The sequence below is a fragment of the Apium graveolens genome, chromosome 1, assembly GCF_009905375.1.
Source record: "Apium graveolens cultivar Ventura chromosome 1, ASM990537v1, whole genome shotgun sequence".
In the NCBI taxonomy this organism is placed as follows: Eukaryota; Viridiplantae; Streptophyta; class Magnoliopsida; order Apiales; family Apiaceae; genus Apium; species Apium graveolens.
Genome location: NC_133647.1, coordinates 119,543,887 through 119,615,975, shown reverse-complemented (window position 1 = coordinate 119,615,975; position 72,089 = coordinate 119,543,887). Strand labels below are relative to the sequence as shown.

General features: G+C 35.9%; 5 protein-coding genes and 1 long non-coding RNA gene across 6 annotated transcripts; 3 read left to right on the top strand and 3 right to left on the bottom strand.

Annotated features, from left to right (window-relative positions):
- The first annotated feature begins 5,055 nt into the window (after window positions 1–5,055).
- LOC141666356 (calmodulin-7) lies at window positions 5,056–7,236 on the top strand. Its single transcript, XM_074472348.1, has 2 exons — window positions 5,056–5,248; window positions 6,604–7,236. Exons 1-2 carry the CDS (start codon window positions 5,173–5,175, stop codon window positions 6,975–6,977), a joined length of 450 nt encoding a protein of 149 aa, XP_074328449.1. The 5' UTR covers window positions 5,056–5,172; the 3' UTR covers window positions 6,978–7,236.
- Window positions 7,237–9,336: 2,100 nt separating this feature from the next.
- On the top strand, window positions 9,337–10,355 carry LOC141666361 (uncharacterized). The gene is made up of 2 exons (XR_012552195.1): window positions 9,337–9,834; window positions 10,003–10,355. It is a non-coding gene; the product is annotated as an uncharacterized LOC141666361 (long non-coding RNA).
- A 30,194-nt stretch (window positions 10,356–40,549) lies between these two features.
- LOC141666350 (laccase-4-like) lies at window positions 40,550–44,376 on the top strand. Its single transcript, XM_074472342.1, has 6 exons — window positions 40,550–40,690; window positions 42,265–42,416; window positions 42,522–42,766; window positions 42,852–42,980; window positions 43,062–43,982; window positions 44,050–44,376. Exons 1-6 carry the CDS (start codon window positions 40,601–40,603, stop codon window positions 44,178–44,180), a joined length of 1,668 nt encoding a protein of 555 aa, XP_074328443.1. The 5' UTR covers window positions 40,550–40,600; the 3' UTR covers window positions 44,181–44,376.
- Window positions 44,377–45,368: 992 nt separating this feature from the next.
- Window positions 45,369–52,494, bottom strand: LOC141666346 (uncharacterized). Its single transcript, XM_074472337.1, has 9 exons — window positions 52,120–52,494; window positions 51,407–51,611; window positions 50,317–50,407; window positions 48,582–48,727; window positions 48,224–48,467; window positions 47,937–48,041; window positions 47,675–47,857; window positions 47,311–47,512; window positions 45,369–46,026 (listed from the first exon to the last, which is right to left on the bottom strand). The coding sequence occupies exons 1-9, from the start codon at window positions 52,382–52,384 to the stop codon at window positions 45,539–45,541; spliced, it is 1,929 nt and encodes a 642-aa protein (XP_074328438.1). The 5' UTR covers window positions 52,385–52,494; the 3' UTR covers window positions 45,369–45,538.
- Window positions 52,495–54,922: 2,428 nt separating this feature from the next.
- On the bottom strand, window positions 54,923–63,388 carry LOC141666340 (sodium-dependent phosphate transport protein 1, chloroplastic-like). Its single transcript, XM_074472332.1, has 10 exons — window positions 62,874–63,388; window positions 62,586–62,693; window positions 61,814–61,969; window positions 61,463–61,678; window positions 61,106–61,315; window positions 60,218–60,355; window positions 57,943–58,044; window positions 57,029–57,094; window positions 56,635–56,719; window positions 54,923–55,467 (listed from the first exon to the last, which is right to left on the bottom strand). The coding sequence occupies exons 1-10, from the start codon at window positions 63,270–63,272 to the stop codon at window positions 55,373–55,375; spliced, it is 1,575 nt and encodes a 524-aa protein (XP_074328433.1). The 5' UTR covers window positions 63,273–63,388; the 3' UTR covers window positions 54,923–55,372.
- A 5,677-nt stretch (window positions 63,389–69,065) lies between these two features.
- Window positions 69,066–69,440, bottom strand: LOC141705815 (uncharacterized). The gene has a single exon (XM_074508707.1). The coding sequence runs from the start codon at window positions 69,438–69,440 to the stop codon at window positions 69,066–69,068; it is 375 nt and encodes a 124-aa protein (XP_074364808.1).
- Between the last annotated feature and the right edge of the window lie 2,649 nt (window positions 69,441–72,089).

The following is a 72,089-nucleotide window of genomic DNA, read 5'->3' as shown; positions in this document are numbered from 1 at the left end:
GAATACGTCCAAATTATTCAAAATTCAAAAATTTTAAGAGTTGATAATTTTTGAAAATTAAAAAAATCCAAATATATGAGAACTTGTATGTTTGGTCTAAACACCGGATCTGATCTGTATATCGATCAACAAGATCTGATACCAATTGTTAGGTCTCGAAATATCATAGAAGGGGGGTTGGTTACGATATTTACTAAATTAAAATATTCTTTCGAATCTTTTATGGATAAATAATTTAGTGTTCGGTTAGTGGTTCCGTGTTCATGAGGTGAATAGTGTTTAGGACATTAAAATGAATAACACAAGATATTCATGGAAGTATATATTCATATATAAAACCTCGAGGGTGTTGCTACACTTCGGTAAATAAATTAACCGGTTACAATCCAAGAACAATGTTTTTTCTTCTACAAAGATATACAAATTAAGTTCTATACAAAATCTACAATTATTTATCCAAAGAATATAATTACTGGATAACAATTATAAATATTTCTCCGGTGAGAAGTTTAATGAATATACAATGTGCTTGAGCTTCTCTGCCTTTCTTTATTTCTTATTTCATAAGCTCTCGTGAGAGAGATGATGAACGGAACAAAACCAAGTTAATTGCCTTCTTCTGCTTCAAGTGTAGATTTTATATCAATTTGAATTACGTGGCTAAATATTAACCAAGTAAAACAATTGATAAAATCAATAATTATTGTTTTCTAGTGTTACTTGCGCCTAGAGGGAGTTATGCACTTAAAATATTCAAGAATGCAAGTAAGTTGCGCTTCCTAGGGACCAAGAGAGGTTATAGTTGCGCCTACAAGGAGTAACAAGGGTTACTTGTGCCTAGAGGGAGCAAGGAAGTTTATTTGCCTTAGTTTCTTGAGCTAGTTACGCCTCGAAGGCCAAGGGAGAGGTTACTTGCGCCTCCAAGGACCAAAGAGTGGGCTACTTGTGCCTAGGGGGAACAAGGCACTTCCTTACTTAGATTTTAAGGTTACTTGCGCCTCCCATGGGACCATGGAAGAGTACTTGCACCTACTAGGGTCCAAGAGAGAGTCCGTCTTAACTTCTTTAGGCTACTTGCACCTAGAGTGACAAGCAACAAGGTTACTTGCGCCTAGAGTGTACCAATGTGCATTTTTGACTTAGTTTTTACTCTCATTTCTCCTTTTTTCTCATACTAGTACAAGACCACTTCTAGTACTTAGTTTTTAAGCTATACTATAAGGTAATGGCTTCTACTAGGTAAGAGAGTATCCTTGGTGACTCCTACTACAAGATAGTGATCACTTTTACTTAGTTTATGTATATCACATTAACCCTTTCGATGTGCATCCTCCACACCTCTTATCGTACTTCAAAGAATAGACGTTCAATCCAAGTATGTTCTTCTACTTAACAATTCTTCTATTAATAATACTCAGATTCCTTTCACGAACTGCTGACGCCTAGTGCAACTGGTCTGGTTCACAGATAACTAACTTCGATTCAGGTCTTCGTATTACAACTTTGATTACATTATTAAGCTAGCAGCAACTTTATCGCTTCTAACACTGACTGTCAATAAACACTGTACTTTCACTAGAATATTTTCTTGTACTTAGACAACATCTTCATTGCTACTACAATCTTGAATATTTTACTCACTGTTCTTCACTGACGCTTGAACATATAAATGAACTCCTTTCAATGAGTATAACTTCAAGACTGCAGTTGTCTTTTTTAAACTTTGTTTTTACCATATCTTCAATTCTTCAGATTTCTATGCTTCAAACACTGTTTATCTTCAATCGATGCTAATAGACTGAAATCTTCTAGTGGCACTTTTACACTGAATCTTCAACACTTCTAAAACCTTGAAAGTCTTTAAACTTTATTCTTCACTGAGGCATGAACATGTCAATGAACTTCTTTCAGTGACCTGTAAACATACTTCAAAACTTCTTCTAATGTTTTGATTTTTTGTATTAGCCTTGTCTTAATTTCTTCCTGATTTCTTGTGTAGACATAGGATTATTTATCTGTCATGTTTTATTGTTAAGTTATCACGTCTATTGTTCATATAGTTTCGTAATATTACCATCAATTTAGTTTTGTTGTTTGACTTAACCGTTGTTAGCTCCTTCTTTAAGCTTTCATTCTTAGACCGTAGTATATCCATATTCGATTGTAGTTTTCTGACAGCCGCTATCAATTATGCATTCACATCCATGTTATCATCTTGACGAGAAACCTCTCCATGTTGATCAACCATCATTCTAAATCGTATAAACTATTTGCTAATTTCCCACAGACGGCGCCAATTATTTTAACCAAAATTCCCGGGTTAATAGCCAAGTCCATTCGATTTAGTGTTTAACTGATTAAAGTAAGATTGTAAAGAAGAAGAACAATAAATGAACTTGACACGAATGATTGGTGACGTGAAAACCCCCCGTAGAAGGGTAAAACCGCGGGTCGGACAATACCCAGCCAAGATGACTTTACTATAATGATATCAAGATAATTACAAGTGGTTACAATCAATGATATAATAAGAAATTATGGTGGAAAGTTCCTTCTTCGATCCTGCAGTTTGGACGAGTACAACTTGGACGAGTGTAAAAGAGTATAGTGATGATCGGTTGGCCTCCTTCTTTGCTTTAATTTGGCATGTATTTATAGCTGAATTTGGTCATGTTCCAATTGCTAAACTTCAGGTAACCATCTTGAGTACGTGGTTGAATTGTAGGATATACTTGCTATATTGCCTTCTATCTTTTAAGATAGTTGCAGACTTGGTCTTACAGACATGTTGTTCCCGTTCGTCTATTCTATTCCCGTTGTATGTGAAAAGTATTCACATCCATTACTTGTCGTCAGCTGTGAATTTGATCTTCCTTCTTAATTTTCATCAGATGTAATGATATATATAGATGCAATCTTCAACATTATTGTTGCCATCTTTTTAGAGAGTAATTCCCACATTGCTATCTTTTAGCCATGATCCATATTAATTGTTGAATAGATAATATAGTTAACCCCCCATCTAAATTTCAGGGCGGTTACTTGACTTGGTACATCCGCTTTGCTAGCTTCGTTTTTGTCGAGTAGCTTCATGTCAGTAGACGATCTTCTTGTCCTTGTCCTTGTCTTCTCGTCTTGTTGAGCAATATCTTCAAAAAAATTACATGAATAATCTTGTCAAAAAAATTTAAATATTATACATGTTATATATGTATCAACGAAATTATATTTATTACTGAGAATAAATACAAGTTTTGATTCTCTCAAAAAATGCAAGCTTTAAAATGATCATGGGAAATATAAATAACATATGCAAAACACACATTAAGAAAATACAAAATATAATACATATAAACCAACTTAGATATTTATGAGGTGTCGTATTAAATCGTTCGTATAAAAAAAATGAGCAAAATAATATAAACATCAAAGAGATAATGATGTTCATTTAACTGGGAGGTATAAATGATATCGTGTTGAAGATATTAATAAGTTTATATATATATATATATTAAAAATATATATTTTCAAAAACTATAAGTGATTTATAAAAATAACTTATCTAAAAAAGGGTGATTTATAAGAAAATATCAAAAGAGTTATAGTCAAGATATAAAAAAAGATGTTAATACATACAAATAATGTATATAACTAAGTATAGTATGTTGAAAATAAATAAAGTATGTTGAAAATAAATACGTGACAAGTTTACATGAAATCTATTTGTTCAATCTACTATATAACATTGAGTTGTATATATACACCCTCATAATATGTTATATTTACGATCAAAATATGTATCAAATTTATAATTCATGAGAAAAATGACATATTTGACCGATTTATTGAATAATTATACAATAATAGCCGGTTTGTAGAAAATGACCAATTCTGGCCAATGAAACCTGCCATCGTAGAATGCGTATCCGCCTGCTTCTTGTAGAACTCATCGAAAAACTTATGTTTGCAAACACTCTCGTATGTACGCAGAATCAACAATAACTTCTCTTTTAAGTTTTTTCAATCCCAGCTTACTGATCCAATATAGGTCAAACTCGCATAAAACCTCGTTAATCATATCTATAATCAATATTGGAGATCAAATATTTTTATACCAAATCACACGATCTATGTTTATATATGTCTGCATATGCCATCGGTGACGACAACGTTAACCTTCCTTCGGCAAACGTTGTCATTATCGTCGAACATTTTCATTTATAACTAATTATGGAATACTCCGTCACCACTTGCGTCTTCAAACAATACTTCGTCTCCAATTACATATTCAATTCAAAAATTGATGAATACTTTACCATCGAATATGTAATCTGAATACCCTACTCACGATTGTGTATCCCACTGGTAATTTACGTCAACACATTTGTAATGGGCTATTTTTATCAGTTTGATGTAAAAATGGGTCGAAACTGACATTCACCCAATTCGTGATCAGAGTTTTAATAATACCAAAATCATAACGATAAATTTTGATTTAATAAATATTTGAATTTTTATATAATAAATAATTTCATATTATTCAATTTTCTTTTTGAATTAAAGTATTTGTACTTGTATAAAAAAATTTAAAATTATTTTGTTTGAAATTAATTTTTTAATTCACCGTACAATACTACGTGAAAAAGATAAAGCTATATAAATTTGGAGAAATGATAGAGATCCCATTTTTTCCAAAATAGGTATGAAATGATAAGTGGCGAGATTTGATTGGTAATCATTTTTATAAAATGATGAACCTATCGTGCATTAATATGTGTCCAAAAATTATAATTAATTATGTATTAATTTGATAGTTATTTTGAAATTAATTTTGATAACTTTAGCATTAATTGTACTTTTGGACGGGGAAGTAGCTGTGATTGTATATAATTTAAAACCTAAATAAATAAAAGAAAGAAATAAAGAGCATATTAAAAGGAGATAAAAAGAGAAAAATTTAATACTAGTACAAGAATAAAGAGAGAAAGCATTGCATTTGAAAAACGCTAAGAATAAGATCCCTTCTCCCCTGTTTGGCCCAACACGTACTATACTATATATATATATACACAATACGAACATAAGTCTTTTACCAAGTAAAACATACATTTTATTTCATTACATATATTTTTTTATCTATAATATCTGTATCTATATACTCTAATTCAACAAATGGCCGATCAGCTAACAGATGATCAGATCTCCGAGTTTAAGGAAGCTTTCAGCCTGTTCGATAAGGATGGCGATGGTTTCATTTCTTTTCATCCTCCTCTTTTTTTTAATTACTTTTATTTATTTATTTGGATCTTTTAATTTTATTCATTTAAGATCTGATTTAAATAGATTTTTGTTTGTGGGGATTGATTGCTTGGGTGGTTTTGTATTAGTAAATAGTAAATTTATGTGTAGGCTCTAGTGTGTAATTTATTTGTATGTATGTGTGTGTGATTGGTTTATGATTGTATACATTGTTATGTGTTTAAAATGCAGTGTAGGTTTATATTTAGCCTATATGTATGTTCAGTCTTGGATCTAATGGAATTTGTAGCATTGGATCGAATTTACGAGGATGGCTTCGGGGGGGGGGGGGGGTTGCATTGGTTTCGCGAAGATTCTTAACATTGAAATTGATATTGTTCTGCTCTAGTGTTTTTATAATTTTGTTGGAAGTGGACTCTTCAGTAATTGCACTAACTCTTTTCAGTTTTTGTTCATATTTGGTCGACCAAACGTGTTCATTTCCTTCTTTCGGCATTTTTTTGGCAATGACTCTGCAATCCGTGTGTACATTGGTTGTTAATGACTGTTATCAGTTGTCTTTAAGGATTGTTATGAAACAGAAATCTTCACTTTGTTATACTTGCCATCCGGTTATGTTCCAATTTGTTGAAGATTTAGTTCTGATGACTTTGAATGGTAAATCTACATTTTTCTATAGTACACAAGGCGACACGTGCCAATAGTTCTTTATGCCTGTGCGCATTGCGCGGTTAAACATGATTATGATTTTATTTCTTGAAACGTTTCTGCAGTGTGGTAAAATTTCATCGTGTATTTTTTATTTGTTTTATTTTTAAGAAAAGTTAGGTGTTCTTATCTTTGTCAAATGCATTGTCATGAGTATCTGGACTGATTAGAGCATATACTCGTTAAACAAACTATACCATAGTAAAAATGGATTGGTTGTAAATCTTCTGTTTAGGAATGTATACCTATTCAAAATACCTATTGCTTTTTACTCTTTCAACAAGAAAAAGTTGAAAAGATATTAAGATGGCATTCTGCTCCAGTTTCTATTAAGTATGTGAACCATCCATGATATGATTGTATCTTTTTGAACATGTGTTTCATAGGATGGGCTGAGTGAGGATTAAGGAACTCTCTTTTAAACTGACAGAAAGCTATGTTATTTCTCGGCTCTTTAATATATGCTTGTATCTAATTGTGTTTTTTATTGTTTGTTGTATCATACGTAACCGTAATTATCTTTACCTGCATTATTCCTTTTCAAAATCTTGCAGTTTAAATATCAATTGATGTTTAAATCTTAGGATGGTAGTACTTGATCAAGCATGCCATAATTGCTGATAAATCGGGTTGCAGGTTGTATCACTACCAAGGAGCTTGGAACTGTGATGAGGTCCTTGGGACAGAACCCAACAGAGGCTGAGCTTCAAGACATGATCAATGAGGTTGATGCAGACGGGAATGGGACAATTGATTTCCCCGAGTTTCTCAACTTGATGGCAAGAAAGATGAAGGACACAGACTCTGAGGAAGAGCTAAAGGAGGCATTCCGGGTGTTTGATAAGGACCAAAATGGCTTCATCTCTGCAGCCGAGCTTCGACATGTTATGACAAACCTTGGGGAGAAGCTCACTGATGAAGAAGTCGATGAGATGATTCGTGAGGCTGATGTGGATGGTGACGGGCAAATCAACTATGAGGAGTTCGTCAAGGTCATGATGGCTAAGTGAGGATCATTTACCCAAAACTTAACTTTGAGAAGTATTTAAAATTTAGTCAAGGGAACAGGGAAACTAAGTTTGATGAGCTTTCTCTCTCTCTCGGAATTGCTAGTTTACTTTGGTTGTCTGCTTCCTGTTTGCATTACTTTTGTAGTGCTTCTCTCTGGTATCTGTACTTGTTTGCTGTGTTTTGGTTTCTATTTGCTTTTTTTTCTTCTTGTATTTTCCGAGTACATTATCTGGTATTATGAACCTAGACAATTTGACACCCTGTGTTTTTTCTAAGTGATAAATTTTGTTAATATTGACTTGAATTTCTATAAATGTTTTTGCATGCAATATTTGATGGTATTGAGTATATGAAGGTTGTGTACGTAGCATTTCAGTTAAACTTCATAATTGGTTTACCAAGTAAATGTAGTGCAAGATGAAAGAAATTGACATGTCTCATTAGTTCCCTGCTGTATGTGTTTTATATGTTTGGAGAAATGGTTCTTGGAACACCTCATGGACTATGTATTGGGCGGTGGGGGAATGTTTTAAGGTTGTAAAAGTTTCTCCTGGTAATAATATGTTGGCTATAAAAGATTTAGGGTTCGAAATTTATAGGGGCATGTGTGCCCTATTCCGACTTTGAACAGGCTTCTTTCTTTCTTTCTAGCCTATTTGTTTTGGCCTCACTCTTCCGTGGGGAGGGGGGGGTCCCTATTCAAGAAAAAGAACCTATAGGAAAACAAAGGGTCAACCTTTAGGGTTTTACGGTTCATGACCTGTGTTCACACTAATGCATGTATTCAAGATTCTTTTTTTGACCTTTTCACGGGAAGAACAAAGGTATTGTGTTGGGTGGAGGAAGAATATTTAAAAGTTGGGGGGGACTTCAGTTGAGAACCTTTCAAGTGAAGAATCAATCAGATGATGGATAGTGAAAACGGTATGATTCCGCCAAATCTGTTTATATAAATCCTTTTTAAGTGTAGCTCCTTTGATTGAGAATGAGTATGGTGTGATATTGATGTGTGAATCTAGATGAATAGAGAAGAGAAGGAAGATAAGAGGTGATTACAACTGGGGAAAATTTGTTAGAATCTTGGAGACTTTGGCATAAGGTTAGTTCACTTTTTGACATGTTTCCTTGCAAGAGAATAACTTTGGATACACACATTTTCACCAGAACTTCCTAACTATTCACTTGAAGGACATACCAACGGCTAGAGCAATCACCATTTCTTGTGATATTTTTAAAAGTCTATTAAACTTTTAGGGTACTATTGAGGGGGAAAATGTCATGATTTTGAGATATGATTCAAATCAATTTGAGAGCGATAAAGTTCATAAAAGCAGGTACTACTAATTTTATGCAGAGTTTCAACCAAAAATTTTGATTTGAAAAATAGCATCAATTATAAAATTTTATTTGTGGCTACTCAAAAAAAAAAAACAAATACCGATTTAGCATTAACAAAAATACCAACCCAGATTAATTTCAGCTAAAGAAAATATTACAAGTTTAATGGACGCACAAGACAAAAATCAGTCCATCCTTATAAGCGAACTTGAAATGAAATCTTTTTTCTTCAGAAATTACAACTTTAAAATTACCGGTTAAAGTATGTTGGATTATATTTTTTGTATTTTTTGTATAATTATTACAAATTTATACAATAATATAACTATAAGAAAGTGTGTATCAATGTTTTATACATTTTTTTTTGAAAAATCAAAGTTTTTTACAGAAGAAGAAGCAAATATATTGGTAGTTTATTTAGCAAAAAAATATATATATATATTAAATTTTGATAAAATGAAAGGATGGGAAAATGAAGAGAACCACCCAACAACACTGAAAGAGTTCCTAATTATTAGCCCCACTACAAGAACATCCAACTTGGGTTATATACATCATCACATTGTCCTTTAAAATTACATTTTGATTAGATTTCTTCAAGGAGCGTGAGTCATTAATATCGTGAGTTCAATAGGCCACTTAATAAACTGGAGGGATGATGCATATTCCAGTCACATTGAAGTTGAACGATGCACTTACAGAAACAATTTACCAAAAAACAGAGGCCAGATGATCCTAGCTGAATGGTGGTTAGAATGGACCTCTTACAGATTGGAAGCATTACTCCTCTCAGATAAATGTCTAATACTCGGACCTCCTTGGGATTTTTTGGGAGATATAGATACTGCCCAAACATCTCTCAATAGAAAATAGGAACGATTCGTGGAGCTGAACTCTACCAAGTCGTATCAATGGATTATGTTCACCTCGTGACCAGTTTTGGGAGAAGTAGTAACTGCGCCCAAAATTCCTGAATACCAAATAGGATCGATTCGAGGAGCTCAAGTCTACCAGGTTGGTTTCAACTTACTTCATTAACGGCGCTAGAGATTATAGTCAAACTGCTATTTAAGTTTCAGTCAGTTTTTTGCTTTCATATTACAAGGCAGCTTGTCCAAATCACTAGTTATTTGCGATCAAATCAATAGTGATTTGCATTCAAATTCAAAGCCCGCCTCTTCCACCTCTTGCTGTTGTCATCTCCATCTCAGTTTCTAACTTTATTCAGAGCTTCATCGTCGTTGAATCAAAAACCTTAATTCTCTAAATCTGTCATGAGAGAGGAAAATGTTAAAATCAAGATGTGATTTGCAACCAAATCACCAAGTTATTGCAGAACTGGAGAGTTTTAGAGACATGTTTGTGGGTACTTGACATGGATAGGAGGAGGACATGTAGTTGACATGTTTGTGGTATCCAAAGATGTCTTTCTCGGTTTATCTTCCAATATGTAATTATAATTATGTGCACGGTACCTGCTTATAGGTGTGTTTTGTGACTCGACATATGTGTGCATAGGTACATGGTTTAATTGATGCATTAAAAATATTTAGTATATAGTTTAATTTTATTACATGATATTGAGCGCAAGCATGCATATTTATGAAATCGGTCTTGTCCTTTATAAGTTTACACTTGATAAACTATATGCATGTGTAGTACTTATATTATTGGATGATCTGATAGGAGAATGTCAAGGAAATATGGTGGCAGCAAAAAGTACAGAAAAGTTTCATGGAAGGGCGTTGGTAGAAGGTTTCATAGAGTTCGTGAATGCACCATCCTTTAATCGTCCATCATTCCCCAAATTGCATCCTCATCATCAATAAATATGGTATTGTTTATTTTCTCCATGTACAAGGTGGAGCACTGTTGAGGACAAACAGCCCTACATATTAACAGTTACCTCAGCTACACTCAAAATATTAACAGGAGATGATATGTAGTAATCACATATACTTCTGATCAAGTCTTCTGTTATGAATGATATGTTAATTTAGCTGCTTTCCATTTAAATATATGTTTGATTTGTATGAATATCAGGGCCTGAAAAGTGTGCATGTGTAATAATGTGGATCTAGTGTTGTGTTTGGTTGGGGTGAATGGAGTGGAATATATAAAATCAATGAGAAACAATAGAAGTTGGAGGTTGATTTGAGAAAAAAAATGAGTGAATGCAAAATTTTTGTGATAGAAACTGTGAATAAAATGAGTAGGACGAGGAATGGAGCATTCCTTCTCATATGAGGTGTATGAACTTTTGTTTAGGGTGTTATGAATGAAATGGACGAAAGAATGAATTACGGATTATAGTTCATATTCATTCCATCCCTCCATTTTCATTCATCCCAACCAAACACCACATAAGTATTTTACATGTCATTTGTTTATAACTTATGGCCAACGTATGATATCCAATTAGGGTTGTAAATTGATTCGGATTATCCGATATTTCGACTTATATCCGACTCGAAAATATGATACATGCCTCATCTCCATTTTATAAACGATCCAAATCTGCTGAAAAAATTAAGTTCGAATAAAATATGATCCCGAATCTGAGCACTCATATACCCGCTCAGATTAGGTCTCATATTATTTTTATGGCTCATATTCGATTCAACCCCATATTTAGAATATATTTTCAACCCTTTATATTTGTAAGTAAATGTAACAGCCCGCACTTCCGGACTATTAAATCTAAAATCGAAACTAAAACGAAATACAATTTAGTGATCCAAAAGTCTGTTACAAAGTTGACTGTTACAAAAGCGCAGCTAATGGAAGCGATCCAAAAGTCAGTCTACTCAAATACTAAGTCCTCAAACTTAAATGCAATCCAACTCAAACTCTTAGACGGAACCTAAAATTGTAAGTAATGAGCTACATATCCCAGCAAAAAATCAATCGATCCAACTAGTTGGCCAAGTAACATGTCCACATATAACAAAATACGACAATATATACGATACGATATCTAACACTTTCGATACTCATATTCTTATTCTTATTCGATACATACGATATACATACCCGTAATCCATGCCACGACCACTACAATCCAGTGATAACGGTCCTAAATTTTCAGAAAACTGTCACTACAATCCGGTGACTACGGTCCTAAGTTCTTATTCGAAATTTTCACAAACCATGGCATAAATCAGAGATCCAAAATTATTGTCTCGATACCGCACATATACAATAATACATATACTATAACACATAATACTTTCAAATATATTATCACTTAACCCATATTTTGATAATCAAATATAAACGCATGACATACAATTTTGAAAATACTAGTAAAATCGATCGAAAATTTACCTCTAAACCTGATCACTTTAGTTTTAAAAAATGTGTTTTAAAATTATTTTTCTAATATAATAATCACGAATTAAGATAACTTTATTTATAAATTTTTTTCAATTAACTAAAGGAAATTCTGACTTTTATCCAAACACTTATACAACTTATAAGCATTTATCTACTTATCACTTATAAGTCACTTATTCATTTTAAGTCATAAGTTACTTATTTTAAGATTTCCCAAACGGGCACTTAATAGGCCGATTCATATTCGCTAAAATAAAAAAATTAAACTCCATTATAAGATTCTTATTTCGAATTGGAGGTTTGATTTTCGGGCATTTTTCACGAAATTTGATATTCTAGATAACTTTTGCTTGTTATTTGCAAATGGGGCTGAGCATTTGGTCGGTTCGGTCCGGAATTATTATTTTTTTTTTGGACCGAACCGGACCAAAATTGTATTATTCGATCCGATTTTGGACCGAACGAACTGAATTTTTTTTAAAAAAAATAAAATTGTATTAAAAATTTCAAACAAAAAATATGAACTCTAAAATATAATTAAAGTAAAGTGATATATAGATTTCTAAGAGTGTATAAATATAATTACAAATTAAAAATCATGATTATAATTTTAAAGATATATGTAAAATATATAATACAAATTGTAGTATTTATGATTTGGTCTATTCGATCTATTCGGTCCGGACCAGAATATTTTTTAAAAAAACCGGACCGAGCCGAATTTTATTTCGGCCTATTTGGTCCGGACCGAATAGAACGGAATTTTGAAAAAATCAGGACCGAACCGAATTAGTACGGTCCGGTTTTTCGGTTTTGGTTCGGTTTTGGTTCGGTTTTGCTCAACCCTATTTGTAATCGATTCATATATATATTTGTTCGTTTGGACCGGAAAATCTAAGGATCTGGCGATTTGTTCTTGGAGACCAGAAATTTTCGATTTTACCCCTGATATAAAAGTTAAAAACGGTCAAGAGGGTGCAAAACAAAATGAAATTCAAAGTTAAAGGTGCAACTTGCAAGAAAATATTATATAGACCCGAATTGAAAAACGCCCAAAAAATGGGTTACAAAGTGCCAATTACTCTTATTTTCTTCTGGTTTAATTAGTAATTTACTAAAATGCTCCCGATTCTGTTAAATTTAACGGTCATCTTGGATGGAAAGTCGTCAATGGGGGTGCAAATAGAAGCGAAATTAATTTTACGGGGTGTAAATTGACAGAGAAAATAATGTAGACACAAATCGCAAAAATGAAAAAAAAGTGAGTTACAAACTGCCTATTACTCATAATTTTATACTAATAATCATCTGAATAGTTGAAATAAAAATGATACTTAATATTAGTGGATCATACTTGACTCGTATCCGGTGGATCATAAACTATCCGGTTAGAATTTGAAAATAGGATATCGGCTCATATTTGGTTTGAATCCGGTCCTCAAATACCCGGGATCAGTTTGTATCCGAATAATATGATTGTTAGGAATATGTGTATTAGTTTGATGATAAGTTAAACAAAACACTTAAGTAGAAATCTAGTGTTTATAGCCTCAACGGATAAGACCATTCTGGCTATCCGTTGATGGAGTAGTTTTACTTAGAAATAAGTTTAGTATTGTAGCACATTTCAGTTTCTGTATTTAAGTTATAATTCTTAGATGTTGTGGGAAATTATAAGTCATGTTGACTACTAGTGGATATGCAAATAGGAGGGCTAATTGTAAATATTTCATGCCTTGTAATTTTGTATAAATGAAGTAGTATCAACTGATAAATTAAAGGCCTTCAACGGATGAGAAACAAAGCTTCAACGGATGTCTCTAAAGCTTCAACGGATAACATCCATCAACGGATGAGTGCATCAACGGATAAAGTTTTAACTGCTAATGCATCAACGGATAAAGCTTCAACTGCTAATGCATCAACGGATAAAGCTTCAACTAATAAAGCATCAACGGATAAAGACATCAACGGATGAAAGCTTCAACGGATGCTCAGTTCAATAGCAGTTGACAGTGACAATTCGTAAGCTGACAGAGGCACATGGGTTGACAGAGATAATTGGAATGTGGTAGCCTCTTGGAGGAATCAAGAAAATACAGCATTTCCATTCTGGTGCAAACAAGGAAGTATTCAAAGATTCACAGATTATCCTAGATTGCATTGGATAGAGAAATGAAGAAGAAACATGTGAAGAACCTTTTTAATTGTATTTGTATTTTTGTCTTCACTTGTAAACTTGGTGATATATAAACCAAGTTGCAACTAGTAATTAGAGTGTGAATTTTTCCAGAGCTGTTTAGAAAAATCCGGAGAGAAAATCATCTAGTTTGTACTAGGACGCAACTGTGATCAATTCTTTGAATCACAGATTTTCTGAATACACATCTCTGGTGGAACAACAAATCCACCAGAAAAGTTTTTGAAGCCTTTGTGTTCTTTACATTTGTGTCTTAAATATATATCTGTCTGCACCTGCTCAAAGCAATTCACACACAACTGTTCATCAAAACACTTAGCCTTTGAAACTGCTCAAAACTTGAAAAAGTTTTGAGATTTACATTCAACCCCCCTTCTGTAAATCTCATTGTTAGTTCCTTGGTAATAACAATTGGTATCAGAGCAAGCTCTTAACTTACAAAGAGTTTAAAGATCTATTCTACTAACATCAAGAGTAAGAAGGATATTGGTGTAAAGATTCCAATCCTGAAAAGAGATAATTACCATCACTGAAAAGTGAAGATGCATCTACATCTTCTCTCTCAAGATGAAAGCTACATCAACTGCATTGAAAATGGTCCTCACATCCCTCACAAGGTGGCCACAGCTGCAACTGCCACAGTTGTTGTTGGACAGTCTATTCCCAAGCCAAAAGAAGAATGGACTGATGAAGATATTGAAGAGGTTCACAAGGACAAGAAAGCCATGAATATTCTGTTTAATGGCCTAGATCAAGATATGTTTGATAATATCATTAACAGCCAAACTGCTAAGGAAATTTGGGATACTGTGCAACTTATCTGTGAAGGTACTGAACAAGTTAAAGAAAAAAAATGCAGCTTCTCATTCAACAGTATGAATACTGTCATTTTGAAGAAGGAGAATCACTGAATGATACCTTCAATAGATTTCAGAAACTGTTGAATGGATTGAAGCTGTATGGTAGAGTGTACCAAGTCAAGGATTCCAACTTAAAATTTCTGAGGTCTCTACCAAAGGAATGGAAGCCTATGACTGTTTCACTAAAGAATTCTCAAGGTTATAAGGACTTCACACTTGAAAGATTATATGGAATTTTGAAGACCTATGAACTTGAGATGGAGCAAGATGAGCTGTTGGAAAATGGAAAGAGAAAAGGTGGATCAGTTGCACTTGTAGCTGACAATGAGAAGACTGAACCCAGGAATGAAGAAAAGACAATGTCAAGTCTCAAAATTGGCACAAGCAAATCAGAATCAAGCAAGGGAAAGGAGCAAGTAGCTGAGGTTGAAGATAGTTCCAGTCAAGATGACTCTGATGATATTGATGAACATCTGGCTTTTCTGTTCAGGAGGTTTGCAAAGATGAAATTCAAGAAAAATGCTAGATTCACTAAGTCAAACAAGAACATGGTGGACAAATCTAAGTTCAAATGTTATAATTGTGGCATAAGTGGACACTTTGCAAATGAGTGCAGGAAGCCAACTTCTGAGAAGAAGAAATTTGAGCAAGTGGATTACAAAAAGAAATATTTCAATTTTCTCAAACAAAAGGAAAGAGCTTTTCCAGACTCAGGATGACTGGGCAGCGGATGGAGCCAATGAAGATGATGATATGGAATATGTCAACCTAGCCCTGATGGCTAATTCTGATGAAAATGAAACTAGTTCATCAAGCAACCAGGTAATTACTACTGACCTCTCTCAGCTTTCTAAAATTGAATGCAATGAAGCTATAAATGATATGTCCAATGAATTATATCATTTGCGTGTTTCCCTTAAATCACGAATTAAAGAGAATAATTTGTTTTTAAGTGATAGGAATGTTGTGTTAGAGGGTAAGGTAATTGAGCTTGAAAAGATTAAAATCAAATGCTTATCTGTTGAGAGTGAACTAGAAGAATCTGTTAAGAAAGTAGAAATTCTTTCTAAACAATTAGAACGTGAGCAAGATGTAATCAAGGCCTGGAAAACATCTAGGGATTTTAGTGCTCAGATTGTCAAGGTTCAGGGAATTGAATCACTCTGTGAGAATTCCTGGAGGAAAAACAAAAAGGAAGTAGAATTAATTGATGGATTGTCAACGGATGTGGAATCAACGGATGATGAAAGGTATCCGTTGAAGGAAGAAAAGGAGCATGCGTTGAAGGCTCATCAATTAAACAGGCAAGTGATTCTAAAAAGAACAATTTGAAAAATCTCAATAAGAAGTTTGGTTCAACTTCCAAGAACTTTGTCAAAGAAAAAACTAGCACATCCAAAGATGCCAGTAAGGTGAATATAGGACACATGACTTTAGATCAGTTAAAAAATAGGCTTAAGTTGGTTGAGTATAAAAAGGAAACTAAAAGGAAATCTAATAGAAATGGGAAGGTAGGGATTAAGAAACACAACAATTACACACCTGATAAGTATGCTCCTAGAAAAAGTTATGTGCATTGTAAAAGTGTTAATCATCTATCTGCTAACTGCAAGTCTATTAAGAATGCTCCCATGCCTTTAACTCCTTCCATGCCTAACATGTCTATGTCACCTCTGCATGCTATGCCTGTTATGTCTCAACAGAATCCTCATGCACATTTTGCAAACATGCCAAATGTGCTAAATGATTCTGTGACTAACCCTACACTTCAACCAACTACATCTGAGACCAAGGTTGACCCAAAGTTACCTAAGTCAAAAGGTGCAGGAACTATGAAGTCTAGGAAAAAGACTAAAGGCTGGGCCCAAGGAAACTTGGGTACCAAAATCAACTTGATTTGGTTTTGTTGTGTGCAGGGAAAAAGAAGGAATCTATGGTACTTGGACAGTGGCTGCTCGAGGCACATGACAGGAGATTTCACCCTGCTCACAGAGTTCAAGGAGAGAGCTGGCCCTAGCATAACCTTTGGAGATGACAGTAAAGGGTTCACTATGGGATAGGGGTTGATTTCAAAAGAAAATGTCATCATTGATGAAGTTGCATTAGTTGATGGCCTCAAACACAATCTATTGAGCATCAGTCAACTATGTGACAGAGGGAATACTGTTTCCTTCAATTCTGAAGCCTGTGTTGTCATAAGTAAGAAGGACAATAAAGTGGTTCTAACTGGAGTTAGAAAAGGGAATGTGTATGTGACGCCCTCAATCTCGGGGTTAGGAAATGAGGACTCACACACCTCTAATCTAATGATTAATTATGCATAAACCTCGATTAACCACTAACAGGATCAACAGGATAAAGTATGAGACAAGATTACAACTACCAATCATAAAATATAACTTACAATCCCAAAATATTATTAAACAAAAAATATCGATTCCGGCTGGGAACCGACAGATAACCCATTGTATCTTTAAACTTTTCCTTCTAGGCACGAGCTCACTCTTAATTACCACTACCTGCTCTGGCAACCGGAAGCCCTCAACACGGTAAGGACCACCAGGTACGCTCTTACGAGTAGTGCGCCTAAGCCTGACCATCTTCTTGCTTAACTGCCATGGTTAGATTAAAACAAAACAAATGAGTATAAAACTCAGCAAGTAACTATATAGCAGTTCTACAATATCAATTCACAATATGCTTTACCAAACTCGGGGCATTCTACTTTATTCGATCTAGGTGGCAGATTTCCATCTTTTGGGTTAAGGAAAGGTTTTTGAAGAATAGTGTGGGGTTTCAAGGAACAAGGCTCAAAGCAGGACGAAAGCCGACATTCATCACAAATTATTAAAGGATCAGAATAGATCTTTCGATAGAGGAAAGCAACAGTATTTCAATATATAGAATCAATCATATGATCAATAATTTCAAGAATCAGGGTTCTCGAGCTTTAAGCTTCACGATAACATAATCAACTCTTTTCAAAGCAATATAAACCATTTCCATTTTCAAGAATCAATTTACTGAACAGAAAGTTTCAGTATCCTTTTTAAAATAATCATTTAGAACCCTTGATTGGATCACTATATCTTTCCATTTCATTATATACGGGTGATCAGCCCGTATCGACCTCCATCCGGTCTTTAAGGTACCAATCGGCATAATTTCAGCCTTAAGTTGGACTAACCCTGCTAGCCTCTTACCATGACTGGACTAGTCCCACTAGCCTCTTACGTCCCAATCCAATCCATCAGGAATTCATTTGGAAAACCTTGAGTTGGAAAAACAATTAGGTTTTCAAAAATTCATTTTATCATTACCAAGAATTTGAAATCATTCGGACTTTTTCAAGTCGAAACTCATTCTTAATTCAGATTTTAAGGAAACAAGGTTCAGGGGGTGATTCAAAGATAAACAAGGAACAATTCATAAGGATTCTGTATCAGGGTTAACAAGGCACTTAAGTTAGAAGGATCAACGTCTGTTTAGGGACCAATAGGGTGATCAAGAGAAACAGGGTATCATTAAACAGGGTTAACAAGGATAATCAGAGGGTTCAATATATATTTCATGGCCCAATACATAATTTGAATAGAAAGGACAGATTATCAAAGGGTTGAATCATTAAGTTTATCAATAACAGTTTATCAAGAACAAAGGCAGGGTATCTCAAATCAATATCAGGGTTTCATAATTAAACAGTTTAATACTCTACATGGTATGAACAATATTCTCTTTATAACCATTTACACAAGTAATCAGAGTTACTTGCCTGGATTTGCTTTCCTGAGGGTTGAACTATTGCCACCTAGTAAATCATTTCCTTTCCTAGCCTGAATGCCCTCACGCTCCGAATCTACAATAAAACCAAAACCTTAATCAGATTCTCAACTCTTGTTCCCGGAACGATTACTATTTACGCTATTCCTATCAAACGATTGACCTTAACTATACGAGTATAGTTACACAAATACACATATCATATAATATACTTCACTCTTACCCTTTCCAAGTATTCAACGAACAACTTATACCTTAAAACACACTTTTAATTCGACTTTAAACCAAATCAAGCAACCACAACTCACATGAGTACATATTTCATTCAAAACTCAATTCCATAGTCATAACACTACTTATAACCGTTTAGAATCAAGGCGACTAATTCTTCCTTTTTAAAATTCTATAATTCGAACCAAAAATAGCAAATAAGCAAACATTTTCTAAAATTTTCACATGCAATCACCTAGTTATCTTCTATAATCAAATCCATCACTTAAACTTGAATTTGACTTCTTAAAAATCATGATCCATTCGGCCCCACTATAAATACCAATCAATATCAATCAATTTTTCATACCAACTCCACAGAAACTCATAAACAATCTTTTAGACATATAATCCAAGTTAATATTCTTATAAAATAACTATACCATTCGAATTTCTCAAGAAATACAACACACATCTTTAATTTGATCTTACAAATGACATGCAAGAGTATTTTCATGGTTTAAACCTAAATCCTAGTTGATTCAAGCAAGGATAACACACTAAGTTGCTATCTTCCTTTATATTAAGCAAGAATTCGGACCAAACATAACACAATCCTGCATGCATGCTCGAATTTAACCTTTACTACAATTTAGGCCCTTAGTTAATCCATCAATTTCAAAAACAACTATCAAACAATCATTTTTATCAATCAAAATCAATTTGTTCTTTAAAAACCCAAAACCCTATTCGGCTTTTTGCACTAATCAACACATGCATGGACAATTTCAACCCTTTACACTACCAATCACTCTAATCATACAATAATTTCTAAGATTAAACATTAACAACTCATTTTCATCAACTAACATCAACTTAATTCTCTTAAAAATCAAAACTCATTCGGGTGTTTTCATGATTAACACATGCAACAATCAAAAGAACAAGTTTTGGTGTAGTAGAGCTCAGTGTTTACATCATCACTCACCACCGGTTCACCGGAGTTCATCACCGGTGGCGGTGGCTTCACGGTGGTGCCCTCATTCGAGGGTGTCCAACCACGAAACCCCCGTTTTCCATCAATTACTCAAAATAACTAACATGCACATCTTCTATATCATTCATTTACAAGGAATCATGCTTAAACAAGATGATATCAACAAGAACAACAAGAACCAAGTGGTTCTCGGGTGAACACACACACATCGAGCACACACAACACACACACATCTACATACAAGTGGATATACACACATGCACACTCTTTTACCTACATATAGGTGTTTATCAAGAAGATTTAGGGATTATTGGTGAGATTAAACAAGGAAAAGAGAGGTATACCAAGAGAGATAGAAGAAATCCGAGAGAGATAGAGAGAGAGAGTGAGAGTGTTCGAGAGAAAAAGAGAGAAAAGAGAGAAGAGAAAGTGAGTGCACGGGAGGAAGAGAAAGAAAAAGAAAGGGAAGTGGGTCTATATACCACTTAGAAACAAGGGCAAATTTGTAATCTACTAATTCCCTTTTTATTCTTATTTGTCCCTTCTTTTTACTAAAATGAAACAAGGATTAAATATAAAATATATCTCTCTCGGGAAGTCGAGAATTATTGAAAATGACAATTTTAATACGTAGGCCTCGAAATTAGCTTTTTAACCATTACTCATAATAAGATTTTGAGCGGACGGTTGATTTTATATGAATTTGGCAATCTTGCCTTAATAATATCATTTTCCACATAAAATCAATTTAAAAATGCAAAAACCACCAAATTAATCCACTCATCATTTTTAAAAAGTCTCTAGGACCATTATGAAGATATCAGAACAAATCTCATGTTTTTATCTTACTCGAATGATTTTATAAAAATGCGCGAAGGTTAATTAAACCTTTATTTAAATCACGTAATTTCTTTAAAATTCACAAAAATTATCACAGAACACATAGCCATGCACACAGACAACAATCTCACATATATAATCACATAACAACTCTGGTCTGATCATAGAATTTATCTTTCTTTAATCTTTATCCTTTTCTACGCGTACCGGGTCACGTTCAGCCTGACGGCCCGACGCTCAGCGTTTCGATTACGCTTTTCATTATCTTTACCAATCAACACGTCACTTAGGACGAAATACTTTATTTACATATTCATTTCATTCAATCACACATAATTCACATTTTATATTCATTATCTCCTATTAGGACGGGTTCCGTTCTACCTGACGGCCCGACACCACAGCTTAACTTCTAAGCTGACTCTTTAAATTGGAACGTTTTTTATCCACGCTCCTATACTCTAATATACAGAAAAGACAATTAATCACCACGTTGTCAAATAATTATAATCACATCTCATAATACATACTTTATTGACTTAATTACGTCACAAAATCCTCAGTCGTCACAATCTACCCTCCTTAAAAGCATTTTGTCCCCAGAATCTAATCTAAGCAAATAGATGGGGATACTTTTCTTTAATTTCGCTTTCTAATTCCCAAGTCGATTCTTCGACTAATGGATTTCTCCACAACACTCTAACTAGAGGTACAACTTTATTTCTAAGCGTCCTTTCTTTTCGATCCAAAATTCGTACTAGCTGTTCCACATAGGACAAATCTGGTTGGATTTCCACTGGTTCCAACTCGATCACATGGCTCGCATCAGCATTATACTTCTTCAGAAGAGATACATGAAACACATTGTGCAGATGTTGCATTTGCGGAGGTAGTGCCAATTCATACGCCACTTTCCCAACTCGTCGTAATACTTCAAATGGTCCAATGTACCTTGGACTCAGCTTTCCTTTCTTTCCGAATCAAGTTAAACCTTTCCAAGGATATATCTTTAACAAGACTTTGTCTCCAGTTTCGAATTGCACATCTTTTCATTCTTGATTTGCGTACTTTGCATGTCGATCTTGAGCTGCAATTAATCTCTTTTGTATCATTTCGACCTTTTCCTTCGTTTGCTGAACTAGCTCTGGGCCAATTAATTTGCGCTCACCAACTTCGTCCCAATAAGTAGGGGATCTACACTTTCTTCCATACAACGCTTCATAAGGCGGCATGCCAATACTCGCGTGATAACTGTTGCTGTAGGAAAACTCAATTAAGGGTAAATGATCATCCCAATTTCCTTTGAAATCTATTGCACAGGTTCGCAACATATCTTCAATCGTCTGAATGGTCCTTTCACTTTGTCCGTTTGTCTGCGGATGATATGCCGTACTCATTTTCAATTTCGTTCCCAAATGATCATGGAATTGTCGCCAAAATCTCGAATTAAACCTTGGATCTCTATCAGACACGATAGATACAGGAACTCCATGACGTATCACGATCTCATCCAGATACAATTTGACCAACTTTTCCAACGAAAACTTTTCATTTATTGGCAAGAAATGTGCTGACTTCGTCAACCGATCGATTACCACCCAAATCGCATCGTGATTTGACTTGGTTTTAGGTAATCCTACCACGAAATCCATCGCTATATGCTCCCATTTCCATTCGGGTATGTCCAGTGGCTGAAGCAATCCGTTTGGATTTTGATGTTCCGTTTTGACTCTTTGGCACGTGTAATATTTACTTATACATTCCGCAATTTCCTTTTTCATGTTTGGCCACCAAAAATTTTCTTTTAAATCCTGGTACATCTTCGTACTCCCAGGGTGAATTGAAAATCTCGAGTTATGCGCTTCTTGTAAAATCTCGTGCTTTAGTTCCACGATATTAGGTATCCAAATACGTGAGTTAACACGATATATTCCTTTTCCATCCTTTTGAGCTTTAATTTCTTCTTCCATCAACTTATCCTTTTCACGATTCATCACTTGCTCTTGACAGCATCGAATCTTTTCCAAAATCTCGGGTTGAAACAACATTGCATATATAGCTTCACCTCCACATTCTGGAGTCTGCACCTCTATTTCCATCTTTTCAAAGTCCTTGATTAATTCTTCCGATGACGTTAACATATTCAACCTTTCTTTTCGACTTAAAGCATCAGCTACCACATTTGCCTTTCCCGGATGATAGTTTATGGCACAATCATAATCTTTGATCAATTCCAACCACCTTCTTTGTCGCATATTTAATTCTTTCTGAGTAAAGATATACTTTAAAGTTTTATGATCCGTATAAATCTCGCACTTTTCCCCGTATAAATAATGCCTCCAAATCTTAAGGGCAAACACAATTGCTGCCAATTCCAAATCGTGCGTTGGATACTTTTGCTCGTGCGGCTTGAGTTGCCTTGACGAATATGCTATTACCTTCCCGTGTTGCATTAACACGCATCCAAGTCCTTTATATGAAGCATCACTGAATATCACAAATTCCCATTTATCATCTGGTAATACCAACACTGGGGCAGTTACCAATCTCTTCTTTAACTCTTGAAAACTTTCCTCGCACTTTTCTGTCCAAACAAACTTCTCGTTCTTTCTTGTCAATTTTGTCAACGGAACGGCAATCTTAGAGAAATCTTGCATAAATCTTCTATAATATCCGGCTAATCCCAGAAAACTTCTGACTTCCGTCGGAGTCTTGGGTCTTTCCCAATTCATTACAGCTTCTATATTGGCTGGGTCCACTTTAATTCCTTCTTTATTAACTACATGACCAAGAAATTGCACTTCCTTTAGCCAAAATTCACACTTTGAAAACTTAGCATACAGCTTCTCTTTTCGCAGAATTTCCAAGGAAATCCTCAAATGCTCCTTATGATCTTCTTCCGTCTTGGAGTAAATTAGTATATCGTCGATAAACACAATCACGAACTTATCCAAATACTGCTTGAACACTCTGTTCATAAGATCCATAAATGCAGCTGGCGCATTCGTCAAGCCAAATGCCATTACCAAAAACTTGTAATATCCGTATCTCGTTCGAAACGCTGTCTTGGGTATATCTTCCGTTTTGATCTTTAACTGATGATACCCAGATCTTAAATCAATCTTTGAGAAACACGAAGCTCATTTTAACTGGTCAAACAAGTCATCGATCCGCGGTAGAGGGTACTTATTCTTGATCGTCAACTTATTCAGTTCGCGGTAATCAATGCACAACCTCATACTTCCATCCTTTTTCTTTACAAATAACATCGGTGCGCCCCACGAGGACACACTCGGTCGGATCACTCCTTTGTCCAATAATTCTTGCAACTGAGCTTCCAATTCCTTCATCTCGATCGGCGTCATGCGATAGGGAGCTTTTGAAACTGGTTCCGTACCAAGAGCTAAATTAATAGTAAACTCGATCTCTCTGTCTGGAGGTAGTCCAGGCAATTCATCAGGAAACACATCCGGGAAATCTCTTACTACCGGAATATTCTCGATCCTTACAGATTCTTTCTCCACGTCCACGACATGAGCCAAATAAACTTCGCATCCTTGACGTATTAATCTTCTTGCCTCAATAGCCGTTAGAAATTTCTTCTCTTGCCTCTTTCCTTTAAATATCACTTCTTCACCATCCTTGGTTCTTAACTTCACCTTTTTACTTTTACATTCTATTTGTACTTCATGGTTTGACAACCAATCCGTTCCTAGTATGACCTCAAATTCTCCTAACTTAAAAGGAATTAAGTCAGCAGAAAAGTGCCGACCTTCTGTAGTCACATCACAATCAGGAAAAATCTTAATAGCAATAACTTTCTCTTGATTTGCTACCTCTATAATCATATTAGGCTCTAGAGGGTACGCAACACAATTTAACTTATCGAGAATACTTTCAGAGATAAAAGATCTAGTTGCTCCAGAATCCATTAAAACTTTTAATTCTACTGAGTTTATAACAAGCATACCTGCTACCACGTCCACATCTTGCACCACATCTTTTATTATCATATTAAAGGTTCTAGCTCTGGGTTGAGCTGATGGTGCTGGGAGAGACGGCGGTCCAGCAATTCTGAGAACATTAGCCTTTTGAACAGGCTCCTTGCAATTCCTGGCCATATGGCCCACTTTGCCACACTTGAAACATGCCGAATCAGGCTTCCTTACTCCACTTTGGAATTCTGAAGAATAATGCCCCTTCTGGTTACACTTAAAACACGTTATAACCAGCTTATTACACCTCCCCGGGTGTCTCTTTCCACAATTCCTGCATTCTTGAATCTGGGGTCTGCTATCCTTCCCCGGTTGTCCAGCTTTCTGGAAACAGTTCTTCTGAGCTCCATTACCGGGTCTAAACTTCTGGAACTTTTGGTTCTGACCTCCACCATTCTTTCCAAACTTCCCTCTGAACTTTGAGCTTCCTTGCTCTTGCTCAGAGCTTTCAAACTTCCTCTTTCTTCCTTCATTTTCTCTTCGGGCAGCTTCCTGCTCACCTTCCACTATCATTGCTTTTTGAACCAAAGCAGCATAATTCTTGATCTCCAACATTGCTATTTGACTCCTAATCCACGGCTTAAGTCCCTACTGGAACCTCTTAGCCTTCTTCGCCTCTGTATTCACGTACTCAGGTACGAATGTAGACAATTCTGAAAACTTCACTTCATACTCCGCTACTGACATTTCCTCATGTCTAAGATCCAAAAATTTCATCTCCAATTGATCTTACATATAGCTTGGCAAATACTTCTCCAGAAACATCTCAGTGAACTTCTCCCATGTCAAGTCTTTTCCTTCCAACAACGTCTTAGAAGACTCCCACCAGAAACTTGCTTCATCTTTCAGGTAATAACTTGCATACTGAGCTTTCTTATCGTCCTTAACTTCTGCTAACTCAAAAGCTTTTTCCATTTCTCTCAACCACGACTGCGCTTTAATCGGGTCTGGCAAACCTAAGAACTCTGGGGAATGAACAGATTGAAAGTGCTTAAAGTTTCCAACTTTAGGGGTCACAGGTTGTTGCAAAAGCTGAGCAAGTCTGCTCATCATGGTGGTTTCTGAGTTTATTTCTGGGTCTTGGGTGGGAATTTCTTCTTCTTGGTGATCTGGTGAGTTGGCCATTTCTTACAAACCTGATTGAGCAATTATTTAGTAATACGATGGCATGGCATGTATATAATAATAGTTCTATAAAAATCTCTTTTGTGGGTTTTAAGTTTTACCCAATTTTGCACATGCAATCCTATTACTACATAATTCTCATATCAGTGTTATTTTATCATGGCACAGAACAGGGTTTTATGATCTTTAAACATGGTTATACGAAAACATGGTTGTATTAAAACATGGTATTGAGAACAGTTTATGAGATATTCAAGGTGCACAATGGAAAGCGAGAAAATGGATTTATTTAAACAAGGGTACATAAAGATAATTCTGGATATCATAAGTTCTGAGATAAGGTACAATAAATAGCAGGGTTAAACAGAGGAAAAACTGGAAAACATCCCCCTATCTACCCCTAACTTCCAACTACTACTACTACAACACTGATCTGAAATACAACAAGATAAATAAAAAGGGATCCCGGCATCTGACCAAGTATCCCAAAGCCTACCGGCGCTGAAAAACAACAATCTACGGGCTCAACCAACAGTCCCGTCTAATCATCTAGAATCTCTCTCAACACAACCAACATCCAGCGAATGATCTTATGCAGCCTCCGGGCCTCAGCATCAGCATCACTAGTGGATGGTCCCTCATCCAATCTCCTCCTAGCAACCTGCTCCACCAACTGAATTCTAGCTCTCCACTCCTCCATCACCACTGAAGTCCTCTGCCTAGAATCTCGAATCAACCTATCTACCAAAGCTCCCAACTCAGGAATGCGGGAGTACACAAAGTCTCGATCATGGGCTAACTTGCCACCAACACTGACAGGAACAGTCTTAGGCATCTCGGACTCTGGCTCAGGGGCAGGGGTCTCTGAATCTGGCCTCAAGGGTGAAATCTGCTTGGGGATCTCACTACTCTCAGAAGGGTCCTCCTCTGGGTCTGAACTAACATACACAGGCTCCTCTGGAGAGGGTGGGATGGAGTCCACAGGGGTACCAGTCAAACTAATCTCTGAGTCTGAGTCACTACCACTACTAGGATCCTGAGAGAAAACACAAAACAGCAACCAAGAAACGATGTTAGGGTTAAATAAAGCTTCCAGCTATCTCACACCCTAACTCTAGTTTCCGCTTTACCAATAAACACTTTTCTTAGACTATACCTAATAGTCTAACTCAACTCTATATGAGTCGAACTCTCTCGCGATATAGATATACCCAAAATACCCTTTTTTAAATCCTAACTTGTCTCAGGGACTAGATCCTGTAGCTCTGATACCAACTTGTGACGCCCTCAATCTCGGGGCTAGGAAATGAGGACTCACACACCTCTAATCTAATGATTAATTATGCATAAACCCCGATTAACCACTAACAGGATCAACAGGATAAAGTATGAGACAAGATTACAACTACCAATCATAAAATATAACTTACAATCCCAAAATATTATTAAATAAACAATATCGATTCCGGCTGGGAACCGACAGATAACCCATTGTATCTTTAAACATTTCCTTCTAGGCGCGAGCTCACTCTTAATTACCACTACCTGCTCTGGCAACCGGAAGCCCTCAACACGGTAGGCACCACCAGGTACGCTCTTACGAGCAGTGCCCCTAAGCCTGACCATCTTCTTGCTTAACTGTAATGGTTAGATTAAAACAAAACAAATGAGTATAAAACTCAGCAAGTAACTATATAGCAGTTCTACAATATCAATTCACAATATGCTTTACCAAACTCAGGGCATTCTACTTTATTCGATCTAGGTGGCAGATTTCCATCTTTTGGGTTAAGGAAAGGTTTTTGAAGAATAGTGTGGGGTTTCAAGGAACAAGGTTCAAAGCAGGACGAAAGCCGACATTCATCACAAATCATTAAAGGATCAGAATAGATCTTTCGATAGAGGAAAGCAATAGTATTTCAATATATAGAATCAATCATATGATCAACAATTTCAAGAATCAGGGTTCTCGAGCTTTAAGCTTCACGATAACATAATCAACTCTTTTCAAAGCAATATAAACCATTTCCATTTTCAAGAATCAATTTACTGAACAGAAAGTTTCAGTTCCCTTTGTAAAATAATCATTTAGAACCCTTGATTGGATCACTTTATCTTTCCATTTCATTATATACGGGTGATCAGCCCGTATCGACCTCCATCTGGTTTTTAAGGTACCAATCGGCATAATTTCAGCCTTAAGTTGGATTAGCCCCGCTAGCCTCTTACCATGACTGGACTAGTCCCACTAGCCTCTTACGTCCCAATCCAATCCATCAGGAATTCATTTGAAAAACCTTGAGTTGGAAAAACAATTAGGTTTTCAAAAATTCGTTTTATCATTACCAAGAATTTGAAATCATTCGGACTTTTCAAGTTGAAACTCATTCTTAATTCAGATTTTAAGGAAACAAGGTTCAGGGGGTGATTCAAAGATAAACAAGGAACAATTCATAAGGATTCTGTATCAGGGTTAACAAGGCACTTAAGTTAGAAGGATCGACGTCTGTTTAGGGATCAATAGGGTGATCAAGAGAAACAGGGTATCATTAAACAGGGTTAACAAGGATAATCAGAGGGTTCAATATATATTTCATGGCTCAATACATAATTTGAACAGAAAGGACAGATTATCAAAGGGTTGAATCATTAAGTTTATCAATAACAGTTTATCAAGAACAAAGGCAGGGTATCTCAAATCAATATCAGGGTTTCATAATTAAACAGTTCAATACTCTACATGGTATGAACAACATTCTCTTTATAACAATTTACACAAGTAATCAGAGTTACTTGCCTGGATTTGCTTTCCTGAGGTTTGAACTACTTCCATCTAGTAAATCCTTTCCTTTCCTAGCCTGAATGCCCTCACGCTCCGAATCTACAATAAAACCAAAACCTTAATCAGATTCTCAACTCTCGTTCCCGGAACGATTACTATTTGCGCTATTTCTATCAAATGATTGACCTTAAGTATACAAGTATAGTTACACAAATACACATATCATATAATATACTTCACTCTTACCCTTTCCAAGTATTCAACGAACAACTTATATCTTAAAACACACTTTAAATTCGACTTTAAACCAAATCAAGCAACCACAACTCACATGAGTACATATTTCATTCAAAACTCAATTCCACAGTCATAACACTACTTATAACCGTTTAGAATCAAGGCGACTAATTCTTCCTTTTTAAAATTCTATAATTCGAACCAAAAATAACAAATAAGCTAACATTTTCTAAAATTTTCACATGCAATCACGTAGTTATCTTCTATAATCAAATCCATCACTTAAACTTGAATTTGACTTCTTAAAAATCATGATCCATTCGGCCCTACTATAAATACCAATCAACATCAATCAATTTTTCATACCAACTCCATATAAACTCATAAACAATCTTTTAGGCATATAATCCAACTTAATATTCTTATAAAACAACTATACCATTCGAATTTCTCAAAAAATACAAAACACATCTTTCATTTGATCTTACAAATGACATGCAAGAGTATTTTCATGGTTTAAACCTAAATCCTAGTTGATTCAAGCAAGGATAACACACCAAGTTGTTATCTTCCTTTATATTAAGCAAGAATTCGGACCAAACATAACACAATCCCGCATGCATGCTCGAATTTAACATTTACTATAATTTAGGCTCTTAGTTAATCCATCAATTTCAAAAACAACTATCAAACAATCATTTTTATCAATCAAAATCAATTTGCTCTTTGAAAACCCAAAACCCTATTCGGCTTTTTGCACTAATCAACACATACATGGACAATTTCGACCCTTTACACTACCAATCACTCTAATCATACAATAATTTCTAAGATTAAACATTAACAACTCATTTTCATCAACTAACATCAACTTAATTCTCTTAAAAATCAAAACCCATTCGGGTGTTTTCATGATTAACACATGCAACAATCAAAAGAACAAGTTTTGGTGTAGTAGAGCTCAGTGTTTACATCATCACTCACCACCGGTTCACCGGAGTTCATCACTGGTGGCGGTGGCTTCACGGTGGTGCCCTCATTCGAGGGTCTCCAACCATGAAACCCCTGTTTTCCATCAATTACTCAAAATAACTAACATGCACATCTTCTATATCATTCATTTACAAGGAATCATGCTTAAACAAGATGATATCAACAAGAACAACAAGAACCAAGTGGTTCTCGGGTGAACACACACACATCGAGCACACACAACACACACACATCTACATGCAAAGTGGATATACACACATGCACACTCTTTTACCTACATATAGGTGTTTATCAAGAAGATTTAGGGATGATTGGTGAGATTAAACAAGGAAAAGAGAGGTATATCGAGAGAGATAGAAGAAAGCCGAGAAAGAGAGAGATAGAGAGTGAGAGTGTTCGAGAGAGAAAGAGAGAAGAGAAAGTAAGTGCACGGGAGGAAGAGAAAGAAAAAGAAAGGGAAGTGGGTTTATATACCACTTAGAAATAAGGGCAAATTTGTAATCTACTAATTCCCTTTTTATTCGTATTTGTCCCTTCTTTTTACTAAAATGAAATAAGGATTAAATATAAAATATATCTCTCTCGGGAAGTCGAGAATTATTGAAAATGACAATTTTAATACGTAGGCCTCGAAATTAGCTTTTTAACCATTACTCATAATAAGATTTTGAGCGGACGGTTGATTTTATATGAATTTGGCAATCTTGTCTTAATAATATCATTTTCCACATAAAATCAATTTAAAAATGCAAAGACCACCAAATTAATCCACTCATCATTTTTAAAAAGTCTCTAGGACCATTATGAAGATATCAGAACAAATCTCATGTTTTTATCTTACTCGAATGATTTTATAAAAATACGTGAAGGTTAATTAAACCTTTATTTAAATCACGTAATTCCTTTAAAATTCACAAAAACTGTCACAGAACACATAGCCATGCACACAGACAACAATCTCACATATATAATCATATAACAACTCAGGTCTGATCATAGAATTTATCTTTCTTTAATCTTTATCCTTTTCTACGCGTACCAGGTTCAGCCTGACGGCCCGACGCTCAGCGTTTCGATTATGCTTCTCATTATCTTTACCAATCAACACGTCACTTAGGACGAAATACTTTATTTACATATTCATTTCATTCAATCACACATAATTCACATTTTATATTCATTATCTCCTATTAGGACGGGTTCCGTTCTACCTGACGGCCCGACACCACAGCTTAACTTCTAAGCTGACTCTTTAAATTGGAACGTTTTTATCCACGCTCCTATACTCTAATATACAGAAAAGACAATTAATCACCACGTAGTCACATAATTATAATCACATCTCATAACACATACTTTATTGACTTAATTACGTCGCAAAATCTTCAGTCGTCACAGTGTACTTGGCTGACTTCAACTCTGCAGATGCAGAATCAATTACTTGTCTTTTCAGCAAACAAGTCTAGATGAAAGTTGGCTATGGCACAAGAAGCTGTCCCATTTGAATTTTAAGACAATGAATGATCTAGTCAAAAGGACTTTGTTAGAGGAATGCCTCTAGTGGAATTCTCAAGGGATGGACTGTGTGATGCTTGTCAGAAAGGAAAGCAAAACAGAGCATCATTCAGTAAGAAGCTTGAATCAGCAATTGATGAACCATTACAACTGTTACACATGGATCTTTTTGGAGCAGTCAATGTATTGTCAATTTCAAGGAAAAGATATTGCCTAGTGATTGTAGATGATTTCTCAAAGTTTTCATGTACCTACTTTCTTGGATCAAAGGATGAAGCTAGTGAAATCATTATCAATCACATCAAGCAAGTCAACAATCATCCAGATTTCAAAGTAAGGAACATCAGGAGTGACAATAGAACTGAGTTCAGGAATTCTACCATGAGGTTGTTCTGTGAAGAAAATGGGATCATGCATGAGTTCTCAGCTCCAAGGACTCCACAACAGAATGGTGTGGTGGAAAGGAAGAACATATCACTAATTGAAGCTGCAAGAACAATGCTTGAAGAGTCAAAACTCCCAACATATTTCTGGGCTGAGGTTGTTAACTGTGCATGTTACACTCAGAATATTTCTCTAATCAATCAGGCAAAAGGCATGAATCCCTATCAATTGTTCAAGAGAAGAAAACCAACCTTAAACTTTCTTCATGTCTTTGGTTGCAAATGCTAAATTCTAAGGAACCAACCTGATCACAAAGGAATGTTTGATGCAAAGGCTGATGAAGGGTTATTTGTTGGTTATTCTGCTGGAAAATCATATAGGGTCTACAATCTAAGAACCAATATTGTTATGGAATCTGTGCATGTTGTGTTTGATGATAAAAAGATTGATGGACTAACAGATGAGGGACATCATGAAGGACTCAAATTTGACAACATTGAGATATATTGTGATGATAGTGAAGATGAGAATGATGGAGAAGTCACCTCGAAAAGGATTCAAAATCTGCCTTTAGATAATGTACAAAATGCTGCATCAGTTGAAAGTCATAATTCAGCATCCGTTGATAGAAGTAATGCAGCATCCGTTGAAAGACAAAGTGCATCATCCGTTGAAGTACATAATGAAGCATCCGTTGATCATAGTCTATCAACGGATAATCAATTTACTTCATCAGTTGATAGAACTCCCAGTTCCTTTCAAAGGATCAATAACTCAGGGGGAGTTTCAACCAATCAACACTCTATCTCACATCATGACAATACTGAGGCAACCTCATCTAGAGCTAATCTACCATCTCAAAGGAAATGGACCAAGAATCATCCTTTTGAATTGATCATTGGTGATGCAACATCTAAGGTGCAGACTAGAAGGGCTACTCAAGATCAATGTACATAATGTACATCATGAAAACACCCGAATGGGTTTTGATTTTTAAAGAAGTTTGACTTAAGGTCTATACAGTAGTTTTCTATCACAGGAGGAACCTAAGAGAGTGGAAGAAGCTCTATTGGATCCAGATTGGATTTTAGCAATGCAAGAGGAGCTAAACCAATTTGAGAGGAAAAAGGTATGGAAGCTGGTACCCAAGCCAAAGAACAAGAGCTCTATTGACACAAAATGGGTATTCAGAAACAAGATGGATGAAAATGGCATTGTCATAAGGAATAAAGCTAGATTGGTTGCCAAGGGCTATTCTCAACAAGAGGGAATATATTTTGATGAGACATTTGCTCCAGTTGCAAGACTTGAAGCCATCAGAATCTTTCTAGCCTATGCAACCCATGCCAATTTCAAGTCTATCAAATGGATGTCAAGAGTGCATTTCTGAATGGAGAATTGGAGGAAGAAGTTTATGTAAGCCAACCTCCAGGATTTGAAGATCCAAACTTTCCAGACTATGTGTATTATCTGTTAAAAGCACTCTATGGACTAAAGCAAGCACCTAGAGCCTGGTATGAGACTTTGTCAAAATTTCTCCTAGATAATTACTTCACAAGAGGTATTGTTGACAAAAAAAAATTCTTTAGAAATGTTAATGGCTCTACAATACTTGTTCAAATCTATGTAGATGATATTATATTTGGTTCTACAGATGATAAGCTTTGTAAAAAGTTTGCTAAGTTAATGCAAAGTAAATATGAAATGAGCATGATGGGAGAACTAACTTATTTTCTTGGTTTACAAGTTAAACAAGTTAGTGGTGGAATTTTCATTAGTCAAACTAAATATATTTATGATCTTTTAAAGAAGTTTGACTTAATGGATTGTTCATCTGCAAAAACTCACATGGCCACTGCCACCAAACTTGAATTAAACAAGGCTGAAAAGTCTGTGGACATTACAAGTTATAGAGGCATGGTTGGCTCACTTCTATATTTAACTGCTAGTAGACCTTATATAATATTTTCTACATGTCTCTGTGCTAGATTTCAAGCTGACCCTAAAGAATCTCACTTAGTGGCTATTAAAAGAATTTTCAGATATCTTAAAGGGACTCCAAATCTAGGAATTTGGTACCCTAGAGAGTCTGGTTTTGATCTAATTGGCTACTTAGATGCAGATTATGCAGGTTGCAAAATAGACAGGAAAAGTACAACTGGCACCTGTCAATTTCTAGGGAATAAGATTGTGTCCTGGTTCAGCAAGAAGCAAAATTATGTTTCTACATCAACAGCTGAAGCTGAGTACATTGCTGCTGGTAGTTGCTGTGCACAAATACCGTGGATGAGGAATCAACTATTTGACTATGGCTAAATGTTGACAAAATTCCAATATTCTGTGACAACACAAGTTCCATTGCCATTACTGAAAATCCAGTGCAGCACTCAAGAACCAAGCACATTGACATCAAGTACCACTTCATAAGGGAACATGTGATGAATGGTACAGTGGAACTTCATTTTGTTCCAAGTGAGAAGCATATTGCAGACATATTTACCAAGCCACTTGATGAATCAACATTCACAAGATTAGTAAGTGAGCTAGGTATGCTTAATTATTCATAAATTCATGTCCTTATTGTAATTTGCTTTGTAGCCTGAAATGAATTTGTTGCAGGAACAAAGTTGGCTTTAAGTAAAGTTTATTCTATCAATGGATATCCCCTATCCGTTGAAAGCCAAAATTGTTCTATCAACGGATGTCCTTTATCCGTTGAAAGACAAATACATTTCTGGTAATTTTATCCTTCAACGGATAAAACTGTGTTAATCTTCAACGGATAACTGTTTACCTCATCCGTTGAAGTGTCACATCAGTCATTTTGAGTGAGTCACAGCCTTTGATTCTATTTACTTAACCGTTGATACATATATATGTACACAGTTGTATGTATTTGTATTAAAGGAAATTTTTAGAATACATACTGTAAACTAAGCTACGCAATGCTGGAAGCCCCAACTATTTACTGTGAGGTAATTGAGGAGATTTGGACAACTGCAGAGTTCAACCCCGCTGATATGACCATCACTTTCACTCTCAAAGGTAAAGATTACTGTATTAACTGTGATGATTTATAGTCCTGTTTCAAACTACCTGAGAACAATGCCATGACACCACACATTGATAATGATGTATCTAGCATGTTAGATTTATAGGCTATTCTTTTGATTCTGCTAGTTTAGGGAGTATTAGAAGAAAAGGCCTTAGGAAAGAATGGAGTTTTCTTGGTGATGCCTTTATCAAGGTTTTCTCTGGGAAAATTAGTAATTTTGATGCAATAACTTCGTCTCTTGTTAATATGCTCTATATGCTAGTTTCTGATAGGTATTTTAATTTTAGCAACTATGTTATGCTAGAATTAGGTACCAGGTTAGGTAACAAAACTAATAGACCTCATAACATCTACTATGCTAGATTCTTTATGTTATTGGCTAACCATGTTGCTGAAAGTTTGGTCATAACCAATGAGAGTAATAAACTCAAGTGCTGGGCACAAGAGAAAAGGGTCCTTGCAGACCTTTTGAGAATTAACCTCAACAATCAGGTGCCATTGGTATACTTACCAATAATGAATGCACCTTAGGTAAGTGAGGTAAATACTTCTTCAACTCCTACTACTTCCAACCCCATTATTTCTTTGCCTTCAAGTGTGGCCATGGAATCTCTGTCTTTGTCCCAACAGATTCCTACCAAGGCCACCAAACCTAAAGTTTCAAAACCAAAGTCAAAGAAAGCCACCTCTGTTGTTTCTCAAAATACAACAGTTGTAACAACTACCATAAACCCTGAGGGGGGTGAACAGGGTGTGAGTGGTGAGGGGAGGGGTAAACATCAAGAAACCCCTCAGGATAAGGTAGGAGAGGTGAGTGATACCCCAGCTAGCCAAGCCACAGTTTCTCAAAAGACTGTGGTGGTTGAAAAGGATTCAAACTCATCCCTAGTTGCATCCTCCCAAAAGGGTGCAGCTATTGAAAATAGTCCCCAACCAGGGACACAGAACAAAAGAGGGAGGGACACTGAAGCCACACACTCACCTGTAAAAGCCTTTGCAAGAAGAAAGAGGGTCAAAACCTTAGTTTCCATACAGGGTGCACACACTGCACAGATACACCCACCTGTATCTATGTCTTCTCAAATTCAGCTTGAGGTGACTCCAACAAATGTGGAGTCACAGCCCCATTCTCTCAAAATTGACACACACCAATCACCAAATTCTCCATCACCATCTCTGGATGTGGACATGATATTCACATCAATTGGTGGACATAGTTCAAGTTATTGAAAACTCTGTGGTCACCATTCTTCAAAATCAACAGTCTCAAACAAGTCTTCTAATGCAACTGGCTAGAGCACAAGGCTAAACTCCTCTCCTTGATGATAATAAAAAGGGGGAGAATAAAGTGGAAGGGGGAGGGGAGCCATCTACAAACATTCAAATATCCAAAGTGCTAGTTCCTGCCATCACTACTTCTCCAACACTTCAAATCAAAGGAAAGCTTGATGGAATTGATCTAATCCAGCTAGCAGCAGCTGAGATGAAGGTGAAAGAGCAAAGGAGAAAAATTGATGAAAGGATGCAACAAGTGTTTGGCTATACAACTTCAAAATCATTATCTGTGAAACATAGCACAAAGGTTGAGCCAATCATTATGGAGCACAAGCCAGTAAGGAGAAATAAGGTTGGAGAAACTTCTTTCAAGAATTTGAAACCCATGGTACTCAAGCCATCCACTAGATTCAACAGGGACTCTACAAAGAACCCTCTAAACTTTGGTCAACCAAAAGAAGTGGATTTTCCTCTTCCAAAACCTGATGAAGACAAAGTTTTGGGTGGTAGCATCATAAAGCACAAAGAGACCAATGATGTAGTGGAAAGAATGAATATGGCTATCATTTATAGAGAGGGAAAGAGTATATGTGTGATGCAAGGACATCCCAAATTCTCAAAAGCCAAGAGGGAAGAAACCATGAGTTTAAAGGAAGAAGCTAAAAAGCTGAAGGCTGACAAAAGAGCACAAGCAAAGCTTGAAAACAGCTAAAGTCAAGTCAGGCTGAAGAAAAGAAGAAGATTGAAGACAAGAGTGAAGAAGACAAGATTGAAAGCAGAAATGTGGATATGGGGAATGTGATTGGTGAGAGTGTGGAAGAAAGAAAGGAATGGCAGAAAGGGAACAGAAAGAAGGCCAATGCAAAAAGGAAGAGTGGAGATGACACTGTGGAAACCCAATCAAAATCTAAACCACTACCTTCCATTCCTGAATCTTTTGTTGTTGATCCTAGTATAAATGTTCATGGTAAACCAATCATCCCTAAAGAGGAACCTATTGATTGGGACACCATCAACTTGCCTACCTTACTAACTACCTCTCCACCACCAAAGAAACTGAAAAGAAAATCCAAATCAACACCTCCCCCAACCTCAAGTAAATTCACTCAGAAATATAAACCTAAGCCTAAACCACAAGCCTCAAAGGATGATTATGTTCACATTTGTGACATAAAAGAGTTTACAGATATTGAACTCTATCTGGATGAGCTGGAGGAAGTAAGGGGAATAAGTGCATACAAACAGCTCCCAGAAAGGCTAGTGTTCAAGTATAAAGGAAGTGAGGAAAGGACTTGGCCTCTTCAAAGAATTCTGAATGAAGGCTATTCTACCTTGGTTAGAGTCTACTCAGCTATCAAAAGGGATTCTGGCTTTACCAGGACTGCCAAAATTGAAATTCTCAACAAGATTGCCAGCATAAGGAAAACTTGGTGGGAGTCTAATTCCTTGCCTAGAACATTACTCATACCTGAGCATGGAATTACAATTCATAAATCACCTCATTGGCTGATTGAGTTCAGAGACAATAAAGGAGTCAGAAGATTTTTCAGACTTGAAGACCAGCTTAAAATTGCCAGTAATGAAACTCTTAAGGATATGCAATCTAAGTTGGATATCATTGAAGAAGATGAAGTTGAATTCTACAGACAACTCCAACTCCAAGTAAAGGAAAATGACAGGAGGCTAGGGCAGAAAACAAGGGATCAAAGGAAAAGAAAATAATTTGCTCAGCCTAAAGGAGCATCCTTGGAAACAATGTAATTCTCCAATTCTATCTCAGTACATACACTTTTGCAGCACTTTTAAATTTCTACTTGATTTCAGTTCATATATTTGTTAAGTGTTTTGTTATCATCAAGATAAACTCAAATTTATGCCTACAATTCTAGTAGACATAAATAGGGGGAGATTGTTAGGAATATGTGTATTAGTTTGATGATAAGTTAAACAAAACACTTAAATAGAAATCTAGTGTTTGTAGCCTTAACGGATAAGACCATTCTGGCTATCCGTTGATGGAGTAGCTTTACTTAGAAATAAGTTTAGTATTGTAGCACATTTCAGTTTCTGTATTTAAGTTATAATTCTTAGATGTTGTGGGAAATTATAAGTCATGTTGACTACTAGTGGATATGCAAATAGGAGGGCTAATTGTAAATATTTCATGCCTTGTAATTTTGTATAAATGAAGTAGTATCAACTGATAAATTAAAGTCCTTCAACGGATGTCTCTAAAGCTTCAACGGATGTCTCTAAAGCTTCAACGGATAACATCCATCAACGGATGAGTGCATCAACGGATAAAACTTCAACTGTTAATGCATCAACGGATAAAGGTTCAACTGCTAATGCATCAACGGATAAAGCTTCAACTGATAATGCATCAACGGATAAAGCTTCAACTGATAAAGCATCAACGGATAAAGCCATACGGACGAAAGGTTCAACGGATGCTCAGTTCAATAGCAGTTGACAGTGACAATTCATAAGCTGACAGAGGCACATGGGTTGACAGAGACAATTGGAATGTGGTAGCCTCTTGGAGGAATCAAGAAAATGCAGTATTTCCATTCTGGTGCAAACAAGGAAGTATTCAAAGATTCACATATTATCCTAGATTGCATTGGATAGAGAAATGAAGAAGAAACATGTGAAGAACATTTTTAATTGTATTTGTACTTTTTTCTTCACTTGTAAACTTGGTGATATAAAAAAAAGACAAATTAGAATAACTAGACATTTAAAAAAAAAAGACAGGTTAGATTGATAATGTTGACCCTGTTAACAGGTGGGTTATGGAGGATAGCTGTGATGCATTTGGATTGTAATCTACTTCAAAGCAAGAGTAACAGGCGGTGGGATGCCCATCCCTTTTCGATACTGCCATATTAAGGTTTATGAGGAGGAGAAGATTTCGTCCCCCCGAATTGTTACACTGCGGAACCACTGGTTCCTTTGCATCCCAAGAAAAGCTTAGAAATAGCTGAAATCTGGTAAGATGGACATCAAGGCTCAAACTTTTAAACCCTTTCTAAGCTCTTGTTAGTATAATCCTGCACATGCATTTCAATAAGTTTGATGCCCTGATATCGCAAAACTACACAAAAACTGTGTGTTGCAAACTTGCAATACGAAGCACCATATGTAAATCAAATTTCTTAGTCCAAAATAAAATACAATCACTTGTTGCACATTCAGTAGCTTAGTCCGAGACCTAGTAATGCAGCTCACTTCATATTTTTGCAAGGCAAATCAAAATATATTTTCAAGCAAATGTTTTATAGACCATTGCAGTGTATAATACATTACCAGAGAATATAGCCAAGCATACATAGTCAAAAATCTAATCCAAAACATTTCGAATTTCTTTACGAGATTATTTAACAAGAATGTAATGTGCATGCGCTTTGTAAGAAATGTTTGGTGAAAAGCTCAAAAAACTTAGGTTTTTTGAGGTCAGACTTCAAATCTAGCACACAGTAATTGGTAATATTATGCAGGAGAAAACAAATACTACCAAATTAGGTTATCTATTTTGGATACAACATGTTCCTGTTTTAAGAACAGCCTCTGCCTTGACTATTAAAATATAGGTTTGTCTAGGATAGCATATGATAAGCACTAAAATTTATAAAATTTGGAATGTTTTGATTAGTGTATTTGTTATAAATGTATGAGTCCATCATTTATTAAGAAAGATTGATCAATCAAAATAAATTAAATTTATAGAAATTTGTAATTAATGTGAACATTAAAATATTATTTGTATCAATGTTAATATGCAAACATAATCCGAGTGTAAAATATAAAGTACGCCAGCAGAAGGATAAAATTCACTCTCATATTAATGAAATATAAGTAAATTGGTCATCTCATAAACTATACTGGATAACTTTTGACAATTCACTCTCACATATTAGACTAAACACCTGCCGCCAAAATGTATTATTAAAAGAAATTCTATCATCTGTGTTGGAATTGTTTTTATGATAAACTTGAAAAGAAAATATCACTACTAAATATTTTCTTTTTTTTGAAATAAAATCCAAATAAGATTAACTCAAAAATTCAATAAAATCTTGAAAACTCGTTAAAAATTTCAATTAACTCGAAATTTGATAGCTTAATAATCGTTAATGATTGAAAGATATAACTTTTATGCTCATTTGAAGAAAAAAAAAATTGAAGTCGGACCGACTTATAAACAACATCCGAGTGGACTAGAATCAAATTACGGGGCTATTTGATTATTCTTCTGTATATATTAAATATTGGAGCTTGGAGTCTTGATTGAGATGAATTCCAGTAAAACAAAAACAACAAAGAAGAAAGAAAGAAAGAGAGGTGGTTACAGCTGTTTGACATGCTGTGACCCCTTCGAAATGTGGTGAGTTGTGTAGTTTGCAGACGATCAAGTTAGATTGAGTTTGGTTAATTTAATTTGACAACGTTCTATATGTGCAAATGGTTGGACCAACCCCCTTTTTAAACACCATCTCCAATGTACATCTTAACTAGCATAAGTATTATCTATATATAATATTTATCACACGTCTACTGTATTAACATGTAGTAACTCACAAGTTTCTCCATATTATAAATATATATGTCTGGTTCATTAAGAGTCATATCAAATCTGCCTAGTTCAGAGAGCAAGCAAACCAATTACAAAGGTAAACAAGAGGGAAGAGAAAGGTTTCATGGCATTGGCATGTTGCACAAAGTTTGTGCTTCTGTTGTGTTTCCTCCCCCACTTCATTCACTGCAAGCTTCACCATTATAAGTTCAATGTAAGTTCACTCTCCACGTTGCATTTATGAATGTATTAACATATATATCCCTCTTAATTTACTGCAAGCTTCACCATTATAGTCATCTCATTATACACAAAATAAACTTCTTTCTTGTAGCAAACTTATGATTACAAATATTAAAGTGTGATTATGCATGGCCTAGCATCTGTAATTACCAACCATAGCAATCATAGCACATTAATTTACCCTCTTTCTCATCTCTGATTAACAAGTAAGGCTTGTCATTCTTCCTCAACTTCATAATGTAGGAAATTATGCATTCATACATTTACATTTTTTTCTGCGCATCTTTTATGTATTGATAAGTTTGCAATGAATGTTTGATGTTTTATTAAAGTTTTATTATGCATGGCTTATCCTCCGTCATAAGTTGTTTTGGTTTTAAATTCGACACACCTAATAATTGGGTTTTATGAAAAATAACCTTATATTTGTAGTGAAGTTGTGATAACAGGTATTAAAGTTTCATTATGACCAAGCCTCTGTAATTATACTACTCATATAGCACATGTATCTGATTAACAAATAAGGCTTGTCATTCTTCCTCAACTTCATAACATTGGAAAGTATGCATTCATGCATATACATTTTCGCAGTGCATGTATCTTTTATGTGGATAACTTTCCAATCAAGAACACGTAAGGGCCAACTGGGACACGTGCCCCCACAGAGAATAAAAAATTAGTGGTTTTCTGTTAAAATTTTAAGATATAAATATTTATTTTATAAAGTGCCCCCATTTAAAAGGTTAGGTACCCCTGAAATGCCGGCAAATTTTTTATAATTTGAGTCATATTTAGTTTTAATTATAATTATATGATCATAAATTGGGAATTAAAGAGTTAAATACTATTTTTTAGCATTTAAATATCAGAAATGTTCAAAAAAATTAGTAAAAATGACATTTTTTTTTTAGTTTGGACAGCCGGCTCTTAACATAAGTAATGGTGCCCGTGCTCATATACAATGCATGTTTTATTATAGTGTTTTACAGTAGTTTGTCATTTTCACAAGACCGACATACATAAATACATGCTTAAAATTCAAGCTTTTGAGCACCAAAATGTATTAAAGATTTGATTATTTAAGTGTATGGGCAATCTTGAATGTATGTGCAAGTGTGACTAATTAGTCAGATTGTAAGCCTTCTTGTTGACGACTGATCACTGTTTAAAATATGTAGATTTGTACATTTCAACTCGTAAGATTTAATTATTGCTCAATATATAGGCTTATAGTTGAACACACAAGCCCTTAAAGCAAAAACTTCGTCAACATGAGTATATTTATAAGGGTAAAATTAGAGAAGTTATAAAGAAGGAGCGTGAATGTACAACAGACAAACTTAAAGGAAGAAGCTTTGGACAATTCAGGCCTAATATATAGGTTAATATATTCCCCTAATATATACGAAGCTTTGGACAATTCAGGCATGTTGGATGAAGTAATATACCTGAATAAGTGAAAAAGCTTGTGTGCGTAAGGGGCGAGGGCATAATCAGGGAGGATCCAGGAACTTGGTATATATAAATATGTTCTGTTACATGCAGGTGGAGGTAAAAAATGCAACGAGGTTATGTTCGAGTAAGCCAATTGTGACAATAAATGGAATTTTTCCGGGTCCAACTATATATGCCAGGGAAGATGACACGGTGCTCATCAAGGTTGTCAATCATGTTAACTATAACATCAGCATCCACTGGTAACTGCGGACTAGTACTTCACACCTTCTACATTAACACTTGATGACATTTCTCAACTCGTAAACTTCCTGTAAACTAACAATACCTAAATGAATTAATGACAGGCATGGAATTAGACAATTACGGACAGGCTGGGCTGACGGACCAGCATACATAACGCAATGCCCAATACAACCAGGCCAGAGCTATGTCTACAACTTCACCATCACTGGGCAAAGAGGCACACTTTTCTGGCATGCACATATTCTGTGGCTCAGGGCCACTGTTCATGGAGCTCTCATTGTGTTGCCAAAACTTGGCGTGCCTTACCCCTTCCCAGCCCCATTTCAAGAGCATGTGGTTTTATTAGGTGAGCCCAAAATCTAAATTTATGTCGATAAGATGGAAGTTTGAGTTTATCAATTATATACTTTTTATTATCTATTTTTTTGCAGGGGAGTGGTGGAAATCAGATGTTGAGGCTGTGATTCATGAAGCACTTAAATCTGGATTTGCACCTAATGTTTCAGATGCACATACTATCAACGGTTTACCAGGACCCGTCCCGAGTTGCAAATCACAAGGTATTATAGGCACCGTTACATTACAGATTAAGTCAAGATGTTTGAATGTCGAAAATCATTTTTCTTGTCGTATGGCTTCAGAAGGGTTCATTTTGGAGGTGGATCATGGGAAGACATACATGTTGAGAATCATAAACGCAGCACTCAACGAAGAGCTGTTTTTCAAGATTGCTAATCATCAATTAACTGTAGTTGAAGTGGACGCCACATATGTTAAACCATTTGAAACAAGCACAGTTGTCATAGCACCAGGGCAAACCACAACTGTTCTTATCAAAACCGGCCAATTGAGTGGGAAATATATGGTTTCCGTTTCTCCATTTATGGACTCTCCGATTGAAGTTGACAACGTAACTGCCACAGCCACCTTACATTATTCTGGAACTCTCCCTATTGTCGCCACCACACTCACTGCCCCACCAGCACGGAACGCCACTTTAACTGCTACAAAATTTATTAACTCTCTTAGAAGCTTAAATTCCCAAGCATTTCCTTCCAATGTACCATTACAAATCGATCATTCACTTTTATTCACGGTGGGGCTTGGATTAAACCGTTGTCCAGATTGTGTTACAGGTAAAAGGGTGGTGGCTTATGTCAATAATATAACATTTGTCATGCCCAAAATTGGTCTTCTTGAAGCACATTACTACAATATAAGTGGAGTTTTTACTGATGATTTCCCTGAAAAGCCACCGATGCCTTATGATTACACTGGCACTCAACCTGAGAATGTCGCTACAACAGAAGGGACCAGACTCTATCGGCTAGCTTATAACTCAACTGTACAACTTATTCTCCAAGACACTGGAATGATTGTTCCTGAAGATCATCCTATTCACTTGCACGGGTTTAACTTTTTTGCTGTGGGAAGAGGTATTGGGAATTTCGACCAGGAAAAAGATCCGAAGAAGTTCAATCTAGTTGATCCTGTTGAAAGGAACACTGTTGGAGTCCCATCTGGTGGATGGACTGCTATAAGATTCAGGGCAGATAATCCAGGTAAAGTTGCTATTCACTTGTTGTAATTCAGATGTTATAATTGTTGTTAACATAGATGCATTTGTAGGTGTTTGGTTTATGCATTGCCATTTAGAGGTGCACACAACATGGGGACTCAAAATGGCATTTGTTGTAGACAATGGAAAAGGCCCCAACGAGTCTCTGATTTCGCCCCCGGGTGATCTTCCCTTGTGCTAAACTGAGTGTTCCCGGAGTTTGCATAGCAACTTATCTGGTTTGCCATTTGGAAATTTTAGTGGATACTTATGATGGTGATAGTGTGTTCTTGCTTAACATTTCCTTCATTCTATTTGTTTGGTGTAAATGGATTATTATGTTTTGTTTCTAGATTCTTTGCCCTAATATTATATCTGCATATTATTATGGTCTTCTTGAATTTTTACCACAATGCTTGCTTTTGGCTACTTTCTAAGCATGGATCATCAAGCATAAGTAAAAAAAAAGTATCCTAATTCCTTTCAGATTCTTCTTGGTATAACACTACTACTTGTCCACAATTTCAAGAATTCCACATCATTCAGAATTCACCATGAAGACCTGAAAATTGGAGCCCGGCTCGTTTATAAGAAGGCTTAATTGTAACTTAACCCTGAAAGTATCATACGTTGTACACACAGTGTTTTCTTGCTCAACATTTATTTCATTCTATTGTTTGGTGCAAATGAATTATACTTTGTTTCTACCTTTACTGCTTTGCTCTGATATTATATTTGCATGTTATTGAGGTCTTCTTGAACCCTTATTCCAGTTTTTTTTCTAAAGTTGTACATACTTTTTGCTTGCTTTTGGCAACTTATACAAGACAAATTATAAAACCTTGTTAAACATGGATCATTAAGCACAGGTAAAAAGTTTAATAGAAATTTAAATTGTTGGGAATTGAAAGTTTACCGAGAGTATGTCCGATGGGGATTTCAAAAAGGGTGTCAAAATGCCGGTCTGTTGGCTACCCTGAAGACTTAAGGTGACAATCAAAGTAGCCAACTTTGGGCACCCTTCATGAATGAAAACAATGCAATATATCCTACTAAATACATGTACCTTCATATCTATTTTTAATTATACTTATTTGACAACTTTAATTGCTAATTGTTGGAGTGAATTTTGGTTTTTAATTATACTTGTTTGACAATCTTGAGTGCTAATTATTGGAGTGAATTTTAGTAAAAATGGTATCAAATGTACAATTGAAAAAAGATAAATAATATATTAATATTATTAATGAGTTGGCAATTTTCATTTAGCCCACGTCGGAGATGCTCTTATAAGTTTATACCTTATTTTCAGGCATGGTACTTACTTGATTTCAAGAGCATTAATGGACAAATATTACTAGATGCTTCCTTCCACACCTTTTCCTCCAAATGATACAGAAGATGGTCACTTGAATTGTATTATTTAAGTGCAAAATCTGCCAATTAGAGAAGTTACAGCAGGAAAAAAAACAATAGCAAAGTGAAAGCCGTGTGAACTGAGTTGCACATACATTTCACAAAGAATACAAGTTGAAGTTCTGTTTTAATGAATAACTAGTACTAAGTGGCTTTCTTGCTGGTTCTTAGCCCAAAACCGAAGGGAAACAGAGGATCGTAGGAATTCATTTCATGATGTGTTGGCAATTGATCAACACTCCGAAACCATGTAATTGGGAGTTGTCCTTGGAATTCATAATCTCCAAAGACAACATCGGTAATACCATTGCCTTCACTGCCAGGTAGCCAAGCAGCAACTAGAGCATCTACTTTCTCCAAAAGCCATGGATATAGAACCAAAGGCCTTCCACAGATTAATATTGCAAGTGTGGGTACTTTATCAGCAACTGAGCTTATAAGTTCGGATCCGTCAAAGGGGATTGTAAGCTCGGAGTTATCCCCTCCAGTTTCTACATAAGGAGCTTCTCCTACAGCAACTATTGCAAAAGAGATATCTTGTCCAGCAAACGTATCTGCGGTTGGATTTTCCTCGTATACTATCTCTGTTTCTTCTCCCACTGCCTCTCTGATAGCATCCAAAATGGTTGTCCCTAAAAATGGAAGATCACAAGTCAAATATGCGGAGCAAACAAATAATAGAAACTGTCCACCTTATGTCCTCTTTTAATATCAGACTCCTAAAGTTGTATGCCGAATTATTTGACAAAGAATAAAGTCGGATGTATAAAATGTTTCTTTTCATATCTCATCTTGTGCAGCAGTAGTAAGTGATTTTCTTGTGCACCAATATCTAATTTTTGCAATTAAATCTTGCAATTAGCTTGCCTAATAGACAAGACATGAGTTAACATATATCTTGATACTTAATCTAAATCTAAACTACATATACTACACTACTAAATCAGAAACATGAAAAGTTTGGTAATCAGTCAAGTAGTCGGTCTGGATCGGAGTTAAAACAATAACAATATGGACTCTTTGGGGCCGTATAAATATTATAAAAACATGAATTATTCGAATTGAGTTGATATGGACAAGTTATTCAAAATTTATTTATATTATATGTTAATATATGTTAACTAATATACAAGCATAGCTCTATGTGATACTGTGTTGAAATATATATGGAGTACTACCCTTTAACATTTTATGTAGGATTATAAACAGAGTTGTGTAGAAGGTCATACCATCACACACATTTTACTCTCTTTTATATAGATTGCAGTAGACCCTTAACTGAATTACAGATTCTCACACGTATCAACTTTAACTATTGATCATGGATTAAATTTTTGTATTTCTTGTGAGCTTCAACAATCAAATAACAGCTATTGCAACAAGTAGATTATGAACTACTTAAAACGGTTGAATTATCCGACTATACATATAATAAGCTAAAAAAGGATTCTAAGTTCTCTGACTATGCTTTTAAAGATAACTAGCTAGTGTTCTTTTATATGTATTAATCAAGTACCTTACAAATCAAGTATTATTCCAGTAACTTAATTGTCAAATTAATTACGTGCTTATATATCTTATAACTTCCTTTCGTGTGTGTTTTATCCGTGTCCTTTTAAGTTGGGTTTGAATAAAGCTAGACTGTTCAAATTTCAGCTTGTCTGCTGTCCACAGATAATCAGAAAAACTCCCATCTTTGAGGATCCTCAATTTTTCCTAATTCTGCTAACAGACAGTATTGCAAAAAAAAAGACACATGAATAGGCCAGAATGAACATATAAGCTGTAAGCATCTAACTGATTCATATACAAATTATATTTTTACTCCTTAAAATCATGCATGATATTAATTTCACTCCGACCGAAAGTCGAAAGAATTTGGAACTCAATTATGTCAAGCAATCATATATACGTACCAACTGTAATTCTGCCACTGGTTCCTTCCCACGTAGCCGTCCACCCTCCACATTGATATCCAAGATCATCAGCATGTTTCCCAACTACAAGAATTTTTTTGGCATTTTTATCTAGTGGCAGAAAGGGCTTTTTTGGATCCTTCCCATTCTTCAAAAGAACCAAGGATTTGCGAACTGCTTCACGTGCTAGTTCTCTATGTGACTGCAATAATAACAACCAATGTAAATAAATTTTGTGCTCAGTTATCTAGTCTGTTCTCCCGAATTTCAGGTTTTAAAAAGGTATTCAAACTTGCTGAATATAACCACCCAAGCATAGGAAAGGCTATAAATATTAATTTTAATATGTTAAAAACAGATATACCTCGCATCCTACTATATCTAGCAATGATCTATCAGAGTAAGGATATTCAAATAGTCCAGCAACAAATTTGACTCTCAGGATTCTTTTAACAGCATCGTCAATTCTGGACATTTGTATATCCCCCGATTCCACCAGATAAAATAAATCATCCAGAAACAATTCATATCTGAAAGGCACCATCACCTACAAATTTTATAAGGTAGAAATTGATGTCAGTTACATGAAAGGACCTTCAGCATAGGAGTTAATTTTCAATTTTTACCATGTCAACTCCTGCATTGACAGTTGATAAAACACATTGTCGGTAATTTGAGCCATGGGGATCGGAAAGTCTATCAAGTGCTTCCCAGTCAGTAATTACCATACCCTGCAACAACATCCATTCTTTATATTTTTCTTTGTATACGTCTATAAAGAAACGAGTTTCACAGTAATAATGCAGCAATGCACATAGTTCTCTAATTAGAAGTAGCATGCTTATATAGAAAAGGATGCCCCTAATTATGATTCTGCTGGGATTTAGAATAATATATTAATCGGTTACACTACCTTAAATCCTAGCTGCTCTTTCAGAACTTTGGTTAGCAGGAAATGGTCAGTGTGCAGTTTCTTCCCATTCCAACTTGAATAGGATGCCATAACTGTGCAAACTCCCTGAGCAATGCAATCAAGGTATGCTGGCATATGGATCCTCTCCAAATCATCATATGTTACTAGAGTATCCCCCTCATTTTTACCTTTATCAGTGCCCCCGTCACCGACGAAGTGTTTTGCGCATGCAATCACATTGTTTCTGGAAAAATTTGAAAATGATTGGCTCATACCATAAATCATATAGTAAAAGATCAAACACGCAAATATATGGAATGGAATGATTACACAAGATTGCAAAGAATAATTTATCTACCTTCCAGCTACAAAAGGATAGCCCTTTTCATGTCCTTGTGGTGGCTCCCCTTGCAAACCTGATACAATGGCAGTCATCTTTCTAACAATTCCCGTGTCCTCACCATAACTCTCATAGCTTCTTCCCCATCTAGGATCTCTGCATACCTGCTAGGATTGACTACTTAACTGAATCGCAACAACATTGTCCACCATGTATGATACAAACACAATGGTACTCATAGGAAAAAGAGAAAAGGGACAACATTCTTTTCCAAATGGATTTTGATGACAATCCTCAAATTTCGTATGTTGAATGGTTTGGACCAGAGCCTAGTTTAGATTAAAAACTTTTCTACCACAGTACCACTATATATCTTTAACTAGAAAATTGCACATAATATATGCTTCTTTCTCCTTTTTCCAAATCATAGACAGTCATATCTCGAACATACTTTTATTGGTTCATTTTGTATATCACAGAAGATATATAAAACACTACAAGTGCATTTCACTCAGTTTGGTCTGAACTCTAATCCATAATACATTAAAAAGGGAGCGGTCTGACCTATCCACGATTACATTTACAAGCTTCCAAACCTCAGGATTTCAAATCATAATGTTCACTGTTAAAATATAGATTTCCTATGAAGATATAATTTTGTTTTCAGACTCATCATTCTTGCAAAGAACCTGAGATGGTCTTTGCAAGGATATAAAATCTAATACTGAGGTGTATAGCAGCGAAATACGAAGTACAGACAGGAAAGACATAAAAAACATCCGGACTAAGGTTATTAGTACTAATTGATCTGAATAGGAGGTCAGAATAACCTAGTTTTACTCGCAACTCATCTGCCTACTACAGGTCAAGAGTTTCTTTGAATTTGGTCAAAAAACCCATATTGAATGACATGGCAAATATTTGTGTGAATTTACAAAAGATATCCAAGCCTTTCTTCGTTACGGGGACTATATCACTACCGCACTACTACTGGAGTATTTGCAAATTTTGTTATCCATCATCTATCAGATTGAATCTTAAGATCATTTACTTACCCAATCAATATTATAAAGTCAATATTCAGTGGCTTCAAGTATGTCCCAAATAACCATCTTAATTTTGTTCAATAAGTTGCTTGAAAGATGAAAATCTGTGATTGATGTATATCTTTATGGTAATTACTAATCACCGCTTAGTGTGCTTCATTTGATTTTTGTTTAAAGGTATAAGATTTATCAAGTAGTTTCCCATGACACCTCGAGGTTTAGGATGAGTTGGTCTTCTAGCATGGTATTAGAGCTTAAGTACTAGTTTGATCAGGCACCACCAATATTCCATATAATTAGGACACTGAGCTTATGATCATGGACTCCTAGCGATCCATTCTGAATAACAAAATACTTCCAAAAACTTGGGTTCCGACTAGATAGATAGCATTAAAAGTTATAATATCCATTTAGTGGCTTTTCCAAACACCTCCTTGAAGCATTTTCCTGTCCTTTCTACACAGTTCTTTTTTTATTATTCATTACGGAAAAAAGTGTAATGTTTTGTTAAAGTACTTGCCAAGCATAAAATGAGAACGTATACTTTCTATACCCCCAAAATGGAAATTACGATGTTAAACAGGACAGTTAAATATTATCTCACATTTCGAACTGTATTAGGATAGGTGTTCACTCATTTCAGGTATCACATGTATAAGTTCACTTATGTCATATGTTTCGATATCATGAAAAGTTTCACCACTTACAGCGATACACGGAGAAAAAGCATACTGAACGCCACTAGCTCTAACTTCAAGAGCCGTTGCAACCCCAATCCTTCGTGCTAAGTCTGCATCTCTGTATCACAACTTATAAAAATTGAGTGCTAGAGAACATATAACAAAACTTTTATGTTTGACTACTATGAGTACAATATTCTACTATTTCAGCTATGTGCCTTAAAAATACGAAATATAGCAGTTAATACCTCCCCTCTGTTTGGACAATATATATATAGAAGCATTAAGCAACTAATTAGCAGCTTTTACGTTTTACCAAAAAAAAAAACTTATTTCATTTAAGAAAATTTAACCTGCCTCTAGACTCATGTTTGTGGCTGTTTATGACGTAAGGATTATGCTTTAAATTAGTTATAAAGATATTAACCAGAAACCAGGGAAATGTAGGCATTAAGAGGAAAGCTTATCTGAATCTTACATTATATTCTAACAATACGTGTAGCAGATTAGGTCAACTTATTGACAGGCCTGTGAATATAAATGTAGCAGATTAAACAAGGGAAATTTGTTAATTCTTTGGCTACAGATCTCTTGGTGAATCACAAGTATAGGCCGTCTTGATATCTTTAGCAAAGATATTACACATACAGTGTGATACAACTTGCGAACATTTCAAGGTCTCAATATTGAACAAAGGTGGAAGCAAATCGATGTCAATAACTGATATGTTAGGAGCTTGCTTGGTCTATAGCAACAAAATTTAATATAAGTTAACAAAAAAGCAAAATTAAAGATGAAAACTATAGTGTGACATTGTAGTTGTCACGACCTTTAAACTATGCGATCCGGCTTCCATTCTCCTTGGGGGCAAAAATGCTATGATGTCACCGTAAAACTATTTTAATACTTTATATGATTGTGTACTGACTAAATTTAGCAAATGATGCATTCATGCTACTCTTAATATTAGAAGTACATATGTCTTTAGGGAAAGTTTTAACTTTCACACTAGAGATCAACAGCACTAGTCACCTCGTAATAAGTGATGACAATGTCTTAAAAACACAAGCAATCAAAATTATAGGCGTAGAAGTGAACTGAGAGAAAAAGACGAAACCTAGTAGCTCCAAGACCAATATTATGTGGAAAAACAGTGGCACCATAAACATTATTATTCCCATGAACAGCATCAGACCCATAAAACAAAGGTATCCCCAGTCTAGAATCCAATGCAGCCTTCTGAAACCCATCCACCATATCCGCCCAATCCTTAGAATTTGCATTGTCAAATGGCTTACTACCACCACCACTAAGTATACTACCTACATACATAAAAAACAAAAATTCAAAATACAATCATACACATTGAGGCATCAAACAAGAACACCGAATTTGCCCAAACCCATGTAGACATAATAGGTATTAGATCATCCAACAACCCACAATCCATAAATGCTAGCAACTTTGATATACATTATACATACTAGACCATTCAACAACCCGCAATCCAGAAAAGCTAGCAACTTTGACATACACTAAACATACTAGACCATTCAACAACCCGCAATCCAAAAAAGTTAGCAACTTTGGTATTCATTATAGTACGTATTAGACCATTCAATAACCCGCAAAAAAAGCTAGCAATTTTGATATACATTATACATATTAAATTAAACCATTTAACAACAACCCGCAATCCAAAAAAGCTAGCAACTTTGATATACACTGTACATATAAAACCATTGTAACAACCCACGATCTAAAAGAGCTAGCAATTTGGTATACATTACACGAATACTAATAAAAAACAAGAAAAAAGGATAAAATTACCAATGGATAAGTCAGTGATGGCAGAAGGGGTAGCAACAGATCTTTCAATTTGAGTCATTTGACCAATCTTTTCTTTGATTGTCATTTGGGAAAGAAGGTCTTTGATTCTTTCTTCAATCGGAGCATTTGGGTCTTTGTAAATCACCTTACTTGTTGTACTCATACTCAAGCTGCTCATCTTCACACTTCTTGTTCTTTTGTAACTACAAGTAGAGTTGAAAAACAAACAAGAAGATGAAATGTGCACTGGTTTGGTTGAGATCATCGAAATGTGAATAACTTGTACTAGTCCTGATCCTATTCAACATTGGATTAGTATTTATATTAATTTATTAGTAGATGGATTAGTACTTGAACATATTTGCTGACAATGTGCCACGTACACAGAAATTTGGATTTTTTTAATCATATGATCACTTCATTAGTCAATAGGTCATTGATTGCTGAATATTTTTCAGTTATTATCGTGTAAAAAACTACTTTACAGAGGTGATGAATCAGATATTAACGCGTTTATGTTTGATGATGGAAGATATGAGGAGGATGCATACATTGGAAAACATTTATTAAGGAGCATGCTTACTCAACTAGATGTCAATAATACAAGTAATGCTGGATTTGGATGTAACATAAGGTTTTTCGAAAATTAAATATTTTATCATAATCGGAAATTAAGTACCGTCCTCCATACTATAAAGGAAGTGATTCAGGTGATAATAATTTTTATATCTTAATAGCGCCAACAAACAACTGTAATCTGCTCTCCGAAAATGAAGGATAATTATTCGGCACATTTCTTTCTCGTATTATATATCAGTTATCACTGTCATATAAGCCGTGCTATACACACACTGATTAATAACATTTGTAATTTTATTATTTTATATCAAATTAATTTATGAAAAATATAAGTATATATTATTGAAATTAATAAAATTAAAATATTTTTATATTATTTTGTATATATTATATTATTGAAGGATTCAAAATTTAAATAGTTAAAATCTTAAGTGTTTGGTTCCTATAAAAGAGGTAATATAGAAGTTGAGTGTGATTAGAAATTAAGTTGGATAATTATTCATAAGAGTACGTAGTTATATTAGATACATGGTTTATTTTTCTTAATTAAATTATAATTATTTAAACTTTATTTTAGAAGGTGTTAACAGACTTTTATGTAAGGTGTGAACCAACCAACCAAATTATCCTATGTTTTGCTTATAATAATTTAAGAAAAATATAAGTATATATTATTGAGATTAATGAATTTAAAATATTTACATATTATTTTGTATATATTATATTATTGAATGATTCAAAATTTAAATAGTTAAAATCTTAAGTGTTTGGCTTCCTATAAAAGAGGTAATATTAAAGTTGAGTGTAATTAGAAATTAAGTTGAATAATGATTTATAAGAGTATGTAGTTATATTAGATATATGGTTTAATTTTTTTAATTAAATTATAATTATTTAAACTTTATTTTGGAAGGTTTTAATAGACTTTTATGGAACCAACTAACCAAATTATTTTATATTTTGTTTATAATAGTATAGTATAGATAGATAGATAACAATAATATTTTTATGGGAAAATTAAATGATAGGTCCTGAACTATTCCTGTTTTATTCGATAGGTTCCTGAACAAAAGATTCCGCAAATCAAGTCCTTTAACTTTCAATTTGTTTGGAATCAGGTAATTCCGTTAAAAAGATTTTGACGCCGTTAGAATCTTGCTCACGTGGCAGTTAATTTTAAAACATCGTGAGTTGACGTGTAAATTGACAGAAAAACGTAATTAAATAAAAAAAACATACTAGTTTATATACATACGTTAACAGAATCCACTATCCATATACATACACATAACATATTATTAGTGCGGGTTACTTTTAATATTAAGATTTTATTTTTATATAACATTTATTTTTTATTATGAAACAAATAAATTATAAAAGATAATAAAATACAATATATATGTATTTATGAAGTTAATGACATGAATGGATTTCATACTATGAACAGGTTAAAAAATCTAGATAGTTATGATCTTAAATTTGAAAATAAATCTGTATAATGCGTCTAATGATATATAATTATATAAAATTTAATAATGATATAACACATCTATATTATATTATTAAAACAACGATTGGTAGGACAATACTCATATTTTAATATTAATACTTTAGTTCGTTTATTTTACAACTTGAATTTTATTGTAATTTTTGGTTAATTGAACTTTGACACTTAACTCGTTTATTAATCTTATTATAATTAAATTGATTTTAATTGTTTATTTAAAGATATCTCAATTTTGTAATACTATTTTTTCATTAAAATTATACATATCAATTCACTTGTAATAATATAGTATTTGAATTTTAGGTAACTCGAATAGATTCCACGCTGTATTTATATTAGACCTAACATTTTAGTATAAATTAAATTAAATTAATTAATAAAAATAATAAATTTTTAGGTTAAATTTTTTTATTAATTTTAATATTATATTGATTTTAACTTATAATATATCATTTTAAAAGTCATGTGCATGGCATGTAATGTTATTTTTTATTTCTTAATTTCATTTTTATTGTTGAATTTTAGTCAAATTCACTGCCACATCAGCAAGATTTTGACGGCATCAGAATCTTTTTAACTGAAGGACCTGATCCAAAAAAATTTGAAAGTTAAAGGACCCGATTTGCGGAAAGGGACTTATCAATTTATTTTCCCTATTTTTATTATGCTGACGCTGAAAATATGTTTTTCATAATACGAATGTGTGAATAGGCCATATGTGTAAACACGAGATCTTGGACTTATACTATCTGTTTTCCATTTGATGTAAACAAAATTATGGTAGGAATAAAAATTCCCTTTATTTACAAGTATTCACAATTTTTACTTGGCTAAATTTGGTCATTTGGTCCATAACAATATACAGAGTATGTCAAGTTGTTGATTTGATTCATCATCTTCCCTTCTCGATGGTTAAATGGCCTCTGAAATGGGGCCATTTTTACCAAATTGGAGGAGCTATGGCTGTATGACATTCTACAAAATAATTAGGTTATCTTGACAGTGATGTATCCACCTGCTCCCTTCAGTCCTTGGAGCTAAACAATAGTATCAACAATCTGCACCACTTCCCGACTGATTGCGCTCTTCATCACCATTCCATCTTCAATGTTTTACTTGGGACTCATCGGTGCAATAATGATCTTCAGATGAATGAAATCATACGAACTAAATTATTTCCTCACCAGTCGAAAAAAGATTCCATATTACAGTTCCCACCAAATATAGACCTACTGAGACCTTGAAGACATCATCCCAAGAACCTGAAAATTAGTAAACATTATTTCTACAGGCCAAACAAACAGTAACAAGATCCAATATTATCCTAAATGACATTTGGGATACGAAACTGAATGGTAATGATTATAGCCAAGAACTAATTCTAGTCCATCGGGTAGTTAAAAACATAATAAGGAAAATGATTGAGGTCACCCTCGGTCACAAGGTCATTATAGCAAAAAAGATTATAACCATATATATTCTAGGCATCAATAATCAAGGGGTAATACATTTTTTCTCTTGCTTTGAGTGGATGACATTGTTCTCACAGCCTCCTCCAAACTTTTCTTCTGACAAATTACTCCAAAAAAATTTTGGAGGTAAGGTCAGTTACATTAGAAACTCCTCCACACATGGCTCCACTTAGACTTCAAACCTCAACCTCTTGTTTTGAGTATCCACTAAACAAAGGGATGACGAAATATCTCTATGTTGAGACAAAAAAATTCCATGTTAGATTTAGTTCCGGTCTCCTTCCTTTTGGGCATTGTATGACACTATTCATAGTATGTTCCTCTTTAACGTAAATATAAAGGAGATTCTGGAAAATGGACATGCAAAGGAGATTCAGGAACATGGACACGGCTGCATGTAAACCGGTGAAAACTCCTGCCAAACAGAATGCTGACCATTTGGAAGCTTTTCAAAACCAAACATCACACTGTGGTCTTGCGATTGCGGGAGTCACCAAAGGACTCCTTTATCCTTGTTTGTGGAATTGGTGTAATCTCTAAGTCTCCACTCTCACCATTTGAAGTGCGAAGGTGTGATAGTGTATAAGATAAATATGCAACTAAATTATATATAGCCTAGTTTGTATATAATAAGCTATCTCATCTAATTATCTCTTCTAGCGTTCACAATTGTCAAAGAGAAACATCAATTTTAAATTTAGGCCTCCCATCTGATTTTAAATTAGATCGAACCCATACATCATAGCTTAAAACTGACTATTTTAAGCCAAGTATCTCATACTCGCAGGCCAACCAATTATAGTAAACATTTCTAACCACATTTGTTTGTTATTTATCATCATAATATTACGTATATTAATTTATTCTGATGTTAATCTTAATCTTAGCATAGAATTGAATAACTTTTGACACTTTAAAGGTATTACAAGTTTAAATGCTTGGAAATGCAATATGTACCGTGTTGCAAGATGTAACCGGTTGCTGCTGTTCCCAAAACTCCAGCCAACACACCAGCAGTATTGGATAGACCAAGCAGTACTCCCTATTGAACAAGCGACAAACAGACTTAACAAATAAATTCATGTTAACTGCGATAAAAATTGCCATCTTCTTTCGCCATATAAAGATTTTTAAACTAATGACAGAATAATGTGCGAATAATTTTTATATTTCGTATGAGAAATAATAATGTACGACTAAGAAAATGAGCGCAAAATACAACATCCAAATACCGGAACAGTAAAAGAATGATGTAGTCAGTTTATGTCTCTATCTACCATAAAACACTGATCAATCTTTTAAGCAAAAGTAAAAAACCCAAGGAAACTCGCAATACATAAACTCTCCTTACCGAATATCGAGGAGCTATATCTTGATGATTTGAGTATAAACCAGATTGTGAGAATGCATCAGTTCCCTGTTCGAAGATAGTGTTAGCTCAAGTGCAATTAGTAAGAACGAGCAAATAAACCATCTTCTTCTACTTTTTCATTTCATAAAACATCAGTTCGGATCGATTTTTTTTATATCAAAATTACTCTTGTTTGTATGACGTTTTCCTGATTTACTAATTAGTATTTTGAATGAAGTAATTTAAATGAATGTTAACTTATGCTTTTTATGTAACTTAAACAAGTAAAAGCAACTACAAATTAACAAATCTTACTAAAGTTAAATATTTAAACATCAAGTAAGAATCACAGTTCATACTTTATTTGCGCTCAGTAACATGAAAATTTATGCCACACGTAATAATATAAACTAATATGATGCCACAAACAAACTTGGCCTAAACATGAGGCAAGTGTAATCTAATTTCATGTGACGTAACTTTAAGAGACAAGTTAAACTGTACAAATATCTCTTTAATTTTTCGTTGTCCGATATTTTGGTTGGGTTGACAAAAAATGGCACGTGCAAGTCCCAGGATTAGTTCTAATTGTGGATATTACATTCTCATTACCCTTATTAACGTTTTCTGCATTAAACTGTGCTAACAAAAAGTCGATGAATAACATTACAGTTAAAAAAAGAACAAAGTTGTATAGGTTTGAAGGTATGCACAAATGAAAAGACTGATGACTCGGCAAAAGCTCAAAGTTTTTAAAACTTCAAGGAGTTTTTAGTAGTTGTATTCAGATAATTCAAAAACAGTTATGCTGCTAATGCTAATACAATTAATGAAGTTACAACAATCTGGATAAATATATTCAACGATTAGAAGCCAAGCTCAGCTATGTATTAACATGACTTATAAAAACAAACCTGGCTGCATGCCATGCACAAAACCGCCATTCCAGGAGAATTTATATGGCTCAGCTGCGTCAAGAAAAAAGCCGGCCCCAGGAACCCGATAGTCTGCATAATCTGAAAAATAAATTACAGTTAGGACATTTAACATAATCAAAATCCTCTTGAAATATAAGTAAGCTGTAATACGTTACTTTTGTACAGAACAAGCAAGTGGCAATCACGAGCTACTTGGATAATATATATAGACACACACACACACACATACATTTATAATCTCAAATTAGTGACTCATTTTCACATTAAGTCACAATATAAGCAAACACATTCTATCCTGCAATTTAATAAAGGTGTATAGAAAGAGGCAAAGTATTCAATTCACTTCACTTCTATCTTCCCATCCAAACCAACTATAACATCACATACATAAGTATTCTATTCACTTTTGTGTGTCACATTGGAGTATAATGGTGTCTCATATGGTAATGGACTTATAAATAAAATAGAGAACCATTTTAGAAGGAAGATAAAAGACTTAGGAGAGGCTGACAGCCTTGAGAAAAGCTAAAAAGAAGACACCCATCATACTAGTGCAATGACAAATAAGATGTAGTCGTAGAGGAACAATCAATGACCTTTAAATAACAGGAAGCAAGCTCTACTTATATCGTTAACACCCTTAATAAAAAACATAGATTAAGACAAAATTTACTCCCGTTTACAACACCAATATGGTTCCTATAGATCCTAGGTCAGAATTCTTTGCAAATGGTCTCCCTTTCTATGAGAAAAAGAAAAAGAAACAGTACAAAAGTGTTTCATCTGGCAAAGTTTTCCAAATAAATACAACTCCCCAAATAAAGAGTCTGTAGCAAGAAAATGGCACGACAATGGTACTATGCTTTTAAATATGTCGACATTGTGTAATTAGTAAATTGCGGATTGGTTATGCTTCATCTTTGAATTTAAATCAATTTTACCATTCCTAACTTTTAAATAAAAATTTATCTTTATTAAAACGCTTTAAAACTTATTGTTCGGCAGCTTCCTACACAGTGTAGCTCACATTTTTTAATAAATATATGTTCTTACATATCTTATAAGGATGATCCACGCATGCTCATACATATAGTTTAAACTAAGACATCATTTATAAAAAATTGGGAGCTGAATCTCTAATTTCATTTGTTTTGATGCAATGGGTTAAATTTTAATTGATGTTATTTTCAATTTTCTATTATTAAATAAGAATGTCTTCAAAATTGTTTTCATAGCCTGAAAGAGTGTGGGCTTATTAACCCTCACTGAAGTGTAAGATTTTAGGTCAGAATCTTTTTAAAACAGTCACATCTCTACTCTTAAAATTACTCCCAAGCTCGGGAAAAGATCTTCATTTAACACCCTGATTTTCTTCTGGACGTTCCAAAGCTAGTGTCCACTTTCTAATTTTGACAATATTTCAGCTCATTTTCACCATCACACCTCCACAATTCTCTTGAAAAATAATTTTTTAAATGAACAGGCTTACATTTAGGAATGTAGAATGCAAGGATATAAATTTAATGTCAGATGGAAAAGTGCGATTATGAAAGTTCTTGAGGTAGGAAACACTTGATAACACATTCCACATAATGGTTATACTACCAGCGATATCTTGGAAGTAAATGGTCCACCATCATTACAACAAAATCTGATTTTCTCTTTGCAGCTTAAGTGAACAAAGTTCAGATATTGTGCATCAAACTTAATAATGTATGGAGGACACAAAGCTAGATAGATAAGTCATTTGACGCACTAAAACCCGACTGAATAACCCTTCAGTGGAGCTCAATTTCACAAGAATGATGAAAGCCCACTCTGCTGCCTAGCTAAAAATAAGAAATTGGTACCCAAGCCTAAGGAGTCAAACCAACCCCAAGAAGATCGCAACGAACAACTATTTTAATTTCATAAGAGATAGGGCTGTGGTGATCTTATTACTTGCTAATTGCTGTATTAAAATCTTCTTCATATTGAATAATCTATTCTTCTGTATCTTCGTAAGTTAGCTCGAAACAGTAAACCTGTGTGTTCCTACAACTGTGCTAATTATCATGTCTTCCATAGTTTATATTAACTCACTCATTCATAAATTTTGAAAAAGAGGAATTGTTATTTGGAAAAAAAAGTGTATGAGCATCAACTTTCTGGGGGCGATTGCTAGGAAGATATTAGCCACTTCGATTAGGGATGATCACATAGAGAACTAAACAAACTTCAAAACATATAAAACCAACATATATAACCATACCTTTCGAACAGATGTCACGGAAAATCCTCTGCTCACAAGTGTATCAGCAATCCAACCACCAAGATTGGCAGAAAACGCCATTGTAAGCCAAGGCAATACACACAAAAGCCCAGACTCGGTTAGGTTGAACTTCAGGACCTATACACGATTCAGTCACTTGGTCAGTTATTATCTGGCTGTTCCAGTAATGCTTCTTCTTAACCATTTAGATGTAAATTAGAGAACATCAGCTGTAATCATATCTGTAACCCCGATGCTGGCAGCTGATATGTGCACCATTGTTATTATTATTAATCCAGATCTGGGATAACATTGCAAATAAATGCATGTTTGTCGATATAAGATGTTATTTGAAGATAGTACTCTTGGTTTAATAAACTTAAATAAGAGGTCAATATCCTGACAATATTGGAGTACATTGAGCACAAGTATTATGCATATGTTCACACTGCCCTAGAAAATTAGAAATCTGGGAAATATCTGGCCTCCAGAAACCTTGTGTTCTTTCTACTTTAGTGGAACAACTGAAACACTAGTGGCGTCTCCAAAGTGAAACACTAATGATGTCACTAATATCAAATTTAAAGTTAAGGTTGTGCCAAGGGTTGAGTGAAACAGTTTATTCAAGTCCACAGCATAACAAAAAAGAAAAGAAAAAGGAAGGTAACCTGCCTCGTAAAAAGAGAAAATTTACCAAGGTTGCAAACTCAAAATAAAATGGACTAATTTTGATAAGACCTTGACACTAACTTGAATGGATACAAGTGAGGATGACAGACAATGTTGTTTAACTAATTATACTTCTGGTAAGATCTCCACAAGGTAACAAAACTACTAAAGGCCCTCATCGACTAGAAGAGCACATGATAATTTCTAAAAGTTAGATACCTGGTTATAATATGTTGGCATCCATGTGAGAAGAATGAATGTTCCCCAATTATGACAAAAGTGACACACTATTAAAGCCCATACAGGACCTTTAGACAATATTGCTTTCCAAGGTATACTTTTTACAGGTTCTTTACAAACTCTGCTGCTAAGTATCAGCCTCTTTTCTGCAGGCCGTAGCTCGGGATCTTCCAGAGGAGAACTTTGTGCCTACAGAGATAGGTTGAGGTTAAGTGGAAATGCTAGGTGTAATAAAACTAAAGAGAAAAAAATCACAATACAAATCTTTTTATGCACAACGAACAATTTTCGTTTTCTTAAAATTTGCAACGGAAACAGCAAACATGAAACAAGTACCTTACTTAGCCATAATGCAACCCAAACTGTTCCTAGCGAGCCAAAAGAGTAAAAAACAGACGGCCATCCATACTGATGAATTAGAAATGGGGAAAATGCTAGTCCAGTAACAGATCCAAGGTACATTCCACTGTACACCAGTGCCAATGATCTACTTCTCTCTGAAACAGGAACCCATTTTGACAGCAAATTATTCATAGCTGGCATAGCAACACCCTGGAAATGAAAGAACTTATGAACATGAAGAATGCGAATTAAAATGTTACAGTGCTACTGTGAGGTAGCTATGTAAGTAAGAAACTCTTAAAATATAGAAACACCAGACTAGTAATACCAAAGAAGAAAATTAACCTCGCCAATACCCATTAAAGCACGGACAACAAGTAAGAAAGGCAACCCAAGCTTTGCAGCCACTGGTGTAAGAACGGTAGCAATAGACCACCAAACCACTCCAAATGCCAGAACACGTTTCCCGCCAACAGTGTCAGCCCAGATACCACCAGCAATCTGAACTCAATCACACAAAAGATTAAATATTTACGCTGTTCAAATGGTTACAAATAAATAACAATTAACAAATGCAGGTGGATGTTCTACATATTATGATCCAAGTTTTCTACTCGCATCAAAGCCATCAAGTGGTTTAAGGGGGTATCTAGATAATTCAGCACAAATCTAGATAACCCTAATTAAGGAGGGACGAGGTTGAGTAATATTTCTCGCAATGTTTATGACACCAACCCGATAAAATCTACTTCAACTCCTCGAGTATATCTCGCTATATGAGTAACATTGATCCGATGAAATCTATACAACACAAATGCACACTGTAATGAGGATCCTTATTATTTTCTATCTGTTAACATCTATGATGCATATTGACCCTTGGTCGATTTGTCTCTATATATAGTGAGCAACAATAACATAAGAGTACTTGCCGATTGTGAGTTAATATACAATCAATTTGAGAAATATTTTCTTCCATTTCTAGTTTAATTACCCTCCTCATTTCATTTCTTAAAATGACCAAATAAATACACAACAAATAGAGTTTAAGTATCCTATAGTATACCAAATACTCTACATGTGGAGATGTAAAAATGTAGGCAAGTAAAGCAAGTACCTGAGTGAGAAGGTAACCCCAGAAAAAAGAAGACTGTATCAAACCAACAGTAGTGGAATTCCAATTATACTCCGAAGCCATGGGAAGTATAGCAATACTCATGTTCACCTATCATATATAAGCCATTCTCTTTCCAAATAAGCAACTCAAAATTAACCAACACAAATGCATAAATAAATTATATTAAAAATGTTCCGCAAACAAAACATGTTTATGTTTTGCAATGTAGTGCTCGGAATATAATTGGGGAGTCCATAAAAGTCTGAATAAAGTCCATAAATGGCTTACTCTATCCATATTGCACAACAGAAAAGCCGAGAAGCAAAGAATCACAATAACCCATCGCTTCGGAAACTCTTCCCACCACAAAGCATCATCACTTCCTACTTCACCCTCAATCTTATCATCATCATCAACTTTCTTGTCATCCTTAAATCTAGGAATCGAGTCCGGAGGTGAACCAGTGATATCATACGGTTCAGACTTAACATCCGCACAAATCTTGGTTCCGCTTCTTTTACGTAGTAATAATAACGCATCACCTAGTCTAATATGACTTGTGTAAAAATGGCAACAAGTAGTAGTAGTAGTAGTAAGATAAGTGTGTTTTCTGGTGTCGGGAGGACGGTGGTGATGCGGCGGAGAGTGGAAAGAGGAGACAATGAATGCTCCTCTGGCGCAGTTCATTGCCGCAGCTCCGATCAAGAAGCAGTTACAGAGGAGTTTGATATTTACTTATTTCTAACTGGTTCTCCTCTTCACACGTGTCGTCTTGCTTTGTGGATAGCGGCCGTCTTTTCTTTTTGTTTTTCGGACAACCTTATTATTTTATTTGATTTTGATTTAGTATTCCGAATATTCCTCCCCGGATTAGCATTAGTATTTGTTAATCCGTCCGTCCCTAAAAATTAAATAATACAACTCAAATTTAGCAAATATTTTTTTATTTTACTTAACAATACATTTCCGTACCTTTTATTCAAAGTTGTAAATCTATTAATTATATAATTGTATCAGTAATATCATGGATAAGTTGATCATCTTTCTCTAATTGCGAAAGTAATCTCGCTGACTTAAATTCTATTACCAATTTCACCTTGTGTGTTGATGGTTTGAGTTGAATGATACAATAATACGAAAGGTGAGTTTGTTAAATGTCTGCATTATCAGCTATCTCAGAGGACTACTGATAACTCTGATGCGCGGGCGGCTCCTTACGACATCGTTCCCTCGTATCCGGGTAGGTATTAATGATTCGGGTAGGAGGCTTCAGGTTTTCTGTAAATTATGGAATATGTAACGTTTTTCAGATTCCCCCCTCCAATTTTTTGAATTTTTGACAGTTACTCTCCTAGAAAACCGCCCCACAATGATTATGGGGTTTTAATGGGCATTTATATGCGTTTAAATACACATATATTTTTATATATGTGTTTTATTTTTTTGTAACTGATTTTTCTGCCATTCCCGATCTGCCACGTGGTAGAGTGGTTTTTTCTCGGTCCCTCTATAAAAGGTCGGGCTTCCACCTCTTTTCTTTTTTATTCTCTCAAAAGAAACTGAACAGTCTTTTGTTTTTCTCCTTTCTCTCTCGCTTTTCTGCAAAACGTCGTGCTTGTGGTTGATTTTTGCCGCCGCGTTTCGCTGGTCTCGCCATTAATCCCCCATTAACTTGTAAGATCTTCATTTACTTCTTCGATTTATTCCTTGGTTTTTCTTTTCGATCTTGTTTTTATTTTCTCCAAGTTTTCGCATGCCTCGATTTTGCTTTTTTATCCGCACATAAGTGGTAGAAATCATGATTTTTGGCTTCGTTTTGTAGTGGATATGTGATTATGTATGTTCAGATCTGTGGATTTTTGGTGTCTTAAGCTCGATCTTTGTTGATTTATATGGGTTTTTGGTTCGATTTTCTGGGTTCTGCAAAATATGTTCCTGATGTTCTTCGCTTGAATAAGTGTATGTATATGCAAAAAGTGCATAATCTGCTTTTTGATTCTCAATTTGGCTGTTTGTGGGTTTGTGTTTTAGTTTGGATCCGGGTAGGGGGTGTAAGACCCGGATCCGGGGTAGCTATTTGGGCAGAACTATTTTAATAGGGTTTTTCAATTTGTTTGGCTGCTTTGGATCCGGATCTGGGAATTTGCCATCCGGGTCCATGGTGGTTTAGTTTTTTGGCTTGTAGTTAATATGATCCGGATCGTTAATGTTTCTCCGGGTTGGACTTGCATTGGTGGTCCGGATCATTAGGTTATGGTAAAACTAACATAACGTACTTGATCCGGACCGCTTAGCAAAACAAATAAAATATGTAGGGCCCAGGCTAACTGACCTTCATTTTATTAGGTATATGGTCCGGACCAAGGAGCGGGCTAGGAGAGTCTTTAACTGCTACCCAACCTTTTCTGGAGGCGAGAGTGATCCTGGTTCTTTTGGTAGAGAACCGATCCGGGTCGAGATGGTTAAGAAAGCCTCCCCTTCCACCGAGATAATTTCGAAGTTCCGGTACAAGAAGATTCCAGGGGGTTCAGTTCCCTTCACGCCTGAGGGTTACTGGATAGACGTAAAATATCATTTTCTTGAGAAGCCCGCGGAGATTGAAAACGAAGTCTATTATAACAGGGTTAGGTATGATAGACAGCCTAACGGTCACCCCGGGGTGTATAACCAAGAAGCTCTCGAGAGAATGTTTGCCGAGTTTCCTATAAGCCGGGATCATTACCAGCTGAAAGATTCGTTCTCTGAAGCGGATTCGGGTGAGATGGATGAGGCGGTTCGGGATGCTTTCCAGTTGACCCCCGATATCGAGTGGAGATGGCCGGAACCACATGAAAGGATCTATCACCGGCCGGAAGACGGCTTTGTTCCGGTCTATATGGAACATCTTAGATCCGGGTGGAGCCCCCGGTGCCATATGTTCATCAAACACCTCTGCAAGCATGTGTACAAGATATCCCCGATGCAGATCACTCCGAATGGGATAAAGTCGATGACCTGGTTTATCGCTTGCTGCAATAAATTCGGATTCCTGCCGACTTTGAAGCTCTTCCACCAGATCTTCTACCTCTCTAAATCCAGTCAGAAGCCTTTTTACGAGATTAAATTCTGGGCCGTAGAGTGTGCTTATGTTCCGGGTAGAGCCAAGCCAATCATGCACCAGTCCTCTTTGAAGTACTGGAATGGGGAGATTATCCTGCTGAAGGGATATGACTTGTCTTATCTCCCCTATTTTACAATTGAGAGCGTTTAGACTAAGTTCAGCACGGCTGTGCTTGAAGGCCGGGCTTTGTCCCAGATTAGGTGTTTCTGCGACTCCCTTGAGTTCCAGCCGACCCGGGACACGTTTATGAATCATAAGTTGCTTTTTAATCTTGGCTGTAAGTTTTTCTTTAATCTATGTTGGCCCTTGATCCGGATCCTTCGCTCCGCTTGCTGATCCGGATTAAGGTTCTTTTTGCTTTTTACTTGTAACCCGTTTGGATAAAATGTTGGCTCTTGATCCGGGTCTCTTGCTTCGCTTGATGATCCGGATCAAGGTCCTGTTTGCTTTCTTGTAGTCTGTTTACATAAGATGTTTGCCTTTTGATCCGGGTCTCTTTCTTCGTTTGACGATCCGGATCAAGGCCCTGTTTGCTTTCTTGTATTTTGTTTACATAAGATGTTTGCCTTTTGATCCGGGTCTCTTGCTTCGTTTGATGATCCGGATCAAGGCCCTGTTTGTTTTCTTGTATTCTGTTTACATAAGAGGTTTGCCTTTTGATCCGAGTCTCTTGCTTTGCTTGACGATCCAGATCAAGGTTCTGTTTGCTTTTTTGTATTCTGTTTACATAAGATGTTTGCCTTTTGATCCGGGTCTCTTGCTTCACTTGACGATCCAGATCAAGGTCCTGTTTACTTTCTTGTAGTCTGTTTACATAAGATATTTACCTTTGATCCAGGTCTCTTGCTTCGCTTGACGATCCGGATCATGGTCCTGTTTGCTTTCTTGTAATCTGTTTACATAAGATATTTGCCTTTGATCCGGGTCTCTTGCTTCGCTTGATGATCCGGATCATGGTCATGTTTGCTTTCTTGTAGTCTTTTTACATAAGATATTTTCCTTTGATCCGGGTCCCTTGTTCCGGGATTTAACCTTCTTTTGTTTTACTTCTGCAGGTTTGCCTCACTTCAACTGTAACTTTCTCATAATCATGTCTTCTTCTGCTTATGTTGCGGCATTCAATACCCTCGGATTGGCCTTTAAGACAAGTAAGGGGGCCCCGGGCCCCGGATCTAGGTATGCCGATATTGAGGAGGGAGCTGAATCTTCTGTTCCCCAGAACATCCCGGATCCGGGCCATGAGTCTGAGCCTGAGGTCCAAGAGATCCCGGGTAATGACGATCCTCCAAGGAAGAAAAGGAAGTCCGTCCCAACCAAGCCTCCCCGGGGCAAAGTCGTGGTCTCCAACTGGGTCATCTGCGACTCAGAGGGAAAAGGTCCAGACGGGAATGTCGTGAAGATAGGCACCAAGTCTCTGATCGACCTTGCCGGGTTTATTTCCAGCATCCCCTCCGAGCATGATTGGGAGGAGGTTGAGGGGTACAGCATGACTGCTGCCTTGAAGAGGGTAACCGGGCAATGGGGGCAGGTAATTACTGAACTACTATGTTTTTAGTCCCGGATTGCGCCCCCTAACTTTGTTTCTGTACTTAGTTTCTACCTTGTCTTTTTCCAGCTTAGGAGCGCCATATCCATCTGCTCAGATGTTGATTTTACGGAGATCCGGGAGGCCAACAACCGGACTAACATTGAGAAGTTACGGGCTGATGGTTTAAAGGGTGAGCTGGAAGAGGCCCGGGAGAGCTTCCGGATGGTTGAATCCGGATTGAACGAGAAGCTGAAGGAGGAGCAGGACCGGGCTGAGGGTCTTACTAAAGAGGTGGGGAGGCTGAAGGCTGAGCTTGCTGCTAAGGAAGATTTGAACAAGGAAGCCATAATTGCTGAGTTCAAGGCTAGTGACGTTTATAACTTCGAGGTGGCTCAGGCAGGAGTCCCCGAGGTCCGCAGAGCTTGGCTTGTTGCAGAGAGGCACATAAAATCCAACCCTTTGGCCAACTGGGACAGTTTCATTCAGGAGTTCCTTGTTGTAAAATCTGTTATCGAAGAGGGCAAGGGTGAACCAGAACCATATAACGGGCCCAGCCCCAGTTTCCTCTAGATCCGGACCAGCTTTGTTAAACTTCTCGGGCCCAGACCCGGTAATTTCCCTTTTTCTAGGATTCCGAATTCTCGTACTTTGATTTTCTGAACTTGACTGTAATATTTGGATTTGTTCTGGGTCAGGCATTGATCTGGATTATGCTTTAAATTTGACTTTATTTTCCTTGTATTTTCCTTTCATTCTAGAAAATATTTTCTGCTTATCTTTTGGTCCGGGTAGGGCACTCCAACTGGAATTTTTTGCTCTCACGAGCAGTCCGGATCCTGACTTTTAATCCGGGCTGTGGGTATGTCCCCCAACCCGGATTGGCTTTATAGCCGGGTTGTTCCGGGTATGAAGCCTTCTCAGGGTTGACTGCTTTTCTTATGGTATATCAATCCGGGTATGGTACCATAACCGAATTGATAGTTGCCCTCTACTTTTTGTACTTAGAAAATAATCCGGGTACACAATGGTTGCTTTTGACCCGGATTTGGATTATCATCCGAGTTTGTTTTGGTTTTTATATTGGTTTTCAATCCGGGTATGATATCTCCCCGGATTGATGAGTGCTTATTTGCTTTATGTGCTTAGAAATCAATCTGAGTACATAATGGTTGTGGCAACCCGGGTCAGGAATCTTATCCGGGTTGATTTTGCTTATAATAATGCTTTCAATCCGGGTATTATACCGATCCAGATTGGTGATCGCTTATTTTGCTTTATGTACTTTGAAAACAATCTAAGTACATAATGGTTGTGGCAATTCAGATCTGGAATCTAATCCGGGTTGTTTTTGCTTATAATACTGCTTTCAATCCGGGTATTATACCGATCCGGATTGGTGATTGCTTATTTCGCCTTATATACTTCGAAAACAATCTGAGTACATAATGGTTGTGGCAACCCGGATCTGGAATCTAATCCGGGTTGTTTTTGCTTATAATACTGCTTTCAATCCGGGTATTCTACCAATCCGGATTGATGATTGCTTATTTTGCTTATAATGTTGCTTTCAATCCGGGTATGAAACCATAGCCGGATTGATGATTGCTCTATTTACTTATAAATTTTCTAAGTAAATAGTGGTTGCTTTTATTTTTTGCTTCCAATCCAGATGTGAGACTATATCTGGATTGTTTTTTATTTTGCTTTCCTTACTAGTAATTTTAAAGATGTAATAGCTTTCTAGGAAAGGAAAAATTCTTTTCATTGACTTAAAATTTTCTTCATACAAAATATAGGATCATAGATTGGTTGCTTGCCATAGGCTACAATTTTTTGGTTGCTTTTGGTTGCTTTATTTTCTGAGCCTGAGTCCATGCCAATTGTTTGGGATCTCGGATTCGTCCATATTCATGAGCTTGTATGTTCCTGGCTGTAGAACTTCTTTAACTTTGTATGGGCATTCCCACCTTGGCATTAGTTTCCCAGTGTTGGTAGGATCTGATGCTTCTGTGTCTCGGAGAACTAGGTCTCCAACTTGGAAGTTTTTGACCCGGGACTTCTTGTTGAAGTGCTCTTTAGTTTTTTTCTCGTAGTTCTCCATCCTTGCCACCGCCTGGTCTCGGACTTCATCAATTAGTTTAATATTTGTTCTGAGCCCCTCCTCATTTGCTATTTCATCAAAATTGATTGCTCGATATGAGGGGGATCCTACTTCAATTGGTAGCATAGCTTCAGTTCCATAAGCCAGTTTGAAGGGTGTTTCTCATGTGCTTGTTCGGGGGCTTGTTCTGTCTGCCCATAGCACATTAGGCAACTCTTATGGCCATTTGGTTTTGCTTTCCTTGAGCCTCTTCTCGATTCCCCCGGAGAAGTATTCGATTGGTTACTTCGACTTGGCCATTCCCTTGAGGGTTGGCTACAGATGACCTCCTGTGCCGGATACCCTGCTCTTTAAGGTATGATTCAAATTCTGATCCAACGAACTGTGGCCCATTATCTGAGACCAGTACTCTCAGGATCCCGAACCTCATTAAGATGTTGTTCATGAACTTGATGCAGTCTTGCTGGTTTATTGTGCTCATGGTCTTTGCCTTTACCCATTTGGTCATATAATCAATTGAGACTAGCAAGTACCTTAGGTCTCCTTTGGCCCTGGGGAAGGGTCTCATAATATCAATGCCCCATACAACAAAGGGGATTGGTGACAAGACTGAAGAGGGTAGGACTGGCCTCATCCGGGTGACATTGCTGAAGATTTGGCATTCTTTGCATTTTTTCACAAAATCTATTGCATCCTGGTGAATAGTTGGTCAGTAGTACCCTTGTCTTATGATCTTGTGAGCTAGGGCCTTTGCGGACATATGATCCCCGCATATTCCTTCGCGAACTTCCATCAGACAGTACTGTGCCTCCCCTGGGCCAATGCACTTTAGGATTGGAGATGAGAAGGTCCGGCGATAGAGTATTCCCTCTTCAATAAAAAATTTTGTTGCCTTGGCTTTTAACCTTTGAGCCTTTCATTTGTTTTCCGGGAGCTCTCCCTTCTCCAAGTAGTTGATAAATGGGGTCATCCAATTAGGGTTGTTGTCTATTTCCATGACCTCTTCAGATTCTATGCTTGGTTTCTGTAACTCTTCGAAGTAGACGGAGCAATCCAGGTCTGATGAGTTTTGAACAAGTTTAGATAGTGTATCAGCTTTTGAATTTTGCTCTCTGCATATTTGAATGACTTGTGTTTTTGGTATCTAAGCGAGGTAGCTTTGGACCAGAGCCTAGTATTGGCTAGAACTGGATCGTTGGCTATGTACTCACCGTTTGTTTGCTTTACCACGATCTGCGAGTCGCTGTAGATTTTGAGATCCTGGATCCTGAGGGTTTTTGCTAGCTTCAATCCTGCTATCAGGGCCTCATATTCCGCTTGGTTGTTTGTTGCTGAAAAGCCAAAAGAGATTGTTGTTTGGATTGTGAATCCTTCTGGGCTCTTTAGGATGAGCCCGGCTCCTGATCTTTCATTTGTTGAGGAACCATCAACGTTGAGAGCCCAAGCTCCTATATCTTGATCAGTGTTTCTCTCATGGTCAATGCTTATAGGCACAGGCTCTTCTTCCGGGAAGTTACATTCTATGATGAAATCAGCTAGAGCCTGGGCTTTGAATGTTGTTCTTGGAATGAAACTCAAATTGAATTGACTTAGCTCAACCGCCCAATTTACCAACCTTCCCGGGATATCTGGCTTGTGTATTATCTTCTTTAAGGGTTGGTTAGTTACCACACGTATCTCCCTTCCCTGGAAGTAATGCCTGAGCTTCCTTGATGCTGTGACCAAGGCAAAAGCAAACTTTTCTAGCCTTGAATATCGGGTCTCCGCATCTTTTAGCACTTGGCTCACATAATAAACTGGTTGATGTTTACCATTCTCCTCCCTGATCAGGGCTGCTCCAACTGCCAGGGCCCCTGCTGATAGGTAAAGGGATAGGGGCTCCCCGGGTTGGGCTTTGGTTAACACGGGTGGTTAAGAAAGGTACCTTTTAATTTCTTCAAATGCGCTTTAGAATTCCGAGCTCCAATTAACTTCTTTCTTGTTGGTTGCTCCTTTTAACAGGTCAAAGAATGGTAGGTATCTCTCGGCTAGCTTTGAGATAAATCTTCTGAGTGCTGCCAGTGACCCTGCTAGCTTCTACACATTTTTTTGTGTTCTGGGAGGTTTCATCTCCTGGATTGTCCTTATTTTTTCTAAGTTTGCTTCAATTCCCCGGTTGCTTATCATGAATCCAATAAATTTTCCCGCCCCTACTCCGAATGTGCATTTTTCTGGGTTGAGCCTGAGTGAGTATTTTCTCAAGTTGTCAAAGCATTCTCTTAAGTCTCCTATGTGACCGGGGATTCTTGTGGATTTTGCAATCATGTCGTCAACATAGGATTCTAGGTTCCTTCCAATCTGGTCTTTGAAGATTTTATTCATTGCTCTCTGGTAGGTTGTTCCCGCATTAGTCAATCCGAAAGGCAGCATTACATAGGCATAGACCGCCCTATGGGTAATGAAGGTTGTCTTTAGGATATCCTTGGGATTCATCTTGATCTGGTTGTATCCCGAGTAGGCGTCCATAAAACTCAGCATGACGTTCCAGGATGTTGCGTCAATCAATTTATTAATATTTGGCAAGGGGCAAGGATCTTTGGGGCATGCACTGTTTAAGTTCGTGTAGTCAATGCACATTCTCCATTTCCCGTTTGCCTTTTTTACCATTATGACGTTTGCCAACCATTCCGGGTACTTGACTTCGCATATGATCCCATCTTTGAGTAGTTTCTCAATTTCTTCATCTATTGCTTTTTGCCTTTCTGGGGTAAAATTTCTTCTCTTTTGCTTAACTGG

Coding starts and splice junctions, on each gene's coding strand:
- LOC141666346 (XM_074472337.1), bottom strand. CDS start 52,384: ATGATCTCAACCAAACCAGTGCACATTTCATCTTCTTGTTTGTTTTTC. Junction 51,612..52,119: donor CATCACTGACTTATCCATTG/GTAATTTTATCC, acceptor TTATGTATGTAG/GTAGTATACTTAGTGGTGGT. Junction 46,027..47,310: donor CAGTGGCAGAATTACAGTTG/GTACGTATATAT, acceptor TTCCATTTTTAG/GGACAACCATTTTGGATGCT.
- LOC141666340 (XM_074472332.1), bottom strand. CDS start 63,272: ATGAACTGCGCCAGAGGAGCATTCATTGTCTCCTCTTTCCACTCTCCG. Junction 62,694..62,873: donor TGTTGTGCAATATGGATAGA/GTAAGCCATTTA, acceptor TATATATGATAG/GTGAACATGAGTATTGCTAT. Junction 57,095..57,942: donor TGTGCATGGCATGCAGCCAG/GTTTGTTTTTAT, acceptor ATCTTCGAACAG/GGAACTGATGCATTCTCACA.
- LOC141666356 (XM_074472348.1), top strand. CDS start 5,173: ATGGCCGATCAGCTAACAGATGATCAGATCTCCGAGTTTAAGGAAGCT. Junction 5,249..6,603: donor GTTCGATAAGGATGGCGATG/GTTTCATTTCTT, acceptor ATCGGGTTGCAG/GTTGTATCACTACCAAGGAG.
- LOC141705815 (XM_074508707.1), bottom strand. CDS start 69,440: ATGCTACCAATTGAAGTAGGATCCCCCTCATATCGAGCAATCAATTTT.
- LOC141666350 (XM_074472342.1), top strand. CDS start 40,601: ATGGCATTGGCATGTTGCACAAAGTTTGTGCTTCTGTTGTGTTTCCTC. Junction 40,691..42,264: donor TTCACCATTATAAGTTCAAT/GTAAGTTCACTC, acceptor TGTTACATGCAG/GTGGAGGTAAAAAATGCAAC. Junction 42,981..43,061: donor CCCGAGTTGCAAATCACAAG/GTATTATAGGCA, acceptor GTATGGCTTCAG/AAGGGTTCATTTTGGAGGTG.